This window comes from Schistocerca gregaria, unplaced genomic scaffold (assembly GCF_023897955.1).
Source record: "Schistocerca gregaria isolate iqSchGreg1 unplaced genomic scaffold, iqSchGreg1.2 ptg000491l, whole genome shotgun sequence".
NCBI classification, from domain to species: Eukaryota; Metazoa; Arthropoda; class Insecta; order Orthoptera; family Acrididae; genus Schistocerca; species Schistocerca gregaria.
Genome location: NW_026061898.1, coordinates 1,877,731 through 1,949,819, shown reverse-complemented (window position 1 = coordinate 1,949,819; position 72,089 = coordinate 1,877,731).

Genomic DNA, 72,089 nt, shown 5'->3' with positions numbered 1-72,089 from the left:
ATGTTTGCTGGTATGGTTACTACAAAGCCAGAATTATCGCATTTTATCTATAAGCCCATGTGATGTATTTCAGAGAGAGACTGCAGAAATCTCCCCCCTCACTTCCATCTGACTGTTGGTACCATTAGTACACAGACACAATCATTACATTTCGTCCATTACCTGATGTGAAGTATTTCTGAGGGAAGCTACAGAAAGCTCCTCCCTCATTTGCGTTTGTTTGTTGGAATGGTTACTACGAAGCCAGAATCATTGCATTTCATCCATTACCTTATGTAATGTACCTCAAGGAGAACCTGCAGAAAGCTCCTCCCACACTTGCATCTGTTTGTTGGAATCATTAATACACAGACACAATCATCACATTTCGTCCATTACCTGATGTGAAATATTTCTGAAGGAAGCTATAGAAAGCTCCTCACTCATTTGAGTTTGTTGGTTGGTATGGTTACTACAAAGCCAGAATCATTGCATTTCATCCATTACCCTATGTGAGGTATTTCAGAGATACGCGGGAGAAAGCTCTTCCCTCACTTGCATCTGTTTATGGTATGATTAGTACACAGACACCATCATTTCTTTTCATCCATTACCGGATGTGGAATATTTCTGAGGGAAGCTGCAGAAAGCTCTTATCTCACTTACACATGTTTTTCGTTATGAATAGTACACAGACACAATCACTGCATTTCATCCATTACCTGATGTGAAGTATTTCCGAGGGGGGCTACAGAAAGCTCCTCCCTCATTTGCATTTTTTTTTGGTAAGGTTACTACAAAACCAGAAACATCGCATTTCGTCTATTACCATATGTGAAGTATTTCTAAAAAATGCTACAGAAAGCTTAAGTGTCATTTGCATTTAGTTTGTTGGTATGGTTACTACAAAGCCAGAATCATCGCATTTCATCTATTACCATATGTGAAGTATTTCTGAGGATAGCTACAGAAAGCTCCTCCATCATATGTGTTTGCTTGTTGGTATGGTTTCTACAAAGCCAGAATCATTGCATTTCATTTATTACCCTATTAGAAGTATTTCTAAATAAGCTACAGAAAGCTCAAGTGTCATTTGCGTTTAGTTTGTTGGTATGGTTACTACAAAGCCAGAATCATCGTATTTCATCTATCATCCCATGTGATGTATTTCTGAGAATAGCTACAGAAAACTCCTACCTCATTTGCGTTAGTTTGTTGATATGGTTATTACAAAGCCAGAATCGTTGCATTTCATCTATTACACTATAAGAAGTATTTCTGAGAATAGACACAAAATGCTCCTCCCTCATTTGCGTTAGTTTGTTGGGCTGGTTATTACAAAGCCAGAATCATCTGATTTCATTTTTTACCCAATGTGATGTATTTCACATTGAAGCACCAGAAAGCTCCTCAGTCATTTGCATCTGTTTGTTGGTATGATTAGTACACCGACACAATCATTACATTTCATCCATTACCTGATGTAAAATATTTCTGAAGGAAGCTATAGAAAGCTCCTACCTCATTTGCGTTTGTTAGTTGGTACGGTTACTACAAAGCCAGAATCATTGCATTTCATCCATTACCCTATGTGATGTATTTCAGAGAAAAGCTGCAGAAAGCTCCTGCCTCACTTGCATCTGTTCATTGGTATCCTTACTACAAAACCAGAATCATTGAATTTCATTTATTACTCTTTGTGGTGTACTTCAGGGAGAAGTTGCAGAAAGCTCTTCCCTCACTTGCATGTGTTTGATGGTATTATTAGTACACATACACAAACATTAAATTTCATGTACTAGATGATGTGAAGTATTTCTCAAATATCGTTTGAAAGCAGCTCCGTAATTTGCATTTGTTTGTTGGTAAGGTTACTACAAAGCCAGAATCATCCCATTTCATTTATTACCCAATGTGATGTATTTCAGAGAGAAGTGGCAGAAAGCTCCTACTTCACTTGCATCTGTTTGTTGTATGATTAGTTCACAGACACAAACATTACATTTCATTTATTACATGATGTGAAGTATTTCTGAGGGATGCTACAGAAAGCTCCTCCCTAATTTGCATTTGTTTGTTGGTATGGTTACTACGAAGCCAGAATCATCGCATTTCATCTATTACCCTATGTGAAGTATTTCTGAGTATAGCTACAGAAAACTCCCCGTCATTTGCATGTGTTTATTGCTATGGCTACTACAATGCCAGAATCATTGCATTTTATCTATTACCCTATGTGAGGTATTTCAGAGAGGAGCAGCAGAAAGCTCCTCCCTCACTTGCTCTGTATGTTGATATGATTTGTACTAAGACACAATCATTACATTTCGTCCATTACTTGATGTGAAGTATTTCTGAGGGAAACTACAGAAAGCTCCTCCCTCATTTGCGTTTGTTTGTTGGAATGGTTATTACGAAGTCAGAATCATTGCATTTCATCCATTACCCTATGTAATGTACTTCAGAGAGAACCTGCAGAAAGCTCCTCCCTCACTTGCATCTGTTTGTTGGAATCATTAATACACAGACACAATCATCACATTTCGTCCATTACCTGATTGAAGTATTTCTCAGGGAAGCTACAGAAAGCTCCTCACTCCTTTGCATTTGTTTGTAGGTATGGTTACTACAATGGCAGAATCATCGCATTTCATCTATTACCTAATGTGATGTCTTTCAGAAGGAAGCTGGAGAAAGCTCCTCCCTCACTTGCATCTGTTTGTTGGAATGATTAATACACAGACACAATCATCACATTTCGTCCATTACCTGATGTGAAGTATTTCTCAGGGAAGCTACAGAAAGCTTCTCACTCCTTTGCGTTTGTTTGTAGGTATGGTTACTACAATGCCAGAATCATCGCACATCGTCTATTACCTAATGTGATGTATTTCAGAAAGAAGCTGCAGAAAGCTCTTCCCTCACTTGCATCTGTTTGTTGGAATGATTGATACACAGACACAATCATCACATTTCGCCCATTACCTGATGTGAAGTATTTCTGAGGGAAGCTGCAGAAAGCTCTTCGCTCATTGCATTTGTTTGTTGTTCTGATCAGTACACAGACACTATCATGACATTTCATCCATTACCTGATGGGAAGCATTTCTGAGTGAGGCTACAATAAAATCCTCCCTCAGTTGCGTTTGTTGGTTGGTATGGTTACTACAAAGCCAGAATCATTGCAATTCATCTATTACCCCATGTGATGTATTTCAGAGAAAATCTGCAGAAAGCTCATCCCTCATTTGCATCTGTTTGTTGGAATGATTAGTACACAGCCAAAATAATTACATTTCATTTATTACTTGATGTGCAGCAATTCTGAGGGAAGCTACAGAAAGCTCCCCCCTCATTTGCGTTTGTTTGTATTATGGTTACTACAAACCCAGATTCAAAGCATTTCCTCCATTACACTATGTGATGTATTTGAGAGAGAAGCTGCAGAATCCTCATTCCTCACTTGCACCTGTTTGTTGTTATGATTAGTATACAGACACAATCATAACATTTCATCCATTACCTGATGTGAAATATTTCTGAGGGAAGCTACAGAAAGCTCCACTCCCATTTGCGTTTGTTTGTTGGTATGTTTAACTCAAAACCAGAATCATTGCATTTCATCTATTACCCTATGTGATGTATTTCAAATAAAAGCTGCAGAAAGCTCTTCCCTCACTTGCATCTGTTTGTTGGAATGATTAATACACAGACACAATCATCACATTTCGTCCATTACCTGATGTGAAGTATTTCTCAGGGAAGCTACAGAAAGCTTCTCACTCCTTTGCGTTTGTTTGTAGGTATGGTTACTACAATGCCAGAATCATCGCACTTCGTCTATTACCTAATGTGATGTATTTCAGAAAGAAGCTGCAGAAAGCTCTTCCCTCACTTGCATCTGTTTGTTGGAATGATTGATACACAGACACAATCATCACATTTCGCCCATTACCTGATGTGAAGTATTTCTGAGGGAAGCTGCAGAAAGCTCTTCGCTCATTGCATTTGTTTGTTGTTCTGATCAGTACACAGACACTATCATGACATTTCATCCATTACCTGATGGGAAGCATTTCTGAGTGAGGCTACAATAAAATCCTCCCTCAGTTGCGTTTGTTGGTTGGTATGGTTACTACAAAGCCAGAATCATTGCAATTCATCTATTACCCCATGTGATGTATTTCAGAGAAAATCTGCAGAAAGCTCATCCCTCATTTGCATCTGTTTGTTGGAATTATTAGTACACAGCCAAAATAATTACATTTCATTTATTACTTGATGTGCAGTAATTCTGAGGGAAGCTACAGAAAGCTCCCCCCTCATTTGCGTTTGTTTGTATTATGGTTACTACAAACCCAGATTCAAAGCATTTCCTCCATTACACTATGTGATGTATTTGAGAGAGAAGCTGCAGAATCCTCATTCCCCACTTGCACCTGTTTGTTGTTATGATTAGTATACAGACACAATCATAACATTTCATCCATTACCTGATGTGAAATATTTCTGAGGGAAGCTACAGAAAGCTCCACTCCCATTTGCGTTTGTTTGTTGGTATGTTTAACTCAAAACCAGAATCATTGCATTTCATCTATTACCCTATGTGATGTATTTCAAATAAAAGCTGCAGAAAGCTCTTCCCTCACTTGCATCTGTTTGTTGGAATGATTAATACACAGACACAATCATCACATTTCGTCCATTACCTGATGTGAAGTATTTCTCAGGGAAGCTACAGAAAGCTTCTCACTCCTTTGCGTTTGTTTGTAGGTATGGTTACTACAATGCCAGAATCATCGCACTTCGTCTATTACCTAATGTGATGTATTTCAGAAAGAAGCTGCAGAAAGCTCTTCCCTCACTTGCATCTGTTTGTTGGAATGATTGATACACAGACACAATCATCACATTTCGCCCATTACCTGATGTGAAGTATTTCTGAGGGAAGCTGCAGAAAGCTCTTCGCTCATTGCATTTGTTTGTTGTTCTGATCAGTACACAGACACTATCATGACATTTCATCCATTACCTGATGGGAAGCATTTCTGAGTGAGGCTACAATAAAATCCTCCCTCAGTTGCGTTTGTTGGTTGGTATGGCATTTCATCTATTACCCTATGTGATGTATTTCAGAGAAAAGCTGCAGAAAGCTCATCCTTCATTTGCTTCTGTTTATGGTATGATTAGTACACAGACACAATCATTGCATTTCATCCATTAACTGATGTGAAATATTTCTGAGGGAAGCTGCAGAAAGCTCATCCCTCACCTACATCTGTCTCTTGTTATGATTAGTACACAGACACAATCACTTCATTTCATCCATTACCTGATGTGAAGTATTTCTGAGGGGGGCTACAGCAAGCTCCTCAATCATTTGCGTTTGTTGGTTGGTATTATTACTACAAAGCCAGAATCATCGCATTTCATCTATTACCCTATGTGAAGTATTCCTGAGAGAAGCTATAGGAGGCTCAAGTGTCTTTTGCGTTTGTTTGTTTTTATGGTTACTACAAAACCAGAATCATCGCATTTCATTTATTACTCTATGTGATATATTTCATAGAGAAGTTGTGGAAAGCTCTTCCCTCACTTGCATCTGTTTGTTGGTATTATTAGTACACATACACAAACATTAAATTTCATTTACTAGATGATGTGAAGTATTTCTGAGGGATGCTACAGAAAGCTGCTCCCTAATTTGCATTTGTTAGTTGGTATGGTTACTTCAAAGCCAGAATCATTGCATTTTATCTATTACCCTAAGTGAGGTATTTCATAGAGGAGCAGCAGATAGCTCCTCCCTCACTTGCTCTGTATGTTGGTATGATTAGTACAAAGACACAATCATTACATTATGTCCATTACCTGATATGGAGTATTTCTGAGGGAAGCTACAGAAAGCTCCTCCCTCTATGGTGTGCATTTGTTGGTAAGATTACTACTAAGCCAGAATCATTGCATTTCATCTATTACCCTATTTGATGTATTTCAGAGAGAAGCTGTAGAAAGCTCATCCCTCACTTGCATCTGTTTATTGTTATGATTGGTACAAGGAGACAATCATTACACTTCATTCACTACCTAATGTGAAGAATTTCTGAGGGAAGCTACAGAAAGCTCCCCCCTCATTTGGATTTTGTTTGTTGGTATGGTTACTACAAAGCCAGAAACATCGGATTTCATCTACTACCTTATGTGAAGTATTTCTGAGACAAGCTGCAGAACGCTTCTCCCTCACTTGCATCTGTTTTTTGGTAAGATTACTATACAGACACTATGGTTACATTTCATCCCTTACCTGACGTGAAATATTTCTGTGGGATGCTACAGAAAGCTCCACCTGCAATTGTGTTTGTTTGTTGGTATGGATACTAGAAGCCCAGAATCATCGCATTTCATCTATTACCCTATGTGATGTATTTCTGAGAGAAGCTGCAGAAAGATCCTCCCTCACTTGCATCTGTTGTTGGTATGGTTAGGACACAGACACAATTATTACACTTCATCCATTACCTGATGTAAAGTATTTATGAGACAAGCTACAGAAAGCTCATCCCTCATTTGCGTTTGTTTGCTGATATGGTTACTACAAACCCTGAATCATCCCATTTCATCTATTACCCTATGTGAAGTATCTCTGATAGAAGCTGCAGAAAGTTCCTCCCTCACTTGCATTTTTTTCGTATGATTAGTACACAAACACAATCATTACATCTCATCCATAACCTGATGTGTAGTATTTCTGAGGGAAGCTACAGCAAACTCATCCCCCATTTGAGTTTGTTTGTTGGTATGGTTACTACAAAGCCAGAATCATCGCATTTCATCTGTTACCTTAAGTGAAGTATTTCTGAGAGAAGTTGTTGGAAGATCCTCCCTAACTTGCATCTCTTTTTTGGTTTGATTGTTACACAGAAAAGATAATTACACTTCATCCATTAACTGATGAGAGGTATTTATTATAGAAGCCACTGAAAGCCTCTCCCTGATTTTAATTACTTTGTTGGTATGGTTATTACAAAGCCAAAATCATCGGATTTCATTTTTTACCCTATGTGGCGTATTTCAGATAGAAGCTACAGAAAGCTACTCCCTCACTTCCATCTGTTTGTTGGTATGATTAGTAGACGGTGACAATCATTATATTTAATCCATCACCTGATGTGAAGGATTTCTGAGGGAAGCTGCTGAAAGCTGCTCCCTCACTTGCGTCTCTTTGTTGGTATGGTTAGTACAAAGCCAGAATATTATCATTACATCCATTACCCTATGGATGTGTTTCAGAGAGAAGCTGCAGAAAGCTCCTCCCACACTTGCATCTGTTTGTTGCTATGATTAGTACACAGACACAATCATTTCATTTCATCCATTACTTGATGTGAAGTTTTTATGGGAGAAGCCACAGAAAGCTCCTCCCTCACTTGCGTCTCTTTGTTGGTATGGTTAGTACAAAGCCAGAATAATCGCATTTCTTCTATTACCCTATTTGAAGTATTTCTGAGAGATGTTGCAGAAAGCTCCTCCCTCACTTGTATTTGTTTGTTGGTATGATTAGTACACAGACCCAATCATGGCATTTCAGCATTTACCTGATGTGAAGTATTTATGAGAGGAGCCACAGAAGGCTCCTCCCTCATTTGCGTCTAATTGTTGGTATGATTACTACACAGACAGAATCATCACGTTTCATGCATTACCCTATGTGAAATATTTCTGAGAGAAGCTACAGAAAGTTCCTCCCTCCTTTGCATGTCTTTGTTGGTATGGTTACTATGAAGCCAGAAACATCGCACTTCACCCTTTACCCTATATGCAGTATTTCTGAGAGAAGCTGAAGAAAGCTTTTCACTCATTTGCTTCTCTTTGTTGGTATGGTTACTACAAAGCCAGAATCATCGCGTTTCCTCCATTACCCTATGTGAAGTATTTCTGAGAGATGTTGCAGTAAGCTCCTCCCTCATAGGCATATCTTTGTTGGTAAGGTTATTACGAACTCGGAATCATCGCATTTCGTCCATTACACTGTTGTTGTTGTGGTTGTTGTTGTGGTCTTCCGTCCTGAGACTGGTTTGATGCACCTCTCCCTGCTACTCTATCATGTGCAAGATTCTTCATCTCCCAGTACCTACTGCAACCTAGATCCTTCTGAGTCTGCTTGGTGTATTCATCTCTTGGCCTCCCTCTACGATTCTTACCCTCCACACTGGCCTCCAATACTAAATTGGCGATCTCTTGATGCCTCAGAACATGTCCTACCAACCGATTCCTTCTTCTGGTCAAGTTGTGCCAGTCACCAACTTTCTCTTCCGAATGCGAAAATATTTTGCTGAGCCCAACCTACATAGGTAGGAATGATCATCAAAATAAAATAAGAGAAATCAGAGCTCGAACAGAAAGGTTTAGGTGTTAATTTTTCCCGCTCGCTGTTCGGGAGTGGAATAGTAGAGAGATAGTATGATTGTGGTTCGATGAACCCTCTGCCAAGCACTTATATGTGAATTGCAGAGTAGTCATGTAGACGTAGATGTAGATGTAGGAGGCATTGATTGTAAATTGCCACTAGCATACTTCATATACGACCAGAATATCTTGGATTTGTTTGCCAGGTTTCGAGACAAAGTTTCGTCGTGGAAACTGTTATAGGCATCTCGCATTGAACTCTGGCTATCCTTTAGAGAAGCCCGGAATTTAGCGCAATCTTAGGGATTTTGCGTCTGTTTAAATTTGGCATGTTTGTTTCGTTGTTTCTGCAACAGTGTTCTAACCCGTTTTGTGTACCACGGAGGATCAGCTCCGCCGTTTCTTAGTTTATTTCGTATAAATCTCTCAATTGCTGCCGATACTATTTTTTGAATGCAAACGACTTCTGGTCTACACTTATATTATTAATTTGGAATGAGTCTCTCAGGAAGGCGTCAAGTGAATTTTTATCAGCATTTTTGAATAGGTATACTTTTTGTTTGTTTTTCGAGGATTTCGGGATTACAATATACAGTCTCACTACGACAACCCTGTGTTCACTAATCCCTATAACGGTTTTGATGCTCGTTATTAACTCAGTATTATTTGTCATTTGCACTTTCTTTAGTTTCAGTAAAAACCTAAATTTGGGAAATTTGTGGTAAGCTCCTATGGGACCAAACAGCTGAGACCATCGGTCCCTAACTTAAACTGACTTACATTACGGACAAAACACACACCCGTGGCCCGAGGAAGGACTCGAACCTCCGAGGGGAGCCGTGCGAACCGTGGCAAGGCGCCCAAGACAAATCGGCTACCGCGTGCGGCTCTCTCTACCTGCATTATTCCGTGAAATATTGACTTTTGAAATAATACGGACTTTAGCATATCCCTGCACAATATCAACAGCAAGGCTTCCAAGACACTTCCCTGGGGCACAATCTAAGTTACTTTGATATTTAATGATGACTCTTCATCCAAGATTACAAGCTACATTCTCCTTATCAAATATCCTCAACTGACGCAAATTTTCATTGATACCTCATAGTGCCTTACTTTTGATAATAGTATAGCCGTGGTACTGAATCAAATACTTTTCGAAAATCGAAAAATACTGCATTTATCTGCCTTCGTCCATTACTTTTAGCAGTCATCTGATAAAATAGCGAGTTGGGTTTCACGTGATCATTGTTTTCGGAAATCATACAGGTTGCCATGGGGAGGTCATTCTGTCAGAGATACCTCGTTATTTTTTAAATTTAGAATATATTCGAAGATTCTATAACAAATCGATATCAAGGATACCGGGTACGATCTGTGATTTCTTCCAACTACAGGGCAGGGCTTTTGTTCGTGCGATGGGCGATGGATTATAGTTAACAGAACTGCTAACGCAGCTGCAAATACAATGCACCGTGTTAAGGGATCGGTCGAGCCATGGAGCTTCATTCAATTTGAGAGATTTCAGCTGTTCTCAATTTTCGATGATCTATTGGAATTTGCCGGACGCAATGGCCGAATGGTTCTAGGCGCTTCAGTCCGGGAATGGGCTGCTGCTACTGTCGCAGGTCCGAATCCTGCCTCGGGCATGGATGTGTGTGATGTCCTCAGGTTAGTTAGGCTTATGTAGTTCCAGGTCTAGGGGACTGATGACTTCAGATGTTAAGTCCTATAGGGCTCAGAGCAATTTGAACCATCTGTTGAAACTGATTAAAGGTAAACACATTATATGAGCAGAAGCGTTCTCTTCAGCAAATGCTTTGCAAAAAACAGATGACAGTCCTTTTTGAACAGCAATCTGTTGTAGACTAATTATTATTGGTTTTCCCATATTAAGGATACTGCAAATAATTAAACATTATTTTCACCATATTTATAACGCATCTTCCTAGTCATTCTGGGAGTATGGATATACGTTATAACACACATAAAAACTATAGGCCATGAAAGAATAATGCGAATGAGACGAAAATCCGTCGATGTGTAGTACATGTACAGAACAATGTGGATGATTTATCCAACACAAAGTGCTTCAGAAATCGAGCAAGTAAGTAACGCGTTGATCCACATCTGGTGCTTATTCAGGTATTTATTCGATTCGGCATTATTAAGTACAGTTATTGGATGTTCTCCTGAGGTATATCGTGCCAAAATTCTGTCGAACTGACGCGTTAGATCGGCGAAATCTCGACGAAAGATCCATACCCAAAGACTGGAAAGTTGCACAGGTCACACCAATATTCAAGAAAGGTAGTAGGATAACATTATGAATTACCTCGAAGAAAACGACCTATTGACACACAGTGAACATGGATTTAGTGAAGATCGTTCTTATGTAACATGTGAAGTGTTGACTGCTATTGACAAGTGATTTCAAATCGATTCCGTATTTCTGGATATCCAGAAGGCTTTTGACACTGTACCACATGAGCGGCTTTTAGTGAAATTGCGTGCTTTGGAACATCGTCTCAGTTTTGTGACTGGATTTGTGATTCGCTGTCAGAGAAGTCACAGTTCGTAGCAATCGACGGAAAGCCATTGAGTAAAACAGAAGTGACTTCTGGCGTTCCAAAGGTAGTGTTATAGGCCCTTTTCTGTTCCTTATATTTATAAACGATTTGGAAGACAATCTGAGTAGCTGTCATAGATTGTTTGCAGATGACGCTGTCGTTTATCGACTAGTAAAGTCGTGAGAACAGCAAAACAAATTACAACACGATTTAGAAAATATGTATACTGCGAAAATTGTCAATTGACCCTAAATAACGAAAAGCGTGAGGTCATCCATTTGAGTGCTAAAAGGAATCAGTTAAACTTCGGTTACACGATAAATCAGTCAAATATGAAGGCCGTAGATTCAACTAAATGCCTAGGAATTACAATTACGAACAACCAAAAATTGGAAGGAACACAAAGAAAATGTTGTGGGGACGGCTAACCAAAGACTCCGTTTTATTGGTAGGACACATAGAAAATGTAACAGATCTACTAACGAGACTGACTACACTACGTTTGTCCGTCCACTTTTAGAATACTGCTGCGTGGTGTGGGTTCCTTACCAGATACGACTGACTGAGTACATCGAAAAAGTTCAAAGAAGGGCAGCACGTATTGTATTATCGCGAAATATGGGAGAGAGTGCCACAGAAATGATACAGGATTTGGGCTGGACATCATTAAAAGAAAGCCGTTTTTCGTTCCGACGGAATCTTGTCATGAAATTCACCAACCTTCCCCTCCGAATGCGAAAATATATTGTTGACACTGACTACACAGGGAGAAACGATCACCATGATAAGGGAAAGCAGAGCTCGTACGAAAAGATAAGGGTGTTCGTTGTTTCCGCGAGGTTTATGAGTTTCGAATAATAGAGGATTGTGAAGGTGGTTCTATGATCCCTCTGCCAGGCACTTAAATGTAATTTGCAGAGTATCCATGCAGATGAGGTGCTGCCCATAATGCTCCGAACGTTCTCAGTTGGAGAGAGACCAGGCGATCTTGCCGGCCGAGGTATGGTTTGGCAAGGACGAAGACAAGCAGTAGAAACTCTCGCCGTGTGCTGACAGGCATTGTCTTTCTGAAGTGTCAGACCAGAATGGCTTCTCATGAAGAACAAAAAAAAAAAAAAAAAAAAAAAAAAAAAAAAACAGCACGTGCAATGTCTTGGACTGCTGTGCTGTAAGGGTGTCGCGGCTGACAACCAAAGAGGCCTTACTGTGAAAAGTTATGGCACCCCGGAGCATGACTCCTGGTTGTCGGGTCGTATGGTGGTATACCACCACTGTCCATGAGGTTTCCACAAACGCCTTCGGCCTGGAATCTCATTGGCTGGGGTAGAGCTGTCTGCATTCTTGAGTCCGGCATCGAACTGAGCGAAAGTGCGTCTGGAGGCGCCCTGGACAGCAGTGGGATACCTACTTGACTCTTCCAAATTGGACTGTAGAGTGTAACGTGGTTACCGGTTCCAGGGCCTGCTTAGAATCGACGTTTAACGTGATCCAGTAACAAGTTTTTGAGGTAATATTATTTTGTTTCCATCGGGATGCTTACTATCGCTGAGCACCCATGCCGCTCACCATTGGAATGCTTGATTTCGTTGAGTATCCATGACAGGTGAGCCTGTCATTATCACCTTGTGGGCATTTTAACTTATTAGAGTGGTAGTGGTTTGTGTTCCGCGTAGCGGCCAGCGTGAGATTTACAGCGGTTGGGCGGAAACGCACATCTAAATCGGTCAAGGGAGGCGACCGAAGTGAAGCATTCAGCTTCAAATGGTTCAAATGGCTCTGAGCACTATGGGACTTAACATCTGAGGTCATCAGTGCCCTACAACTCAGAACTCAGGATTGGAACCTGCGACAGTAGCGATCGCGCGGTTCCAGATTGAAGCGCCTAGAACCGCTCGGCCACAACGCCCGGCGATGCATTCACGTGGTTTCTGAGAGAACTAAGTGTTCTACATCCCACAGTACACTGAGGTATCTGCCAACCACAATCACTCACCTCTGGCCACCACAGTACTGATGAAACACGTTGAAGACTCTATCACCACTAAATTGCATCATAAGTGATACAATCACAGCCACCCCGTAGGAAACAGAAAACTACGTTACCATACAAGTAGCTTATTTGCTAGAAATGTCTTTTATTTGCCCCGTACACATTTACAACACACTCAGGCAATATCTGAAGATCAGTATGTACCTTTTGAACAGGAAGGTTTTCATTTACATCGTAAATACTTTGTGTCTTAAATGCAAAAACAGGCACAGTGGATATTCGTCGATTACAGCGCCATCTACCGCGGTTGGGAAACAAGAAACAATGGTTTGGGTAGGCCGTAGGAATGTTTCTTTTTTCTTTTCTTTTCTTTTCTTTTCTTTCTTTTACTTACACACTTTCCTGCATGACGGACTGCCACCGACTCCTTGTTATGTTCGTAGCTATCGCTTGGTCTCACGCTGTTAGTAAGATAGTAAGGGACTTCTGTCTTGGTGCGTGACAGTGGATAAGTGTGGCGAACAGAAATTCGCGAAATACTGAGCAACAAATACTCTTAGGAAGAGCTACATACTCTGTGATTTACGAACTTTACCGTACATATGAAAATGCGTTTATTGTTTCATTTGACAGACGCCATACGATGCTTGCCCAGTTTCATTATTCAAACTTTAATAAATATATCAGTTTTTAATGTTCCAGTGCGTTTTCGTTAATTGCAGTTTGCCGACAATCAACAGAGTCACAAAGAAAAAAAATCCAGATATACTACGAGGTAAAACCACTCGTAACAAACAAATGAGTAACCGAACGATTCTCTACAGTGATCTCGCATAAGCATTTCGCTTTTTCTTCATATGTATAATGCTTTTCACGATTTTGCGCGTTTCCGTCAGTAACTGCAAATATAGTCTGTAAGAAAATATTATGAAAACAATATATTACATATATGCAATGAAAAGTACATGCCTAATGACATAAGGCAGCTTCCTCGCATTTCGAGCTTCATTTAAATAGTATTATTTTAAGAGAGTATTACTGCTGTTAAATATGTCGCGTAACGCAACGTTAATGCCAGTATGGATGCAACAGGGAGAGGATTGTATAAGCGAGTATATTAAGTAATGCGGTAAAGTTCAAAGGTAATAGAGAATATAGCCTTTTCTGAGAGAACTAAGTGTTCTACATCCCACAGTACACTGAGGTATCTGCCAACCACAATCACTCACCTCAGGCCACCACAGTACTGATGAAACACGTTGAAGACTCTATCACCACTAAATTGCATCATAAGTGATACAATCAAAAAACTTTTACATATATGGCAATGCTCCTAAGTCATATACACTGAAGAGCCAAAGAAACTGGGACACCTCCCTAACATCTTGTAAAGCCCCCGTGAGTACACGGAAGTACCGCAACTCGACGTGGCATGGCTCGACTAATGTCTGAGGTTAGAATTACATTAACACCTTCAGCTGCTGATGGGCTTTGATATATATAAACGAGCACAGGTGAAAATGTGTGCCCCGACCGGGACTCGAACCCGGGATCTCCTGCTTACATGAAGGACGCTCTATCCCGGTCGGGCACACATTTTCACCAGTCCCCGTTGCTATACGTCAACGCCCGTCAGCAGCTCAAGGTATTAATACAATCGTAATTTCGTTCTAGACGGCCTCAGGTCAGCAATTGTGTCCGTTCTTTTGGACGAGAGTCGTCCGACCATGCAACATATTTCCAGTCACCAATAGTCCAATATCGGTGTTGAAGGGCCTAGTGCAGGCGTAAAGCTTTGTGTCGTGCAGTTATCAAGGATACACGAGTGGGCTTTCAGCTCCGAAAGCCCATATCGATGATGTTTCGTTAAATGATTCGGACGCAGCGATGTGGGAGACTTGATATTTTACCGGATTCCTGATATTCACGGTTCACTACACATACATCCTCACTTCGTCGCTACTTTGGAGATGCTGTGTCCCATAGCTCGTGCGCCTACTATAACATCACGTTCAAACTCACTTAAATCTTGATAACCTGTCATTGTAGCAGTAGTAATGGATCTAACAACTGAGCGTGTCACCTGTTCTCTTATATTACCGTTGCCGACCGCAGCGCCGTATTCAGCCTGTATTTGAATACGCATGCCTATACCAGTCTGTTTGGCGCTTCAGTGCATATTATTTAGTATTACCGAAGAGTATTTATTGCTCCATATTTCGCGGATTTTGCCTACTTCACTCAGCCACTACCACGTACCGCGACCAAACTAACATGGTAACTGCATTCATAATATCCTTAATGAGATATACGTCTGTGTGCATCTCATATCTAGACCGCTACGCATGGGTGTTCTCATGCCACACATTCTGACTCGGGCAACGATCTGGATGAGAAAAACTGGCGATACCTGCAAGAAAATGACCCAGGTTCCGAGCCAGAACCACAATTCCACAACGAGGCAGCTTTCATCGCATAACCTGGTGGCTGGGATTTGTTGCAGCTGCGGTGTTCATTCCTTCGTATGGGCCATCACTGTGGAGTAACACTTGTAAGCAGCAACAATCTGATGTAATGAAAGTTTACTTTATTACTGGCGCTTCCTGGCAGATTAAAACTGTGTGCCGGACCGAGACTCGAACTCGGGATATTTGCCTCACGGCGTTCTCTGCCGTCTGAGCTACCCAAGCACGACTCACGACCCGTCCTCACAGCTTCAATTGTACCTTCCTAAATTCACCGAAGCTCTTCTGCGAGCGTTGCAGAACTGGCTCTCCTGGAAGAAAGGATTTTGTAGAGACATGGCTTAGCCACAGCCTGGTGGATATTTCCAGATTGATATTGGGTACTTTATTACTGTTTAATTAAACAGCTTCATTAAACAACGAAAAAGTAACTCACATTATATGAGCTGAATCACTAAGATTAAAGTGCGTAATAACAGCAGCGCCGTCATTCACTAATGAACATGAAAAATATCAGTTCTGCAGAAGTATGTAAAGATTCTTACGAAAATTCCAATAGAGTTGCAGATTCTCAAGATAAGAAGGCTACACACAGCCCGCTACACTGGCCATACTAATGTAAAAGTTGATTCCTTATTTCCCTCGCAAAGTCCAAAACATCCCCACCACGCCTGAGGTTTTGCGGACCTCCTACCACGCCGTGCGTCAGCGCCGGCACGGAGACCTGTCTCTGAACTAACAGAGCGCTCCATTAATTCGGGCTGAAACACGCCACCACTCTCCAGGACAGGTGCAAGACCCACCCGTGGCTGGCGATAAGTCGCACGGAGACGTGGTGTGGATGTTTTACCAAATAGGCGCGCCTCCACTGACGGAACAGTTTCTGTCAACCTGCAGACTACAGGGCCCCTCATCATACAAGATACTTCCAGTCAGCGTTTGGTGTTAGGAAGCCTTCCAAATTTCGTATATACTCTACACTCGACACTCAAAATTATGTTTGAGAACATTTTTCATATTATCCCCACTATTTGTAGTTAAAGAAAGAAAATGATTACAGTGCTTCAAAAAGTAATATTTGCAGTAAACTGAAAAACGTATTGATTTAATTTTACATATTTTAAAAGAAGAAATGTTGAATTTTCTCGCGCAGAGTACGAGAGACTGGCGCGGCTATTTGCGCACTGTTTTGACAGACAGGTGGAGCTGAGCTAGATAGGAGCTGGCGTGTATAGCTGGCTGTCTAACGAGCAGGCGATAACCGTGATACTGGCGGAATGTGTGCGCCACTTAGAAAGCGAGTGTCGTAATGACTGCAAGTCTAGTATACAGGCACGTTAATGCAAGTGCTTTTTCCAAGGGAGGGTGGTCTTCTCTGGCCCTCGCGACGTGTGACGGTGCCTCACGCCGCAAATTCTGAGATCGCAAGCTATTAGGATGGTGCATAAGATCGCAGCGTTTTCTTCTGTATATTAATATTGTTATAGGTTTTGGATTTTACAAGGAGTGTTATACGTCATTGGTCCCTTACCTGCATTTGTCGTAGATCCCTCGCCCAGCGCGAAGTTCCAAGCGACTGGAAAAAAAGCGCAGATGACTCCAGTATATAGAGAGGTAAAGAAACGGACCCGTAAAATTAGAGACCAATATCCCAAACTTCTGATTGCTGCAGACTCCCTGTACACATTCTCAGTTCGATTATAATAGACTTACGTGAGGCTAAGCAACATACGTCGACGAATCAACATGGCTTTAGGAAGCATCGTAAGTGCGAAACTCAGCTTGCCCTTTCCTCACGTGACATACTGAGAACTATGTACGAAGGGCAACAGGCAGATTCCATATTTCTAGATTTCCGGAAAGAATTTGACATCGTGCCCCATTGCAGATTGTTAAAGAAACTACGAGTATATCGTATAAGTTCACAGATATGTGAATGGCTCGAAAACTTCTTGAAAAATAGTACGCAGTATGTTGTCCTCGATGGTGAGGGTTCATCAGAGACAACGAAATGTGATAGAACGGCTGTTGTTCTTTATACAGGGCGAGGCCATCTAAATGTTCAATACATTAGCTCCGAGGAACAAATGGCAGTTTACTGAAATGTCCAGTCCTAGTTGCTTTTGGTAAAATATGTCAAAAGCTGGGGATAGTGAATTTTACGGGTAATTAAGGAAAGTATTAAATTGATGGGGGTGTTGAAGTAATGACAATTTAATAATTATACTTTGCTAACTTCCAGCATTCTGAAAGGCATTGTAGTGTCTCGAGAATTTCGGGGTAAATTCTAGAGACCCTCGTATTTCCACCGTCTTGAACACGGGTTATTTTAGAGACGAGTGTGGTATAGTAGAATGTATCTACTGCACCACAATTATGTGTGTGCAGGACGGACATGTATGGGACGGATGATAGGCGCGTGCAGGTAGTCGCCGATCCTGGCTAACAAGGGGAAGGCCTCAGACACGGCCAACCGATTCAGCTCAAATTTGGCAGGTTGCTTGTGTAGAACCTAAAATGAAATACTCCAAGATCTTTTGGGTCAACACCCCCGCGATTTTGAGAAAATCAACCCTAAAGTTTTTGACGAGCAACGGACTCAGAATTAGAGCGATCGATAGATAATTGTAAATAGAGCATTTTTCATCATCAGGTATGGGGTCCGCAAACGCAAACTTTTCCAAAAATTGAGGAAAGAAACTTTTACAATTGTCGCTCCTGTACCCACATGGTAAACGCTTTTCGCCGACAGCGGCGATAGCGGAACAGCTAAGGTAACTAACTGGCTGGGAATCGGAGAACCCTAGCGGATGTTATTATTTTCGTTTGTATTTTTCCATATCTCAATTGATAGGGATAGTATGGTTAATAAGGTAAGTAAATTAATAAAGAATGATAATAATAAAGTAGGCAAACTAATGACCCCAACGCCGTTGGTTAGTAAAGTATTAAACTTTTAAGGCTTGTCACATGACCACAACTACGACTAACAAGGGGAGGCCGCCAATTGTGAAATTCAGATTCGATCCCTACTGCGCATAATAAAAGCTCATGGCCAGAGGTGTAATGTGGCAAAGCACCAAGATGCACTTCTCAGCCGTTGTCGAGAAAATCGACAGTTAAAAGAAACCGTTGCGGTGAAATACTCTCTACGATTGATAGTTTTCTACAGCGTCGTGGATCAGCGGTAAACGCTCGGGTTCGTAATCCGAAGGTGGCCGGATCGAACAGCCGGCACGGTAGCTTAGCGCGTTCGGTCAGTGTGTTAGCTGCCGTCTGTAATAAAAAAACTGAGTTAATAGATCAACGACTAACTGAAACGGGTGTCTTGCGATGTCTGCCCCGAGCAGATACAATGAACAAAAATGAAATAAAAAAAATAAACAAAATAAAAAAATCAATGGAACGCCTAACCAACTAATTAGCAGCATAAGCAGTGCAGGGTATATGAAGCGTGTCGGGAGAGGCGGAAAAATAAAAAAAAAAAAATCTCGCGCCATGCAACATTTTTTATTATTAGTGTTTTGTAATTCATATATGAATTGCTTACACATGTTGGTGAAGGCGGATCGCTGTCCAATTGTACCGCCTCAATTTTTCCGTTTGTTTAACAGGGTGTACCAAAGCTCTCACGTCCGCACTGATTTTCGACGATGTTATAAGTTGCGCTAGGGACCGCACCTACCTTCTTTCGAAGTTAGCAGGCAACTACGCTCTTATGCGGCGGCTCGTTTCGGCCCATTCAACATCTGTCCTTCGAGTGTAACGAGCGAGTAACGGAGTTTATATTTCATACCTGCCACAGCAAATTTGTGTACGTGGGGTTTGTATTCTAATTCGAACGTTTGATTTACGCTATACGTATTCGTTTCGGAATATCGTTTCTACGTCTTCCGTTAACTATACTTGGTTAACATTATGAAGACAATTAATAACATTAATGAAATACAACTTTGTTTGCGGAAAACATAATGATGTTTGAAGTTGCCAGTTTTTCCACGACAAACGACTTTCAACAACTTATTATATGCATAATTGTTGCAACTGATTGCTGGGAATTATATATATATTGTGTGTATGTACAAACATTTGAATTACAAAAAACAAATACTAAAAAAAAATGGTTGCATGGCGCGAGATTCGAACCGGCGAACTTCGGAATTACGAACCCGAACCCGAGAGCTTACCGCTGCGCCACAACGCTGTAGAAAACTATCAATCGTAGTGAGTATTTCACGCCGGTTTCTTTTAACTGTCGATTTTCTCGACAGCGGCTGAGAAGTACTTCTTGGTGCTTTCCCACACAGCACCTCTGGCTATGAGCTTTTATTATGCGCAGTATGAATTGAATCTGAATTTCACAATTGGCGGCCTCCCCTTGTAAGAGTGCTTCGAATTCCTCACGAGGGATCACAGACAGCCAACCGCGCGACGCTTGTTTACAGCGAGGCACGGGGCAGAATGCACGCGGGGAGAGTTATGTTGTCCCGGTTGCCTCTTCGTCATATCATAGTTGTGAATCTGGAAGAGAGAAGGTGTCCAGCACGAGCCTTATAGACGTAAATCGGAAAGAGTTGTTTTCCGTCATTAGGCTGCCGTGATCCTGGCGGATACAGTAGTGATTTTTCCATCATTAATGTGCCGAATGAAATAAGTTTCGTGAATGAATACAGTGTTATTCTGTAAGTAACATATGACGAGTGTTGTATGTAGTTTGTAGAAATTAGCTCGTCTGTTTATGCCGTAGTAACTAGTTATTATTTGTTGTCATATCTTTCAGGTGCATAATCTGAGTAACGGAGGATGTACACCCTTCGACTAGCGTTGTAATATATAGTTGGGAGCCTGTCACAGACGATGGCAAGCGGGAAGTTACCGTCACTGTGTTTTGGTTTGCAAAATACAGATGCATTATCAACGCACTACCGGAAGCAGCCAGGTCTGTTTCTCGGCGTTCCAGTTTGATAAGAACGGCTATGGTCGAGAGATTTTTGGTGGTGACGAACGAAATGACTTTTCTTGATACTGAGGTAGTATACCATGAAGACGAAGCAGAAGGTGATTCAGTGGAAGATATCCCGACTACTGAATCCCTAAATTGTCATAACACTTCAGAAATCTCCACTTCTCTGGGAATATGTGCTTCATCCGTTCCCGATGAGTATCACGAACCGGTTACTAAACGACTTAACTACAGCTCTATACCCCTTGAAGTAAAAGTTAAGGCGGTAGCGCTAGCCAGGAATCATCCAAATTTGAACTTACAAACACTGCAAAAGAATGGAGCAACAACAGCCCTGGAGCAGAAGAAGGACTTGAAATTGTGGGAAAGTGATATCGTTAAAGGAGGGACAAGATACGACAAATACCAGGCGATAAATATGTGGACTTACGACCGATTTGTCGAATCTTGTTGACGTAACGAGAATGTAACAGCGACAATACTTCAGGAGTGGGCTGCAGGTGCAGCGCTTCAATATACGGCCAACAAGGATTCTACGTCTGCTGCATCATTATCTTGGGCAAAAAATTTCAGATCGGGGTATAAAATTCGTCAACGGTGAGTCATTAAATACGTCTCTCATAAGGAGGTACAAAATATAGAAGATATACAGAAAGTGGGAGCTCTTTTCAACAGGCAAACGGCGTCACTTATGACCGGTTTTAATAGTGATTACGTGATCAACACCGGTCATACAGGATGCGAGTATTGGGTGAACATTCGACGCACGTTATCGCATAAGGGAGAAAAACGAATCCTTGTCGCAGTTGGCAGTAAAAACCTACTAACACATTCGTACACGGCGCAACATGCCACTACAGCCTCTGGAAAACGGTTACGTAAGGTTTTCCTATGTTTACAAGAAACGAATGTTACATTTGGTCCTCAGGTTATAGAAGAGGTCAACCGTTTAACCGACTCGTTGAAAAATGTTTACATTACCTTCTCCAAACTGACGAATGCGATTTACAGAACATTTCTTGAGAATGTTTTAAAACCATACGTTCCCTATACCAAGTTTTTTCTAGTAGTGGATTCCTGGAGTGGACAAAGTAATGCTATATTATATGACACAATGATTATAAATGGCGAGGGTCAGCCGACGTGCACGGTAAAAGTAATACCGCCCAACTGTACACCTGTGTACCAGCCGTGTGATGTTGATTTCTATCGCCAGGTTAAAAACTTTATTTCCAGGCTTCAGGATTGCAGTGTGCTTCTGGAAACCCAGCGGGAATTGGACAACCGCACGGATACAATAACTATTTACAACATAATTCATATCCAACTTTCAGCATCGATTTTTCACGCAATGATATCGTATGCGTGGTACGCATCAAAATTAATTCCCGAAAAAGACATTTTGAAATGTAAACCAAGTTTGTTTTCCGCCTACTCTTGGGGAGGAACAGTGTAGCTTTCGAAAGATTGCATTCATTAGATGTTCTTGGTGCCGTGAGTATATTTGTTTCAAATTTTTATGTGACAAGTACCACCCATCTAGTTGTTCGACGAAAAATGAGGACACGTAACAGTGACTGGAAGAGCCATTCTAAAGTGACCTGGAGTAACATTTTAGATGTTTACTACCCCAAGAAGTTTCAGAAATTTATTTACCTACCTTATTTTTATCGTTCCTTATAGATTTACTTACCTTATTAACCCTCCTATTCCTATCAATTGAGATATGGAAAAGTACAAAGGAAAATAATAACATCCACTGGGTTTCCTCGCGATTCGAACCCGGGTTCTCAGATTCCCAGCCAATTACCTTGGCTGTTGCGCTTTCAGTGCTGTCGGCAAAAACCGTTTAAAAAGTTGGAACAGAAGCGACAGTTGTAAAACTTTCTTTCCTCGATTTCTGGAATAGTATGCGTTTTCGGATACCATAGCTGATGATGAAAAATGCTCTATTTACAGTTATCTATCGATCCCGCCAATTTTGAGTCGATTGCTCTTCATAACTTTTAGGGGTGATTTTTTCAATAACGCGGTGGTGTTGACCTAAAATATCTTAGATTCCTCCGTTTTAAGTTGTACACAAGCGACCTGCCAAATTTGAGCCGAATCGGTTGGCCATGTCTGAGGCCTTCCATTTGTAAGGAGTTACACGTCCAGCTCAAGGAACAAACGCGCCGTCTCAGTGCGATGTCAAACATTATTTGTGAATATTTGAATGTTGTTGAAAGAGAAGAAGGAACAATTACTTATTCATTCTTTCTCTTACTTTTGTAAGGTCCAGACGGTTGTCTTGTTAAATTTTGTGAGATTTGTAGACTGTATTTATGGAAAAATGAATGTGATAGTTTCTGACGGACCAGAAGGTTCCGAGCTTGCGAAAAATGTTTTGTTGTTGTTGTTGTTGTGGTCTTCAGTCCTGAGATTGGTTTGCTGCAGCTCTCCATGCTACTCTGTCCTGTGCAAGCTTCTTCATCTCCCAGATCCTACTGAAACCTACATCCTTCTGAATCTGCTTAGTGTATTCACCTCTTGGTCTCCCTCTACGATTTTTACCCTCCACGCTGTCCTCCAATGCTAAATTTGTGATCCCTTGATGCCTCAAAACATGTCCTACCAACGGATCCCTTCTTCTAGTCAAGTTGTGCTACAAATTGCTCTTTTCCCCAATTCTATTCAATACCTCCTCATTAGGTACGTAATCTATCCACCTTATTTTTAGCATTCTTCTGTAGCACCACATTTCGAAAGATTCTATTCTATTCTTGTCCAAACTATTTATCATACATGTTTCACTTCCATACATGACTACACTCCATACTTTCAGAAACGATTTCCTGATACATAAATCTATACTCAATGTTAACAAATTTCTCTTCTTCAGAAATGGTTACCTTGCCATTGCCAGTCTACATTTTATATCCGCTCTACTTCGAACATCATCTGTTATTTTACTTCCTAAATAGCAAAACTCCTTTACTACTTTAAGCGTCTCATTTCCTAATCTAATTCCCTCAGCATCACCCGATTTAATTTGACTACATTCCATTATCCTCGTTTTGCTTTTGTTGATGTTCATCTTATATCCTCCTTTCAAGACACTGTCCATTCCGTTCAACTGCTCTTCCAGGTCCTTTGCTGTCTCTGACAGAATTACAATGTCATCGGCGAACCTCAAAGTTTTTACTTCTTCTCCATGAATTTTAATACCTACTCCGAATTTTTCTTTTGTTTCCTTTACTGCTTGCTCAATATACAGATTAAATAACATCGGGGAGAGGCTACAACCCTGTCTCACTCCTTTCCCAACCACTGCTTCCCTTTCATGCCCCTCGACTCTTATGACTGCCATCTAGTTTCTGTACAAATTGTAAATAGCCTCTCGCTCTCTGTATTTTATCCCTGCCACCTTCAGAATTTGAAAGAGAGTATTCCAGTCAACATTGTCAAAAGCTTTCTCCAAGTCTACAAATGCTAGAAACGTAGGTTTGCCTTTTCTTAATCTTTCTTCTAAGATAAGTCATAAGGTCAGTACTGCCTCACGTGTTCCAACATTTCTACGGAATCCAAACTGATCCTCCCTGAAGTCTGCATTTACCAGTTTTTCCATTCGTCTGTAAAGAATGCGCGTTAGTATTTTGCAGCTGTGACTTATTAAACTGATAGTTAGGTAATTTTCACATCTGTCAGCACCTGCTTTCTTTGGGATTGGAATTATTGTATTCTTTATTTAGTCTGAGGTTATTACGCCTGTCTCATACATCTTGCTCACCAGCTGGTAGAGTTTTGTCATGACTGGCTCTACCAAGGCTGTCAGTAGTTCTAATGGAATGTTGTCTACTCCTGGGGCCTTGTTTCGACTCAGGTCTTTCAGTGCTCTGTCAAATTCTTCAAGCAGTATCTTATCTCCCATTTCATCTTCATCTACATCCTCTTCCATTTCCATAATATTGTCCTCAAGTATATCGCCGTTGTATAGACCCTCTATATACTCCTTCCATCTTTCTGCCTTTCCTTCTTTGCTTAAAACTGGGTTTCCATCTGAGCTCTTGATCTTCATACAAGTGGTTCTCTTTTCTCCAAAGGTTTCTTTAATTTTCCTGTAGGCAATATCTATCTTACCCCTAGCGAGATAAGCCTCTACATCCTTACATTTGCCCTCTAGCCATCCCTGCTTAGCCATTTTCACTTCCTGTCAATCTCATTTTTGAGACCTTTTGTATTCCTTTTTGCCTCCGTCATTTACTGCATTTTTATCAATTAAATTCAATATTTCTTCTGTTACCCAAGGATTTCCAGCAGCTCTCGTCATTTTACTTACTTTATCCTCTGCTGCCTTCAATACTACATCCCTCAGAGCTACCCATTCTTCTTTTGCTGTGTTTCTTTCCCCCATTCCTGCCAATTGTTCCCTTATGCTCTCCTTCAAACTCGGTACAACCTATGGTTCTTTCAGCTTATCCAGATCCCATGTCCTTAAATTCCCACCTTCTTGCAGTTTCTTCAGTTTTAATCTACAGGTCATAACCAATAGTTTATGGCCAGTGTCCACATCTGCCCCTGGAAATCTACTACAATTAAAAACTTGATTCCTTAATCTCTGTCTTACCATTAAATAATCTATCTGATACCTTTTAGTATCTCCAGGATTCTTCCATGTATACAACCTTCTTTTATGATTCTTCAACCAAGTGTTAGCTATGATTAAGTTATGCTCTGTGCAAAATTCTACCAGACAGCTTCCTCTTTCATTTCTTAGCCCCAATCCATATTCACCCACTATGTTTCCTTCTCTCCCTTTTCCTACCGACGAATTCCAGTCACCAATGACTATTACATTTTCGTCTCCCTTCACTACCTGAATAATTTCTTTTATCTCATCATACATTTCATCAATTTCTTCATCATCTGCAAAGCTAGTTGGCATATAAATTATACTACTCTAGTAGGCATGGGCTTTGTGTCTATCTTGGCCACAATAATGCGTTCACTATGCTGGTTGTAGTAGCTTACCCGCACTCCTATTTTTTTATTCATTATTAAACCTACTCCTGCATTACCGCTATTTGATTTTGTATTTATAGCCCTATATTCACCTGACCAAAAATCTTGTTCCTCCTGCACAGAACTTCACTAATTCCCACTATATCTAACTTTAACCTATCCATTTCCCTTTTTAAATTTTCTAACCTACCTGCCCGATTGAGGGATCTAACATTCCATGCTCCGATCCGTTTTCTTTCTCCTAATAATGACGTCCTCCTGAGTAGTCCCCGCCTGGAGATACAAATGGCGGGCTATTTTACCTCCAGAATATTTTACCCAAGAGGACGCCATTATCATTTAATCATACAGTAAAGCTGCATGTCCTCAGGAGAAATTACGGCTGTAATTTCCCCTTGCATTCAGCCTTTCCCAGTACCAGCACAACAAGGCCGTTTTGGTTAATGTTGCAAGGCCAGATCAGTCAATCATCCAGACTGTTGCCCCTGCAACTACTGAAAAAGCTGCTGCCCCTCTTCAGGAACCACATGTTTGTCTGGCCTCTCAACAGATACCCCTCGTTGTGGTTGCACCTACGGTACGGCCATCTGTATCGCTGAGGCACGCAAGCCTCCCCATCAACGGCAAGGTCCATGGTTCATGAGGGGAAAAATGTTTTAGTTGTATGAAAAGTGTTATGTGTGATAAAAATACAGTGAGATTGAGTTCAAAATATTCTCGAGTGTACGGAGTTATTTTAAAAGTATAAAACGTTTCCTCCAAAGTAGCATCTTATCTTGGGAGAAGAAGTTGTGCAGGACATCACAGCTGGCTATCCTGAAAAGAAGATCGGAGAAGCAACTCCAAGTAAGTTCGACAGCCAAGAGGGAGTGTGAGTCTTGCACACCAGTACCACACTGACACCCTTAATCACCGGAAACTGCCAGAGCATGGCATAAACAGTTGCCTCACTATCTTTCCCCAAATCCCTCAACATGCATTCTAACCTTACATCTGCAGAAATGGGCTGCAGTCCACCACATAAGAACTGATCCTGACCTTCTAATCCTACCTGTGGACAAAGGCTCCACCACTGTTGTTTTTAACTGCAAGGATTACCTGGCAGTAGGACTCTTCTGGCTGTCAGATACTTCTATCTACAAACCTTGCCACAGCGACCCCATTCCAGTAATCCAGCAAGATCTCCATTCACTACTCAAATCCTTATGCCCACCTCAGACCCTCTCCCTGGGGTCCATGCCTCGGCTCACCTCTCTCACTCCACTAATAAATCCTACCTTCTACATGATTCCTAAAGTCCATAAACCTAATCACCCAAGACGCCCCATTGTGGCCAGTTACTGAGAGAATTGCTGCTCTCATAGACCAACCCCTACAATCTATTACCCCTAACATACCTTCCTATTTAAAAGATACCAACCATTTCCTCCAGACAGCCAGAGTGGCCGAGTGGTTCTAAGCACTACAGTCTGAAACCGCGCGACCGCTATAGTTGAAGGTCTGAATCTTGCCTCGGGCATGGATATGTGTGATGTCGTTAGGTTAGTTAGGTTTAAGTAGTTCTAAATTCTGGGGGACTTATGACCTCAGAAGTTAAGTCCTGTAGTGCTCAGAGGCATTTGAACAATTTCCTTCACTGACTCTCCACAATTCCTGACTCTTTACCACAAAGTGCCATGCTTGTCACTATTGGTGCCACCTCCCTGTACATTAATGTTCCTAATGCCCATAGCCTTCCTGTTATTGAACACTCCCTTTCCCAAAGATTGACAGATTCAAAACCACCAATCTAGTCACCATGACAAGTTTATCCTCACACACAATTTCTTCTGCTTTGGAGGCATTACCCACAAACAAATTCAGGGTATGGCTATGGGCACCCACCAACACCAGCTTTTCTGAATTGTGCAGGTGAGAACTTTCCCTGCAATACATCCGATATTTCTATAACCCTCCTGGTCTCAACCTTCATTAGTCACTGTTCTCATCCATCCCACACCTTCCCTGCACCCGTTCCAGCACTATGCAGCCATTATTCCACCACCACACCCAGTCTTTTTATTTCCCTCCATTTCTGCTACTTCTGCTCCCCTCCCCACCTCTCCCCTGCCCATGGTCTAACCTGCAGCACTTTACTCTACATCACTACTCACCCTCCCTCCCTGCCCCAGTATCCTCCATACCCCCACCCAGTTGCCACTCCCATCATGCAATGTTGCTATGTGTATGTGTGTGTGTGTCTGTGTGTGTGTGTGTGTGTGTGTGTGTGTGAATTGTGAGAGTCGTTGTTGTGTGTATCAGCGACACAGCATCTCTGCTAGATAGTGAGTAGCAGCTTTCTTTCTCGTAATATTGTTACATTCTATCCTGGATTTTCCATTATTTGAATATGTATTATACTAATTCATGACCGAGATAGATGAGCACTTAAAATAAAGGGCCAAAGGGCCAAAATGAACTCCCTTGGCCTCTTTCAAAACAGAAAGAGCATATATTATTCAAAAAATTTCATGTAGAATGCCCAAGTACAAGAAGACCCTAATATAAGTAAATCTATATTTTTATTTGAATGCTCCTGACAAAGTACCTGATCTGACTATTGTTGTAAGCATACCTGTATTCATTCCATCTATGCTGCGATCAAATGGTTAATTTTCCATACTTGTGTGTGAAGTGTAAATATTCCATTGTACAATTTCCCTGTATAAAACTGATGTGCTCAATACTATGTGGAAAATGATTCAAAATCAGTAGCCAATAAACAATTAAATAAAAAAAGTCCATTTGCAGTGTATATGTACAAATTGAGAAAGCTCATTTTTCTTAGTAAAGCCACAAAGACAAGTTTTATGAAATTACACAAGTTTTTTGTACTCAAGTTGATAAGATACACTAATTACATACAGCACCAGCGTTTTTTCATCATAATGGTGCCACTAGGCATTGGGGCTATGGTGTTCTTTGAGAAGGTACTCCACTATTTTCCATTTTTAGATCACCTACAATGCTCAAATATTTCAATATGTGTAAAACCCTAAAAACTATTAACAATACCCTCTAACACAACCAAAGGCCAGATAGAAGGTCAACTGTTACAGGAACTACAAGAAATGGAAAGAACAGAATCCCATTAGTTGTCAACTGCTGGACACTGGGGGTTCTAGATAGTTATTTCCATAGCGGTACAAAAATATTTTGCTCACTCCAGTAACTATTCTCTCCGGAAATGTCACTGGGTTACCTGTAGTGGTAGCGTGTTAAGTGTCAGAGAATGAAACTTAGAGAGAATAATAACAGCTAGAGAAAAATAACAACCTCTGACAGTTATTTCCATTGTCGCTCCAATTGCTTTATTTGTACTAACTGCCCAAACTAATGACCCAAGGGAACTCTAGTACATGTACAATACCTTTAAGTTTGCTCCTATCAGCAACCACTCTGACATTAACTTTATTTAATTTTTGTGCTGAAAGTAGTGAGAGCGCACAAAATAACACATAGTTGTATCAATAGATGGCGCATAGTCTCTGTTATTTCCATGACATGTAGAACCTCTTCCAGATGATATATCCCTCTCTATCATAGCCAGATCTCAGATTAGTTGACGTGAAAGCATAGTATGATCTTCTGTAAACAGGTGGCGGCAAACACTGTTATTTAAGTAACTGCTAGTATCAGATGAGCCCTTATCACAGTAACTGCTACTTCTCAATAATCAGTTACTTCTATCAGTTATGTTATTTTCTTGTCACCTCTAATGTACACCATTACGCCAGGAGATACTGATTTACTGAATACTGGGGAAAACATCTGCAGTAAAATTCATTTTTACAGCCTTATATACACTCCTGGAAATGGAAAAAAGAACACATTGACACTGATGTGTCAGGCCAACCATACTTGCTCCGGACACGCCCCAACATCGTGCATTGTACCTCCAGTGGTGTCGCGACAGGCGTGAATGGAGGGACGAATGGAGACGTGTCATCTTCAGCGATGAGAGTCGCTTCTGCCTTGGTGCCAATGATGGTCGTATGTGTGTTTGGCGCCGTGCAGGTGAGCGCCACAATCAGGACTGCATACGACCGAGGCACACAGGGCCAACACCCGGCATCATGGTGTGGGGAGCGATCTCTTACACTGGCTGTACACCTCTGGTGATCGTCGAGGGGACACTGAATAGTGCACGGTACATCCATACCGTCATCGAACCCATCATTCTACCATTCCTAGGGAACTTGCTGTTCCAACAGGAGAATGCACGTCCGCATGTATCCCGTGCCACCCAACATGCTCTAGTAGGTGTAAGTCAACTACCCTGGCCAGCAAGATCTCCGGATCTGTCCCCCATTGAGCATGTTTGGCACTGGATGAAGCGTCATCTCACGCGGTTGCACGTCCTGCACGAACGCTGGTTCAACTGAGGCGCCAGATGGAAATGGCATGGCAAGCCGTTCCACAGGACTACATCCAGCATCTCTACGATTGTCTCCATGGGAGAATAGCAGCCTGCATTGATGTGAAAGGTGGATATACACTGTACTAGTGCCGACATTGTGCATGCTCTGTAGCCTGTGTCTATGTGCCTGTGGTTCTGTCAGTGTGACCATGTGATGTATCCGACCCCAGGAATGAGTCAATAAAGTTTCCCCTTCCTGGGACAATGAATTCATGGTGTTCTTATTTCAATTTCCAGGAGTGTATATATCAAGATAGACGACAAACAATGTCATATAGTTATTAGCCATATCAAGCGAGAACAAATTCCCTCTCGGTCATGCCACTACACTTCATAACTGTATCAAGAAGAAGATTCCGTAACCTAAACGGCAGCAGATGTCCAGGGCTGTTAAAATGACAATTTTTGCTGGACCCAGGTTGTATAATCTGAGTTGACAAGTAGCATAAATAATAGTTGAAGGAGACCAAAAGAGTGTTACAATACAGTACAAACATGGACAAAGACAACAGTATGGAGATAGCTACACATTGTATAAAAGTCTCATTCACAGTGAGTATTAATTTTATAAAAATTATTCATGCACTTGCAGCTTGTTTGATATTTCACTGTACACATATGGACCAAAAATTCACACAATTCAGAGCAATGATCAGTTAATGATTTCAGATTTCTAAAATCAAGGCTATGTTTTTTACTTGTGGTGGCAGGCTGTTCTGTATCTTGGTTAAATGGTGCCATTGTTCATTGTTTGGACATGGAGTTTCCTATCTAATACAAAGTGTGTTGAAATGATGATAATGTAATAATAATCCTTTGAGTTATTTTCTCTTTGTCTTTTTTATGTGTTTTTTCTGTGTTTCTTCGCTCTGTTTGTATTTTGTCTTCATTGTTGTCCCGTGGTTGTAATTGTAAATTGTGTGAAGTAACGAGTTGAAATTATTTATCCTAAATAAGTGTTATTTTCTTAGCAAGTGGTCATGGACCCAGGTGCCAGGTGTTACAGTACAACAAATAAAGGTGGAAAAAATTAATCCAGTACCTAATTTAGAGTCATGGCTCAAGAAGAGGAGGAATACAAGGTACTGTTGTTTAATGGGAAGAACTTTAGCAACTGAAAATTTAGGACTGAAATACTTCTATGTGAGCTGGAAGTGAGTTTTGTCTGAAAGAGATACATGGACATGGCTGAGACAGCTGAATGGCAAAACCGATAAGAAGTGTAAGTCTCAAGTAATCCAAAGAATTTCACAAAGTTGCTTGGAGTAGGCCTACACCAAAAATAAGAAATACATTAATTCAAACATTTGAGCTGAAAGGTACGGCTTTTATTAAGAACGGCCTTTAAAGTTTACTGCAAACGACAATAACTCTTGAAATTAATTTTTTGGAGTTTCGTAAGTTAATGGGTAATTTGAAGGATCGGATGATAATATTGCAGGAACTGATATAGTATGCGGTTACTTACAAACAATTCCACCAGAATCCTAAGCAGTTGTTACTGCTCTGAATACCTTCTCAAGTGAGGAATTGGAACCGGATTTCTTAAAGGGTAGATTACTAGACAAAGAAGCAAAACTTAATAATTCTAAAGGTAACAACTGGACAGTAAATGAATTGCCATCGTCGACAGCATCTGACAGAAAGGTAAAATGATGTATTCAGAGACAACCAAGTCTCAAGCTATGTATGATGCAGCCAAAGCTTTGTCTAAAAATAAGATTTTGGTTGATACTGTGGATGCTAGGAGTTGTCATTTTTTACTTTGTATTTCACTGTTGCTATATGAGTTCACATATTGTCATTTTGAAGTATAGAGATAATGAGTGGAGGTTTGGACACTAGAAAATGGAGTGCCTAGTGGAGAAATCTAAACATTTCTGATGTATTCTTCTATTACAGTTCAATAGGAATGACAGCTACGGAGGCAGTCAGTAACATTCACGCCACATGTGGGAGGGGGATAATTCCATGAGACAGATCATGGCAAGAATGCGGTTTTCTCGTTTTAAGAAGGATCATTTTGACATAAGTGATTCAGCACATTCAGGAAGACAGTCGAAGTTTCATAAAGATTGTTTAAACACATTAACCTACAATAATCAATGTCAGCAAACTCGAGAACTGGCAAATGTTATTAACTGTGATCATTCTACCATTGTGCGACATTTGCATGCAATGGAGAAGTTTGAAAAAAGTTACCACATGCTCTAAGCCGAAAACACATAAATCAGCAGGTGAATGTATGTGCTTTTCTCATTGTTCGTGATTAATTTGCTTGAAAGCAACGTTGACCATTCCTAACTTGTATCGTTATAGCCTTATAGGTGACAAGAAATGGTGTCTTTATCCTAAGATCATAAGGAAAAGAAAAGAATGGTTGCCCCCAAACAAAGCAGCAACTCCCCATATAAAAGCCTGCATGCATCCATAATATTATGCATCTAGTTGAACAGTGATGGTGTGGTGTAGTACAGATTGCTTCCCTGAGATGTAACCATCACTGATGATATTTATTGTCAGTAACTGAGACATCTTGTGGACGCAATTTGAGGACAACGACCAGGCAGACTGCGAAAAGTGATGCTACTCCACGATAACGCCCGCGCCCATTCTGCTAGACTGACCAAAAACTTTATACTAGAGTTGGGTTGGGAGGTCATTCTGCACTCACCTTATTCAACTGATCTTGCACCCTCAGTTTTTCCTGCTCCCTATCGAACAAACTTCAAGCTAAGCTTTGCCGGATGCAAAAGGTTCTCCTACCATGGCTCGGCGAGTTCTTCACCTCAAAACCACTCGATGTCTACAGTCATGGAATCAAAAAGTTATTTCAGCATTGACAGACTGTTGTAAATAGTGAAGGAGAATAATTATGGATGAGTAGGGTGTGTATGTGTATCTGTTGTGTTTTTCAAACGTACAGAAAAACGCAACAAACTTATGTATCAACCCAATATATGTGTTACAGACGTGGGAAACAATGCCATTATTGGGGAAAAATACAATGTTAGATTGCCACAAACGCATAGAAGTATAGTTCTGCAAATTTAGCTAAATCTCTCCAAAAAATAAACAGAAATGAAGGTAACTTTTCTTTCTCAGCTGTTACTGGAAATTTTCCAGGTGGCAAAGTGGATTGGTTTCTAGATTTGAGGGTAACAGGATATTTAGTTAATTAATCTGTTCTTTGATGGATGTGAACAAACTGGTGAATCAAATAAGAATAAAGGTTGGAGAAATTTATGTTGAAAGCATAGTTTGTGGACTGGAATTTCAAATTAAAACTAAAAGGTGCTCTTCTAGTGTCAGGTTCACTAAATAATTAATTGTCAGTGCATAAACTATAAATGGCTGGAGGATGCTTGTTTTTAAAAATTCAGCGGGTTCAATTCAAAAGTGTGATAGCTATAGCTGCAGCTCACAGAAATGATTCAATTGTGTATATACACACACTAACAAGGGGAGTGCGAGGGTTGGGAAATGAAGTTAAGAGTGGGATGGCATGTGTTGGCAGCACTACCCCATAGAGTTACAACGCCCCAGCCATACGGCCAGATGGCTAGCCACTCACGAGAAAAACACTCCGAAACTTTCAGTCCTACAGTATATAATACCCATGTGTCTGCTCACTGAACTGTATGGCACAGTGGTCGATACAATATTGGTAACAATTCTTGCTTCGTATTTCCAAAGTATGTATTTGCTGAAAATCAGTAGATTTAAAAGTGACAACGGTCATGAGTATATTTGCAAAGTCAATTACGAAATGGAGTGGCAGAGCGACTAAATCATACTGTCATTGAAAAGGCTCATTGCACAATTTTTGGACGCGAAGTTTGAAAGCAATTTTAGTCAAAAGTTACTGGCAGATACTTTTATCATTAACCATAGTTATACTTCAGTTTTAGATGCAGAAATTCTAGAAATGCTATCGGATGGAAGAAAGCCAAATTTGAACAAATATGACTTTGGGTGTGTTGCATAGTGGCACATTCCAAGGAAAGTATTGAAAAGGAACTATCCCATTAAAATGTTTCGTGACTGGAAACTGTCTAATTAGCCACAGAATATGGTGTGCCAAGCAACACAAGGTTGTATTTGGGAGAGATGTAATTTTTGAAAAAGATATGTTTCTATTTGAAGGTGAAAGCAGTGATGATTGAATCTTGAAGAAGACCATTCAAGTGAACAATGTAATTCAGAACATTCTTCAGTTTCCTCAAAGTTAGTTCTGTTTTGAAGTCCTTGATTTTGTGCAAACTGTTGAAAGTAACTCAAGGCCCACGATGTCAGAAGAAGTGGAAGCGAGCAGAAACTTTGTGGAAAAGCAATAGAATAACAAGAAAATTTAGATTTTTCAAGGATTATGCAGTGTTTCCCTTGAATGCAAAAACATTCGTGGGAAAACTTACCTGAGAAGTCTGAAGACGTTCATGTAAGGCATCATGAAGGAGATGTAGGAGAAGAATGGAAAAAAAAAAAATTAAGGAAAAATTGGACTCTCAGTCATCTAATGGAACTTTGACTTATGAACCACTTACAGCAAATAAAAGTATCACTGACAGTAAGAGGATGTTCAAAGTAAAAATAGACATGTCTGGAAATATTGAAAGAGATATGACTATACTCCACTTGCTCAATTCACAACACTAAGAATGCTCCTTTGTGTGGTGAAGGAACATAATTCATTTATGGAACAAACAGATGTACAAAATTGATTCCTGCATTGAGACCTGGTGTAAAGATTAAGAAAAGGCTTGTATGCAAACTAAAAAAAAAAAAAAAAAACTTTTGACAGTTTTATGAAGGAAATCATGTTTCGACAACCCAAAATTGGCAGATGTCTCTATGTTGAAAGCATTGATGATCATTATACTCAATTTGCTTCCATATGTAGATAATATTCCAGCTGGATGTAATAGTAAAAAAAAAGTCACCTACATTAAGAACTAGTTAAAATGTCGAATGTGAGAACTCGGAGAACCAAAATCATTCCTCAGAATAAATATGCAGAGCAACAGTGGCAAAATGTTTCTTTGTCACTATGTTCATCTTGAATACTTATTGAAAAGATTCAACATGGAAGACTGTAAACACTGAGAACATCGATGGAAGTCAAATGCAGTGGAGATGCTTGTGGTCAAATGGATGAATTTAAACCAGATGGACAATTACTGTGTTTTTCAATGTATATAATGACAGCTATGACCAGACGAAGTGCATCACTTAACTATTTTAGTAGACAGCAAAATAAACCAACAGAATTAGAGTAGAAATTTTTGAAATGAATTCTTTGATATATTAAAGGAACACTTGATGTTGGCCTGTGATACAAAAAGGAAATTTTAAATGCTATTACTGCTATGTTGATTCTGACTGTGTTATGTTGTAGAGCTTCTGTCTTCTTCACTTTCTTATAGTTTTTTGTTTGAAAATACTGTTTCTTGTGACAAGGAGACGGATGAGTTTCACTATGAAATAGAAGCAGAATATCCAGCTTCGTCGACAGCTATGACAGACACCCCATGGCTTAAGCATCTTTTTGAAGAATCTGTCAATTACGGAAGTGGGAACATAGATGACTGAAGCATGTGGATGTGAAATCCTTTCTATGCAAGAGCTATACAACAAAGGCCATCTGAATGTTCAATACATTAGCTCCGAGGAACAAATGGCCCATATTTTACCAAAAGTAGCTAAGAGTGCACGTTTCAATAGACTGTGTTAAAAGCTGGGGATAGTGAATTTTATGGGCAATTTAGGAAATTATTAAATTGATTGGGGGGGGGGGGGGGGGGGGTGTTGAAGTAATGACAATTTAATAATTATACTTTTCTAACTTCCAGCATTCTGGAAGGCATTGTAATGTCTAAGGAATTTCGGAGTAAATTCTAGAGACCCTCGTATTTCCACCATCTTGAACACGCGTTATTTTAGAGATGAGTAGATCTGTGTCTACTACACCACAGTTATGTGTGTGCAGGACAGACGTGTATGGGACGGATGATCGGCATGGGCAGGTAGTCGGAATAAACGCGCCGTACTCCATGCGACATAAAACATTACTGTGTGAACATTTGAATGTTGTTGAAAGAAGAGAAGGGACAATTACGAATGTAAGAGAAAGAATCAATAAGTAAGGTCTAGACAGTTGTCTTGTTAAACTTTGTGAGATTTGTAGACTGTATTTATGGAAAAATTAATGTGATAGTTTTCATACAACTAAAACATATTTTGTAAGCTTGGAACCTTCCGGTCTGTCAGAAACTGTTGTGTGTGATGAAAATACAGTGAGATTGAGTTTTAAAATAACTCTGTACACTCGAGAATATTTTAAAGTATAAAAAATTTCCTCCATGTAGCATCCTATATTCAGAGAAGAAGTCGTGCAGGACATCACAGCTGGCTATCCTGAAAAGATGATCGGCGAAGCAACTCCAAGTAAGTTTGATAGCCAAGAGGGAGTGTGAGTCCTGCACACCAGTACCACACTGACACCCTTAATCACCGGAAACCACCAGAGCATGTCAGAAAAAACACTATGGTTTACCAAATTATGCAATAAATTGCAGAGAACTGTCAAAGTAGAAATATTAATTGGTTTTACTTCATTACTATGCACCAATTAATGCAGAGTAATGTCGGAGGCAGCCACTGCCAGGTACGTTGGAAATGTGAGATGGTCTATGGACAGCTGATTCCAAGTGAGAAAGGACAACCATGGCAGACAAAGCCCTGAATTCAAATTTGTGTCCTAAGCTAACCACAACCCCATGATGTGAAATGCATCAGAGAGAATAGCAATCAACAATCTGTGCAGATTTAAAAATCGCACTTGCTTTGTTTATGGTGGTTAAAGCTAACCTCTATGAAGCAACTCGAGACGGACACACACACATTAACAATTATTTCCACATTATAGGTGACACAGGCAGATTCCAGGAGAAAAAAAAATGACAGAAAGAAAAATAAGGGTAAATAAAACAAACAATAATATCAAAAATTACATGTAAACAAATTAATTGAATAAAAATAATAATCACATTCTTTTGATCGGATTTATAAATTGTAAAAAAGTTTCATTTGTCGTTTTTTGATCCAACAACCTTCTACATCATGTTTATATGATAACCATTGCGCTAGGCCCCAACACAGGTATGTAGCTGGTGCATTAGTTTGTATACTTTTTCTATAGATTTAATAAACATAACAGAGACTTCAGCGTACAATAATATATCATCCTTCAGTGCTTACAATGGACAGCAAACATTGGGGAAATTTTCAATCCTGCGAAATGTAAATGGCATGGTTTTCTGGGGAAGAATTCATTGAGTCATCTTCAGAACACTTTCTTAATCCGAAAGGGAAGTTCCATGAAAGTTATTTGATAGAGAGTGGAAAAGGCTCAAATCTGAGGCACAAGATCAGGTGAATAAGGTGGGTGTGACATGACTTCCCAACCCAACTTTTGCTAGACTGACAAAAAAATACTGTACGGAATGCAGGCAGGCTCTCTCATGGATCAATATTGCTTCACGTGGACTTCCTGGTTGCTGTTCTTAGACTGTATATGCAAGACATCTTTTCTGTTGACAGAAAATGTCAGCAATGACGGTTACATCTTGCGGAAGCAATTCATAATACACCCCACCATCGTCGTCCCACTAGATGCATAACATTATCTTTTGTGAAAGCATGCAGATTTTTGAATGGGATGTTGCTCCTTTGTTTGGCCTCAACCAATCCTTTCCTTTCCTTATGTTAGAATACAGACACAATTTTTCATCACCAGGATAGTGCTGCACTAGTGTCAATCTAGTCAAGGGAAAGGGAAATTTTTTCGAAATTCAATGAAGGCGCTGTTGGGGGATGAAATCTGGGGCCGCTGGCAGAGTGGCATATTGGACGACAGCCAGCAGGCCAGGCAAGGTAAACATGGCACCTGCCGGTGCAGAGCTGTGACAGCGGTATTGCATGCATGATTTGTTTTGAATGGAGCAACAACAAGGTAGGAAACTGCAGCGTTGCTCTTAGTTAGTGGATATATTAGGTGGGGCACTAGGCCAGAGCCAGGAGTGGATATTTGTAAATGGCTGACCTGTAAAAACTTATCCTACACTTGTTAGTGTCTCTCTCTGACACTATGTCAGAAGCAAGGGAGAAACCAATATAAATAGACGGGCAAGTTTAGCTTGACAGGGTCTGCCAGGTCAATGGAACGTCGGGACAGACCTGTGCTGCTCTACGCTTATAGTGGCCAGTCTGGCAGCAATATTATAAGCATTCTGTATAAATTTGTACTTTGTTTCTATGTTGTTGCTCGGGCTATATTCTGCATCGGGGGACACAACGCCAGGGGAGTGTGGAATGGCTTCCTTCCACTTGGAGATAGCACGGTCTGCCTGAAAATTGGCAGTGAGAGAGGTCTGCAGCAGGTCCAGGAGGGACTCAGTTCCACTCTAGTGTAGTGGCCAAGTTTGCTTCCCACCTGGCATACTGTGACTGGGCGAGGCGTACCCTGAGGGTAGCAGAGCAGCGCTACGACAGCGCCAGAGATGGCAGTGGGTGTTGCCATCCGGCAAGCACCATTAGCGGAAAATTTCAGCACAGAATCCAGGTGCGCGTGGGTTTGAATCAGGTCATGTGTTGGGAGCAGCGGTGGCCTGAGGGCCACGGGTGACCAGTACATCCACCTTCATCCCTTGGTCAGGCAGAGCAGGCCTAATGGGGCGGAGTAAGTCGCAAGGCGCTACTCATCGCTGGGTGGTGACCGGGAGAGCGGCGGCCAAGTTCCGTTGGCAGGCAGCCTTGATAACAACAGCAGTGGCATCGGCATACCAGGAGTCTGCTGAGCCGGCTGGACTTGCAGGACATCGGGCGGGCAGCACGCTGACACTACGCTTCACCATCAAATACTGTAAATCAGCTGAATAAAGCAATGTTACTGAATACTGCTGTATCACTCTGCACTGCCTCTCAAAATTCTTGAACTTGCTCGGCCTCCTGATGAAATACGGTGTGGTGGGTCCCAGCTTCTGGTCTGCCATGTGGAGTCCCGGGTTTGACCCCTAACCCCACCACAATTGTAATGTTCAGTATTTCATGAGCCGCTTGATGATGAGCAAATAGAGATAGATATGGCCACCAACTGATTTTTGCGATTTTCACTTCGGACATGCGGTACTCATACACCTCATTTTGTAACCTTTCTGTTGCATGCAAAATTTGCACAGTGGTGGAATGATCATGATCATCAATGACCCAGATCTTGAATACACTGGCATGCATCACTGTGGATTAATCTTTCCATGATCTTCAGGAAGGCCTTCGCATTTTTATGAACTTAGTGGGTCACTAATGTGAAAATGGTCCTCCTTTAAATGAGAAAACCATATTCTTGCTGTGCTCTGATGAATAGCATTATCCCCACATATGGTGCAGATGTTTCTGGCTGCCTTCACTGCTGTCACCCCTCTACTGAACTCAAGAAGAAAATGTTCAGGTTATTCCATTTGGCACTCCACTTTCTAGCGTCCACAGCTCCACTCACTATCTCCAAATGGAAAAATGTAAACTGAGATAGCAACAGTGAACCACAAATTAAAATGGCAATTGATAAAGAAACCCGTAGCAACATGCGAAACGAAAATGCTATTAACTTGTGTGTGAACCTTATACGTGTCAAAGTGTATGAAAAAGCTGATAGTTATACATATGTTACATAATTGGGCATAAGGTGTTTGACACACAATAAATAAAGGTTTTGAGTTTGATAATTTAATGTTTTTTTCAATTGGGATTAACAAAAAGATAGATGTGTTCTCAGTGGAAAGTGAAAAGCTGCTGTATCACATATATACCTAGTATATGACAAAGTAGTTGAGAGGAAAAGTAACAAATTAAAGGAAACTTCTGTATTCTCAGTACTACTTCATGATTTCAAAATGAGTGGTGCACAACTCTATTGATAAGAACAAACTGGATAACAACATTTCCGTGTGTAACAGCAAATGAGGTCTTAATGAACAGTCTGTAGTTAATCTTAAGTTTGTATCAGAGAAAGCACATTATTATATGTTAATATAACATGGAGGGAAGGTATGACTCTGTGAAAGGCACAGTAAGAGTGACAGAATGGAAAGTAGTAGGAAACCCATGTATCAAGTAAAACTTAAATATGCTATGTAGACACTTTTGACACAGAAAGAGATATAGTTTCAATTTTTAAGTTCAGTGAACCCCATTTTATGTATGGAAGTGAGGGGGACATAGACGGACCCATAGGAGGGATGGTGTTACCTGGGGTCAGGTGGATACATAGAGGAAATTACCTATACTATTTTTGTATGGAGGTATAAAAGAAGGGACAATATCATCTCAAAAATAATATATGTACACAGTGTCTGTCCAAAAATTGAGTTGTAAATGTTGGTGCTACAAATATCTTAAGCTGCAATGTGATGTTGTGTCACAATAATGACATAGTCTCCAAAATAGTCAAAAGTAAAGAGACTTAGCTGGAAAATGACAAGTCAACCTGTACAGAGACACCATTTAATATTTGTCACAAATCAGATTTGAAGTAACGTAGTGCAGTACAGAGCCCAGCATCATCATGTGACTCCCTATGGTAAAGAACAGTTAAACTATTTCCACCAAAACATGGTTATAAACTATGTCCTTACGAATTAATTACATACTATTACACTTAACTGGAAATGTTATAAGTGTGATCAATCTTAACAAGAACTTGAAATGCATGTATTATCTCTCACGCCGAGGAACGACATTCGTAATTGTTAAAAACATATTTTAAGTAATCAGTAAGTGTGGGCCAACCAACCGTGTGTGCCATTTGTCGTGTATGTATAGATTTGTGAAAAGTGGAGTTAACTAATTAAGATCAGCAAGGCACAGCAGTGTTTGTGCTTCCACCCTGCTGTGGAGGTCCACCTGTGGGTTGAAGTCATGGGTTGGCAGTGTCTTTGAACTCGAGGAGAAAATGGACACTGGCGACAATGATCCTGAAACTTTTCTGTCACAGCCAGATTGAATGAGAGCTCCTGTTATGAGCCTGGCCACACCTACATACATATTCCACCAGAAGCTGTAGTGTGCGTGTACCCTGTACCACTACTAGTCATTCCCTTTCCTCTTCCACTCGCATAAAGAGTGAGGGAGAAATGAATATCTATATGCGTCTGTGTAAGCCCCAGTATCTTATAGCTTATCTTTACAATTCATATGCAAAATGTATGCTGCTGGCAGTAGAATCATTCTGCAATCGGCTTTAGATGCCAGTTCTCTAAATTTCTCTATACAGTGTTCCTTAAAGAGAATATTGCTTTCTCTCCAGGGATTCCCATACAAGTTCCCAAAGCATCTATGTACAACTTACATGTCATTTGAAAATACCGTTAACACATCCTTCTCTCTCTCTCTCTCTCTCTCTCTCTCTCTCTCTCTCTCTCTCTGTCTCTCTCTCTCTCTCTCTCTCTCTCTCTCTCTCTCTCTCTCTCTCTCTCTCTCACACACACACACACACACACACACACACACACACACACACACACACACACTCACACACACAACCATAAATGTTGTCTAAATCATCTTGTACCACAGCATCATCTGCAAACAACCGCAGATTATTCCCCACCCTGCCTGCCAAATCATTATGTTTACAGAAAACACTTCCCTAGGGGCAATCCTGAGAATACCATTGTTTCAGTTGAACACTCGTCTCATTAGAGGAGTTTGTTAAGAGTGGTTAAATTACTTTATCATGAGTCTGAGTAGATATGTGCTTTCTTACGGTCCTCAATCATCAGCAAACAGAAATAAAATTACATGGCGAGAAGTATTGGTACTGCACAGCAGCTCCACTGCATCAAGAAAGTACAAAGTGCAGCAGCAAATTTAAAGATCTATTCACAGCAAATGAGAGACAAGAGTGTTACTATGGAACGGTGGGTTTCCTATGGATTTCCGTGAATACTACTACAGGTTGTTGAATGGAGATGAGGAACGTGCGCTGCCTAAACCAGACATAAGTACAGAGAGATGACAAACCAAAGATTCTGTGTGAGAGCTCCCACAGTTGTTTCTATAGGTATTTTGAAGCAATAAATTTCAACGGGCACCAGTATATTTGATTTACCTGTTGCACCAATCTGAAAAATCCAATAAATATTTCTCACTGTGGAACAATGAATGGTAAATGGTTATCAATCTCATACTCTAATATTTGTGTTTTGGAACAGATGAGACAGTATGCCATGCACTTGTGACCACCCACTTTCTGGGAGAGCACGGTGAAAGCATCATTAAGAATGGGACGTTAAACCCTAGTATACCTTTCTGTTTACATCATTAGGCTTTCACAGTTTTCCTGTTGATGGCATGGAATAAACTGCAAGTTTCTCTTTTTCAGTTTGCAAAAGCCACAAGATTTTACATACCACTTAAAATTTAGAAAATGGTGCCTTAACATGATAAAGAGTCACTCCCTAAACGAATGTGATAATTAGCGTACCCTAAATACGAGTATAAATTTACTTACCACAACAGGGCTTATTTATTGCGTCCGAGTGTTACTTAGGAGTAACAATTGTTTCTACACAATCAGAACAAGATTATGAAATTTTTAGAAATGTTTTTCAGATTTACTTGCCCCTTAAGGTTTTAGGGAGAAATCAAGCTTTTAACAGCTTCTCTGTTATTGACAGGACCTGCCTGTTGAACCGCACACTGTCATCCTCTGTATGTAAAAAACTGTCACAGTGTTACTGGCAGAGCTAACTCTCTTAACTGAGTATGGAAGAAGCTCCCAAATGCTCAAGCTATCTGTGCACCCTCATGTGGGAATAGAAGAAAATTATCCCATAATGCTGTCACAAAAGAAATTTTGATTATTGGAAAATTCTGTTCTAATGTAGTGTATAACCACTCAGATACAACCATCTCAGTGTTGTGTATTTGATAACAGCACTTGCCACTATTATCTTTCTTCCCAATTCCAAATTTTATGGACAAAAATGTTGCAAGAGTTTGTTTTACATCTTGAGGTTGCTTCCTGACTACCACATCAAATTAATAAACACTGCCAGAGATGAAATAAGTTATATGTGAGATATCCTTAGGGAGATGAATTAAAATACCTATACATGTCAAACATATTTTTATTTCTTTCTGGATGAAGGCATAGCCGCTTACACTATAATCCAACAACATTGTTAACATCCACTTTCCGCAACAGGCAATAAAGATATAAAAATAGATGATGTATATAAATCAAGAATTTGCTTTTATAAGAGATCAGTAACAAAATAATGGTAAGTGGCCATAAAATTGTAAATCAGCATCAACATATTACAATGACTTACAAAAAACACTGCGAGTGACAGTAGGGGATAACTTTAATAATGTATTTCAGGATAGTTAGTAATATTCTTTAATGTTCAGAACATACTAACAGTGAAACAACATACTAAACTTAAACAACATATTAAACACAAACAACTTTTTTTTTTACAATTATAACTTTGAAAACTAAATTACAAACAAGTGTTAGGCAATGCTATACATAAATTCGAGATAAAAATGGCTATACTGACAAGGATTCAGAAGAGGCATTAAAGAAATGATACACTGGTGTATTTAGCATCCAAATGAATACAGAATTCCATCAAATGAACAATTCAATCATATCATTTAATTTTACTTTATTGTTGCAGCAACATATGTGCACACCAAAAATTTAATGAATAAAGCAGAAATTTGTATTAAGCAGTCTTGCTTCAGGTGGTAATGCAGTCATCATTGCACTGATTAACAATCAACTCATCTAACAGAATAAATAAATAATTACAAATTTACTGTCCAGTGAATAGACTATTATAATTGTTGTTCATGTCATCGACATCGTTATCATCGCCATTAATACTGTTCACTGTGCTGTGTGTTATTTATATAATGTTATAACTTAACTGGGTCAAAGAGCACTTTGTGACACATTTGATGCTGTAGAATTAAATACTCTGAAACCCTTGATGGATGTTCTCAAAAAGAAGTACATGCCACATATGCACAGCCTTTATTGCCACTACTTTAGAGGCAGTCTTGGATAAGGTAGTGGTAAGCTGTCAAGTTACAGTTCACAGTGCCGCAAACGTATGTTGGCTACCCATGTCTTGTGCTGCATAAGAAGGGCTTTGATGCACATACAGATTCATATCCATATAAAATTTGAGAACTGTTGTTCATGGGTGGAGTGAGGATGGGTCTGTGTAGGACCAATTTTCTCTTGGAAAGGAAACTGAAGCCTCTTCACAAGTGACATGTTACCCACTGCACCTGCAAAGGGAGGTACAAAGAACAGGGTGTGGTAGACAGCGTGATAGCAGTACAGATTGATCCAGGAGTCTAAGAAATATGGAATGTCCAGTACAGCTAGGAACAGAGCGTAATCCTGGTGGCTGCACACCTATCAAGAGAAATTCTTGCACCCCAGAGATGGTCATCCACTCAAGAATGTTTTCATCTCCACGCCAGTCCCATTGTAGCACTAGTCCCATCGTCAAATCAGCCCCATCGTAGCACTAGTTATGCTGTTACATCCAGAAACATCATAGAAATGACGTTTCTGATTATCACAGAATGTCATTAGCTCTGATAGTATTGTTAACATGCGAATACAGAGCTCATTTGTTTTACACAAAAGTAGTATTGTTTTGACTTCTCCTATATGATGCATACAAATATAAAGTAACCAAGCAAAACTGAAGCTAACACAGCTAACATTTACAGCATTAAGTATCAGGTACCAGCAAGGCATCTTTACACTTAAAAATGCCTGCAGAAATCAGTGTACAGTATGAAAGGAAAGAATGTCTTTAAACATTAATCTGAATGTTACTAAGTTTACATTTAATTTTGAATATTTTAAGATAATTGTGCATCAACTATTTTAATTATTATCATAAATTATAACTGTCTGTTTGGAATTGTGTTGACCCAAACTTAAGTTTCCTAGCGAACAATAAACATTTACATACATAATGTATAAACAGGTTACTATATAACATGAATAAAAGTACTTACGTAACTAGAAACATTCTAGATTAAGGAATAATCATTATGTCAACATGACAAATTACTATCAAGCAGTTACAACTTTTACAAGCAGCATAATGGCAGATTTCTATAGTGATGTTTGCTACATACAGAATGTAAACATCAAAGGTAATTATAAGTTTAAGGTAGAAGATCAATTTTCAACATTTGGTAAATACAACTTCAGTTATAGCTGAGCAGTCTAAATATGCACATAGTGCAAACTTCACATCATCCTCTGTAAGTCATTCATTTTACATTATTGTTTGCACAACATACTAATATGTAGCATCTCTGTCCCAAATAATCCCACCACAAACCTCATAGTTTGGGCAATTACATAATATCAGACTGAATAACAATATTTTTGGCTTATACAGAACAAAGCAGTTATCTCACAAACAGCTGTATTCACATGATCTGAGTAAATGTCAGTTTTGTCCGACTCATGTTTCAAGATAAACAAAACAACAGCCAGTATTTTCTACAAAGGAATAAAACTGCACCATAAATTTTTTGAATGCATTAAAACCCTAATATTAAAAAAAATGAAGCATACCTCTCAAATAGTTAATACTAAAAAGTCCATGATTATTTATGTAACATCAAGCAGGCATTGAAAAAATTATTATTATTTAATTAGAAATAATGTGAAATTCTGCACCCAGGGTCTGTGATGGATAATTTCCATACTTCATCCAATTTTGTCATCTTAACATTGTGGTGAGCTGATGACTCTGCTTTTTCAAATGGGCTAAAGAGACAACACAAAGAATACAAGGGGATGCTAAAAGTATTGTCAAGGTACTTAAGACAGCTGAAATGCAGTGCCCAAACTACAAATATTTGCTCACCCAGTGTGTATTTATCCGACACAAACTGTATTTTTTTTTTTTTACGTAAATTGTAAACTTGTTTGGCAGTGTGTATAAAAAATTGTACAAAACACTTCAAAATTAACAGCAGATCATCATCATCTACAACTGTAAAAGATGTTATTGCTGTATGTATGGATTAGTTAATTAAAATACTGTTTCCTCTTTCAATTAACATGACATATGTAATATTTCATAAACATTCTATGGTTGAATAAAGTAACTTACTAATTCTGCACAATTTCGACTTTAAGCCCATAGATGTACACCAAATGCTGCAACATAACATAGTACATAAAACCAAAACCATTGGGCTGGATCTCTAAAAACTGAGGAGTACACAGTACTGATTGTGACAATTGCATCAGATTTTATCTTGGTCTGACTGGCAGCAACTTCAAGATATCTTAAATAAAAGGATGCTTTTAGACTAAAAACATTTAACTACATCTGCAACTGCCACTCACATGGCTCAATATAGATACAGCGTTTCAAACACTAAAGATAATCTACAAACAAAATATACAACTAACTTATGGAGGAAAATGGGTATCTTAAAATAACTAGAAATATGCATTCACACCTTCAATTCATCTCAGTAAATTCTAAATGAGCAACTACAGCTGGCTAACAAACAATCCTGAAAATGTTCATTGCACTTTTCACACAAATTAAACATGATTGGTCTGTGTTAGGACTCTGAACAAGGGTATCCTTATTCCACTAGCTGCCCAACTTAACATCCATTGAAGAATATTGTCAGGGACCAAAATCAAAACACATGCCATTGCTTCTCGAGAGTAGCCTGATAAATCTTCTTGTTAATTTCTCCTATGACATGCTACAATTAGAGTTCCTCACTTGTAAGAAGTGCACTTTTCTGGACAAAGCATTTTTCTGTTATTTAGATTTGTATCGTCCACACATTCTTTACTTAACATACAGTAGATGAGACGTTTCCTTGTTGAGAAATGAGTGATATCGTTGGTCAGTGGATAGACTTTTCACTGTAAGCAAAATCATTACATGTGAAGTACTTGTCAAAGGCTGCAACTGATGAAAAATACTGTGAAGTGTGTGCACAACATAGTGGATTGTTTAGAAGAAGTGCATTGTCTATAATTCTTAACTCTTCGTGTGTCATGCTGAAAATGCTTAAGGACCAAAGAAAGCCTAAATGATACCGACAAAACAAATCGAGGGTATGTAAGTATTTCATTTTATATTTTATCAAATACACGTATATTAGCACATTGTTGCAATTACTTTAAAAAAAGTAAGTAAATAAAATAAAAACCTGTAGACAGACATAATAGCTTGAGACTGGTAATGGCATTTAAATAAATACTTTTAGAAGTGCTCATGGTTGGTTGCATTTTTAATCAACATTTGTTCACAGCTGATGAGTTCAGAAAGATCCAGAATGGATAATAGACCATTAAAATTATATGCTAAGCTGACAACAGCCAATGATTCAACATTACATATTTATAAAAGCATTTCAACCCTCAGAGAAATTTTGAAGTGAAATTATCTATAAAACATGATAAACTGAACTGTACATTTAACTATGTGGGCCCGAATAGTATGGAAACAAATGTGTACCCAGTAACTCAGATCCATAAGGGAATGCATCACATATCCTGTGACTATCTACATACTGCAAATAATAATGGTGTACAGGCATTTTTCCATATTATAAAAAGTTTTTACATCTATTTATCATGTTTTATGTTGTTAAATTACAGGAAAATTGAAAATAACTCTGTGGGCAGCTACTGACAGGTTATGTATACAGAGATGCATGCTGAACTGATTACAAAAAATGCAATATTAAATACTTTTTATTGTATGCAGGCCTGCAAGGGACTGCAAGTGCTTTATGTGGATCAACTCAGTTTCATATAAGCATCATTTCATTATACTGGAAGAAAAAAACATCGGGACAGTGGAAGTTTTATAAAACTTAACGAAACAAACCAGGACCAGAAATGAGAAAAATCAGTAAAAAGTAGTAAATAGTGTTATGATGATGAAACTTTCCAAAATATTACTAATGTTAACAGTTTAATTCCATTACCCACAGACATTCTTGAATTCATTCACAAATTACTGTAACTATTGTCACTGATAAGCTTATTAAGCAAACGACTTCATTGACATGAATGTTCATAAATATCCTGAAGCTTATTAGCAAGAAAAACAGATATAAAAGACTGAAGGTGACACTGTCAAAAGGGTGCAACAGTAAAGAACTGACTTATTTGTAACTACAGATTCTTTAATTTTTTGTATTTTCATTAAATACGCCATCAGCTTGTTCCCCTATCCAGGCGTTTTGCTATTTCATACTTCAAATATCTGTATCTGTGCTTACAAACATATCAATTCTTTACCATTGGATCGTTTTGACAACTTCACTTTCAGTTCTTTATATCAATTTTTCCCATGGATAATAAGTTTCAGGGCTACTCAAAATTCATGCAGGTTCAAGATCCGTGCCAACATAGTTGAGGGCAAAAGCTAGTAGATATTAAGAGAAGAATTGGAATGCCCAAGCCTTCAGAAATATGAGTAAATTATTTACAGACAGACACCTTAGTATACAAAGAGGAAGGACAGTGACTTGGATCATTTTAAATTATAGTTGCCAGGAATGGACTTTGTAGAAACAGGAAAAAATATACAGAAGCATTAGGAATGTGAAGTTGCAGAAAATCTGCTACAACATCCTGGGTCGGAAGAAGATATTTTTCCCATTTGGTTGCAGTTGCTGCTCACTGTTAACCCATTGTGATACAGATTTTCTGGACACACAACTTGGTGTTTTTTCAGGCTTTTTCACTTTAAATGTGTTTTTAGTGACACTTTTACATTTAATTACGTCTCTAATAGTTTTACGTCTCTATATCATGCTGATTTTCTTTCAGCCCAAGATGTTCATAAACACTGCCCGGCTAAGAAATTGAAATTCACAGAAAGAAAAGAAATGCCATGGGTTCAGTCGGTATGTGATGTTACTTTAGTGATTACAAAATTGAGTCAGATTTACAAAGAACTTGGCAGTATGAGCTCACTTATCAATATGACATGCACCCAATTGCCCTTCTTGCATACACTTGTTTGTTTGGGAGGGTGTCGTAAGGCCACTAGATTCCTTCCTCGGGCAAGCTGGCCTCAAACTGTTGTAATGGTCCACAATATTCTGGATACTGACACTGGGGCAGAGTTTACGTCCAAGCTCGTGCCACATATGCTCTGCAGGGAACATATCTAAGGATTTTGCTGACTATGGGAGCAGCTAATACCATGCATACAATTGATACATACACATGTCACTATGTGGATGAGCACTGTTGTGTTGGAAATAACATCACGATACTGTCATACAAGATGTAACACGAGGATTATCGACATCTGAATGATTGTTGTTCCATCACAGTTCCCTCAATCACTATCAACTGCAACCTACATTCATAACCATTTGCTGGCCATACTGTGCCTTTCCAAAACATTGGAAGAATGGAATGTCCCCCAAGCTGCCGCCACACGTGCTGACAGTGGTCATCGGGGATAGTGCAGAACCGTGATTCAACACTGAACACAATGTGACACCTCTCATCAGTAGTCTACCCGATGGTGCTCACACCTCTTGTATACCCTCCACCATCAACACTAGTGGCCTTTCTACTTTTGCTGAGAACCACTGCTCTAATTGTTTACATGCCCGCTAATAGTTTGTACTTGTACAAAGTTACACTGTTATGGGTGCTTTATTTCCTTTTTCCAGACACTGCATACGAGGTGTGATCAAAAAGTTACAGGAATTTAATTCTGTCGGCTGTATACATTTTTGTTCTTTTCTTATTAGTACACGTGTTCCTGATGTACCGTACATATATTTACATCTATTTTCAGTATTTAGTTCATTGTTGACAGTGGAAAAGGAGGTCTTTGTTTTTGAGTGCTCAGAGAATTTTTACTTTCGAAAAAGATGGATCAAAGATTCTCCATTAAATTTTGTTTAAAAATGGAACAAAGTGCAGTATCGCATTGGAAACATCGAATGTGGCTTTTGGCGACTCTACTACGAGTACAAGAGTTTACAAGTGGTACAAATGTTTCAAAGATGGTTGAGAAGATGTTGAAAATGACTACTGCAATTGCTGACGACAATGTGGTAGGAGCGAAGTAAATTGTGGTAACCACAACCAACAGCAGGAATGGCTTGGGCTGTGGATAGGAGCCGCCAGGCAGGGAAGACGCCAGCGGTGGAGCACGCACCACAAGGTAAACACAGGACAAGTCGGACGACAGACCAATGACACCTGACAACAACCAACCGCTACCAACTATAGGCGACACAAGGAGGAAGAGATAAACAACAGAGGCTTGTGGACACCAAACACCAAACGTAAATCCACTCGGAACCAGAGGCAGGCAAATGTCAGCAACGAGCAACAATCAGAATGCACTACAACCGAGATAGAAACAAAACCCAGAGCGAGTGCCAGACTGGCTGGACTAGGGCAGAGCGGGTCCCTATTACGAAACCGGAGAGAGCGGCTATTGGCCACTGTCTGCATGTGGCTTTCACTGTGACATAGATTAAGGCTTTCTGCCTGAAAGTGAGGAGAGATTTAATTAGGTGAAAAATGAATTAGTTACTTACATTATATCCTTTATTTCTCATCAACTGAGTTTGCACATGTTCCCCGTGTGCTAAATATAATGCATAAATATGAATTATGTTCACTGGAGGCTCAGATGTAACTAAAGAGGATCTACGTAGTTAGTGTGTGTGTGTGTGTCTGTGTCTGTGTCTGTGTGTGTGTGTGTGTGTGTGTGTGTGTGTGTGTGTGTGTGTGTGTGTGAAGCTTGATTTCAACTTGCAATGGTACAGAATATAAAATACAATGGCCAAGTTGCCCTGCCTTACCACACAGACATAGGACACTCATTTACAGAAGGAAATGGCTTTCACTCAAATCATTTTTCAATGTCGGCCACTGTGGAAGACATGTTCTACAACAAACACATTATTAATGATATGCAGAAAAACCTGCATATTCATTCCAGTGGCAGGAAAATGTATCTCCTGGAGCGGATAGATATACATTTATAAATGAAAAATAACAAAATGTATACCACCAGAAAAAGAATGGTTTACCAGTCACACCTGATTCTACTGACTCTTTTAGACCTTTTGTAAAGTTACAGAATTTTTAATACTGCAGTTTACCACAATAGCATTGTCTGTGTTTTCACGTCGACTAAAGATCTTATTCTTTCCCAAACCCATAACGATTCTCAACTCTCAACTGCTTCAATCCTGTATATGAACATGAGGAATTAGAGCACAGCAGAAAGGCCTTTTGAAGTACATTACTTGACACACATTTCCTCAGACAGGTCCTATAATAATTTAAGTTAAATAGTGACAAAAGTTGGAGACTGTGGCTGAAATTCACGACATTCTAGTTCAATCCCAAGGAAACATGTACGCCAGGTTAGTGCTGTTTCCTCTAAATACACGAGCTACAACAAATACTTTCTCGATGACTAATATTCAGTGTTTTATCAAGAATGAAAACACATGTTACATGAAAGATAGAAAATATTGCGAAGCTACTCACACCACGAGCATTAAATCACCTCCTACTCCTCCTTTCACAAGGTACACTTCAGGAGACAAGCACACATTTACACAACATAGGCTTTCACAGCGACTGTTCACATTAGTCAAAACTTCTGGACTGGCTTGTGGGAGGACGGCACAGTCGATGAATAAAATTATTTCTGACATTTCATCTCCGACTGAGGTAGACATCTTAGGATTGGTTGGTTTTTGGGGGTTAAAGAGACCAGACTGCTACGATCATTGGTCCCTTTTTCTAATACTAAAAACACCCACAGAGAATAATAACAATCAACAAACGAGAGGACAGATGACACAGAATGAGAGAAACTGAGACAAAGACCAGACAAGAAGAACTAAAATCATACGGAGAGTGATGGTGGGTGGCCGACCATAGAAACAGAAAAGGAAAAGCCAACCACCGAGAAACACATTAAAAAAAGCAGACTAAAATTGTAGCCCATAGGCCAGAATCAACACAAAAACACACACATTTACATTAAGCAATAAAATCCCCCTGCCCGAATAAAATGCAAAACTAAGTCTGCTATGGAACAGTCATAAGTTAAAAGCGCAGAGAGCATTTCAGCCATCGCAAAAGTCTGCCTGAGTACAGTTAAAAGGGCGCACTCCAACCGAATATGGACCACTGTCAAGGAAGCCCCACAACGACAAAGAGGTGGATCCTCACGACACAGGAAATAACTATGCATCAGTCAGGTGTGGCCAATGCGGAGACGACAAAGGATGACTGAGTCCCTGCGATGGCTCGCATGGATGACCACCACACAGTCATCGTCTCCTTGTTATGACGGAGTTTGTTTTTCATGGGCAGGTTGCGCCAATCACTGTAACATAAATCTAAAACTTTTTGGCGTAATATTGCCCGCAAATCAGTCTCCGGGAGGCTAATCTCCAGAGATGCTTTACTGGTGGCCTCTTTCGCCAGGCAGTCAACAGTTTCATTGCAAGCTATCTCAACATAGCCTGGGTTCCAAACAAAGACAACAGATCCGCCGCAACGGGCAAGATTATGCAGGGACAACTGGATAGCCATCACCAGATGAGAATGAGGGAAACACTGGTCGAGAGCTGGTAAACCGCTCAGGTAATCGCCACAGATAATGAAGGACTCACCTGAGCAGGAGCGGAGATACTCTAGAGCTCGAAAGATGGTGCCCACGTCAGCAGTGTAAAAACTGCAGCCAGCCGGTAATGAAACTTGTTCACAATGGTCCACTAGAGTTAGGGCATAACCGACATGACCAGCAACCATCAAACCAACAGTGTAGACAATGCCAGAGCCGTGATACGTGGCTAAGATGGAATAAAAGTGGTGGCGCAAGGCCTCCTCAATGGCATCACTTTGTTAGTATGATTAGTACACAAACACAATCATTACATTTCTTTTATGGAGTTTGTTTGTTGGAATGGTTACTACAAAGCCAAAATCATTGCATTTCATTCATTACCCTATGTATGGTTACTACAATCATTACATTTCATCCATTACCTGATGTGACATATTTCTGAGGGAAGAATCATGGCATTTCATCTATCACCCTATGTGAAATATTTCTGAGAAAAGCTACAGAAAGGTCCTCCCTCATTTGCGTTTGTTTTTTGGTATGGTTACTACAAAGCCAGAATCATCGCATTTCATCTATAACCCTATGTGATGTATTTAGGAGAGAAGGTGCAGAATGCTAAAGACTGATAGTTGGTATGATTAGTACGCAACCCTACGTGAAGTATTTCTGAGAGAAGGTGCAGAAAGCTCCTCCATCACTTTCTTCTGATTGTTGGTATGATTAGTACACAGACACAATCATTGCATTTCATCCATTACCTGATGTGAAGTATTTCTGACGGGAAGCTACAGCAAGCTCCTCCCTCATTTGCGTTTGATTGTTGGTATAGTTACTACAAAGCCAGAATCATCGCATTTCATATATTACCCTATGTGAAATATTACTCAGAAAAGCTACAGTAAGCTCCTCCCTCATTTGTGTTTGTTTGTTGGTATGGTTACTACAAAGATAAAATAATTGCATTTCACCTATTGTCCTATATGAAGTATTTCTGAGAGATGCTGCAAAACCCTCCTCCCTCACTTGCATCTGTTTGTTGGAATAATTAGTACACAGACACAATCCTTATATTTCATCCATTCCCTGATGTGAAGTATTTCTGAGGGAAGCTACAGAAAGCTCCTCCCTCATTTGCGTTTGTTTGTTGGTATGGTTACTAGAAAGCCAGAATCATCGCATTTCATCTATTACAATATGTTATTTATTTCAGAGAGAAGCTGCAGAAAGCTCTTCATTCACATACATCTGTTTGTTGGTATGATTAGTACGTATACACAAACATTGCATTTCATCCACTACCTGATGTGAAGTATTTCTGAGGGAAGCTAATGAAAGCTCCTCCCTCATTTGCGTTTGATTGTTGGTATGGATACTACAAAGATAGAATCATTGGATTTCATCTATTACCCTATGTGAAATATTTCTCAGAAAAGCTACAGAAAGCTCCTCCCTCATTTGTGTTTGTTTGTTGGTATGGTTACTACAAAGCACGAATAATTGCATTTCATCTATTCTCCTATATGAAGTATTTCAGAGAGAAGCTGCAGAAAGCTACTCCCTCACATGCATCTGATTGTTTGTATGATTAGTACACAGACACAATCATTACATTTTATCCATTACCAGATGTGAAATATATCGGAGGGAAGCTACAGAAAGCACCTCCCTCAATTGTGTTTGTTTGTTGGTCTGGTTATTACAAAGCCAGAATTAACGCATCTCATCTATTACCCTATGTGAAGTATTTCTGAGAATAGCTAAAGAAAGCTACTCATTCATTTGCGTTTGTTTTTGGTATGGTTACTACAAAGCCAGAATCATTGCATTTCATCTATTACCCCATGTGATGTATTTCAGAGAGAAGCTGCAGAATCCTTGTACCTCACTTGCACCTGTGTGTTGTTATGATTAGTACACAGACACAATCATTACATTTCATCCATAACCTGATGTGAAATATTTCTGAGGGAAGCTACAGAAAGCTCTTCTCTCATTTGCATTTGGATGTTGGTTTAGTTACCACAAAACCAGAATCATTGCATTTCATCTATTACTCTATGTAATGTATTTCATGTCAAAGCTGCAGAAAGCTCTTCCCTCACTTGCATCTGTTTATGGTATGATTATTACACAGACACAATCACTGCATTTCCTCCATTACCTGATGTGAAGTATTTCTGAGGGGGGCTACAGGAAGCTCCTAACTCAGTTGTGTTTCTTTGTTGGTATTATTACTACAAATCCAGGATCATCGCATTTCATCCATTACCGGATGTGAAGTATTTCTGAGATAAGCTACAGAAGGCTCAAGCGTCACTTGCGTTTGTTTGTTGGTATGGTTACTACAAAGCCAGAATCATTGCATTTCATCCATTACCCTATGTATTTCAGCCGAGGAAAGCTCCTTAATCACTTGCATCTGTCTGTTGGAATGATTAGTACACAGACACAATCAGTAGATTTCACCCTTTGCTTGATGTGAAATAGTTCAAACGGAAGCTACTGAAAGCTCCTCCATGACTTGCGTTAAGTTTGTTGGTGGGGTTACTACAATGCCAGAATCAACGCATTTCATCTATTACCCTATGCGATTTATTTCTGAGAATAGCTACAGAAAGCTCCTGTCTTATATGCGTTTGTTTGTTGCTACCGTTACTACAAAGCCAGAATCATTGCATTTCATCCATTGGGATATGTGATGTATTTCAGCGAGGAGCAGCAGAAAGCTCCTCCCTCACTTGCATTTGTTTGTTGGTATTCTTACTACAAAACCAGAATCATTGCATTTCATTTATTACTCTATGTGATGTATTTCAGGGAGAAGTTGCAGAAAACTCTTCCCTCACTTGCATCTGTTTGTTGCTATTATTAGTACACATACACAAACATTAAATTTCATTTACTAGATGATGTGAAGTATGTCTCAGGGATGCTCTCTAAGCAGCTCCCTTATTTGCATTTGTTTGTTGGTATGGTTACTACAAAGCCAGAATCATCGCATTTCATCTATTACCATATATGAGGTATTTCAGAGAGGAGCAGCAGAAAGCTCCTAACTCACTTGCTCTGTATGTTGGTATGATTAGTACAGGGACACAATCGTTACATTTTATCCATTATCTGATGTGAGGAATTTCTGAGGGAAGCTACAGAAAAGCTCCTCCCTCATTTGCGTTTGTTTGTTGGTACGGTTACTGCGAAGCCAGAAACATTGTGTTTCATCCATTATCCTATGTGATGTATCTCAGAGAGAAGCTGCAGAGGGCTCGTCCCTCACTTGCAACTGTTTGTTGTTGTGATTAATACACAGACACAATCATTACACTTCATCCATTACTTGATTTGAAATATATCTGAGGGAATCTGCAGAAAGCATCTCCCTCGTTTGCGTTTGTTTGTTGGTATGATTACTACAGAGCCAGAAACATCGCATTTAGTCCATTACCCCATGTGATGTATATCAGAGAGAAGCTGCAGTATGCTCTTCCCTCACTTGCATATGTTTATGGCAATATTAGTACACAGACAAAATCATTTCATTTCATCCATTACTGGATGTGAAGTATTTCTGAGGGATGCTGTAAAAGCTCCTCGTAACTTTCGTTTGTTTGTTGGTGGGGTTACTACAAAGCCTGAATCATCGTATTTCATCTATTACCCTATGTGATGTATTTCAGAGGGAAGCTGCAGTAAGCTACTTTCTAACTTGCATCGGTTCGTTGGAATGATTACTACAGAAAGCACCTCCCTCATTTGCGTTTGATTGTTGGTATGGTTACTACGAAGCCAGAACCATCACATTTCATCTATTACCCAATGTGAAGTATTTCTCAAAAAAACTGCAGAAAACTCCTCCCTCATTTGTGTTTCTTTGTTGGTATGGTTACTACAAAGTCAGAATCATTGCATTTCATCTATTACCCCATTTGATGTATTTCAGAGAAAAGCTGCAGAAAGCTCATCCCTCATTTGCTTCTGTTTATGGTATGATTAGTACACAGACACAATCATTGCATTCCATCCATTACCTGATGTGAAATATTTCTGAGGGAAACTACAGAAAGCACAACCCTCATTTGCGTTTCATTGTTGGTATGGTTACTACAGAGCCAGAATCATCGCATTTAATCTATTAACCTATGTGATGAATTTCAGAGAAAAGCTGCAGAAAGCTCATTACTCATTTGCATCTGTTTATGGTATGATGAGTACACACACACACTCATTACATAACATCCATTACCTGATGTGAAGTATTTCTGAGGGAAGCTGCAGAAAACTCTTCCCTCACTTGCATCTGTTTATGGTATGATTAGTACACAGACACAATCATTACTTTTCATCCATTACTGGATGTGAAGTATTTATGAGGGAAGCTGCAGAAAGCTCATCCCTCACCTACATCTGTTTGTTGTTATGATTAGTACACAGACACAATCATTTCATTTCATCCATTACCTGATGTGAAGTATTTCTGAGGGGGGCTACAGCAAGCTCCTCAATCATTTGCGTTTGTTTGTTGGTATTATTACTACAAAGCCAGAATCATCGCATTTCATCTATCACACTATGTGAAGTATTCATGAGAAAAGCTACAGAAGGCTCAGGTGTCATTTGCGTTTGTTTGTTTTTATGGTTACTACAAAACCAGAATCATCGCATTTCATCCATTATCCTATGTGATGTATCTCAGAGAGAAGCTGAAGAAAGCTCGTGCCTCACTTGCTCCTTTTTAGTTATGATTAGTACACAGACACAATCACTAAATTTCATCCATTACCTGTTGTGAAATATTTCAGAGGGAGGCTACAGAAAGCACAACCCTCATTTGGGTTTCATTTGTTGGTATGGTTACTACAAAGCCAAAATCATCGCATTTCATCTATTACCCCATGTGATGAATTTCTGAGAATAGCTACAGAAAGCTCCCCCCTTATTTGCTTTAGTTTGTTGGTACGGTTATTACAAAGCCAGAATCATCACAATTCATCTATTACTTTATGTGATGTATTTCAGAAAGGATCTGCAGAAAGCTCCTCCCTCACTTGCATTTGTTTGTTATAATGATTAATACACACACACACTCATTACATTACATCCATTACCTGATGTGAAGTATTTCTGCGGGAAGCTGCAGAAAGCACTTCCCTGCGACCTCACAAAGGCATTCGATTCCGTAAACCACGCATTGCTTGTTTACAAACTTGAAAAGTATGGCATTGGCGGCAGTGCCCTACAATGGCTTAAATCCTACTTATCCAACAGAAAGCAAAGAGTTAGCATTTCTTCAAATGGCGCATATTATTTTTCTGACTGGAAAAAAATTACTCAGGGTGTTCCACAAGGCTCCATATTACGCCCAGTCCTATTTCTCTTTTATGTTAATGACTTACCATTAAATATCAGCTCCCCATCAGTTCTGTTCGCAGATGATACTTCTGTCTTAGTTGAAGATCAGGATTCAGAAAAAATTCTCAAATCTGTGATCAGTACCCTCAGTACCTTAGAAACTTGGTTTCAGCTAAATGGGCTGAATCTAAACATATCTAAGACTCACGTGATGCAGTTCAAAACCAAACAGTCAAAATGTGAGCAAATTAAGATTGTACACAACAACCAAGTTATAGAAGAAGTTGACTCAGTCAAATTCTTAGGTCTAAAAGTAGATGAAAATTTGAGGTGGCAGGCACACATTGAATACCTTGCAAACAAATTGAGCAGCTTTGCATTTGCAATGCAAATATTATCAACTGCAACGGACATTGACACGCGGAAAGTAGCATATACAAGCTACTTTGAATCCATTATTAGGTATGGTATTGTTTTTTGGGGTAACTCGACAAACATAGTGCGGATACTAAAAATACAGAAAAAAATCATACGAAATATGTGCACTGCCAATCACAAAGAACCATGTCGACCATTATTTAGGAAACTCAAAATATTAACTCTGCCATCCTTATACATATATGAGATTATTATATTTTTGTACTCCAGACGCGAATTATTTGAGGGAAACCATTTTGTCCATTCACATGATACCAGAAACAAAGAAAATTTTATGCTCCCCACCCACCGCCTCAGACTGTTTGCCCAGGGACCTCAATACATGGGAATGAAAATTTTTAATAAATTAAAAGGGAACAAGTTGATGCAGATGAATTTAGGTTCACTTAAAAGAAAGCTATATGAGGTACTGACAATGAAGTGTTATTACTCAGTGGATGAATTCATGCAGGACAATCTGGAAATTTGAGCTGGGTACAATGTGTTACATGTTCCAAGAAATATCCTTATAGTGTTGTTATTTATTATAGTGCTATCATTAATTAATGTAAAAATCATTGTAATTGTTTTATAAATTTTTGACATGTCTCCTGTACGCAAACCAAATGGATTGCAAATGTACGTCATGAGATGAATAAAACACAATTCACAATTCACAATTCACCCTCACTTGCATCTGTTTGTTGTTCTTATCAGTACACAGACACAACCATAACATTTCATCCATTACCTGATGTGAGGTATTTCTGAGGGAATTTACAGAAAGATCTTACCACAGTTGCATTTGTTGGTTGGTATGGTTACTACAACGCCAGAATCTTTGAATATCATCTATTACTCCATGCGATGTATTTCAGAAAGAGACTGCAGAAATTTTCTCCCTCACTTGCATCTGATTGTTGGTACGATTAGTACACAGACACAATCATTACATTTCATGCATTACCTGATATGAAGTATTTATGAGTGAAATGTGTTTGTTTGTTGGTATGGTTACTACAAATCCAGAATCATCGCATTTCATCTATTACCCTATGTGAAGTATTTCTAAAAAATGCTACAGAAAGCTCAAGTGTCATTTGCGTTTAGTTTGTTGGTATGGTTACTACAAAGCCAGAATCGTTGCATTTCATCTATTACCCTATGTGAAGTATTTCTGAGAATAGATACAAAATGCTCATCCCTCATTTGCCTTAGTTTGTTGGGCTGGTTATTACAAAGCCAGAATCATCTTATTTCATATTTTACCCTATGTGATGTATTTCAGATAGAAGCTGCAGAAAGCTCCTCCCTCATTTGCATCTGTTTGTTGGTATGATTAGTACACCGACACAATCATTACATTTCATCCATTACCTGTTGTGAAATATTTCTGAAGGAAGCTATAGAAAGCTCCTCACTCATTTGCGTTTGTTAGTTGGTATGGTTACTACAAAGCCAGAATCATTGCATTTCACCCATTACCCTCTGTGAGGTATTTCAGAGAGAAGCAGCAGAAAGCTCCTCCCTCACTTGTATCTGTTTGTTGGTATGATTAGTACACAGACACAATGATTACATTTCATCCATTACCTGATGTCAAATAATTCTGAGGGAAGCTACAGAAAACTCCACCCTCATTTGCATTTGTTTGTTAGTATGGCTACTTTAAATCCAGAATCATCACATTTCATCTATTACCCAATGTTAAGTATTTCTAAAGAAATCTACAGAAAGCTCCTCCCTCATTTTCGTTTGTTTGATGGTATAGTTACTACAAATCCAGAATCATTGCATTTCATCCATTACCCTATGTGATTTATTTCAGCTGATGAAAGCTCCTTCCTCACTTGTATCTGTTTGTTGGAATGATTAGTACACAGACACAATCATTACATTTCACCCATTACCTGATGTGAAGTATTTCTGAGGGAAGCTACAGAAAGCTCCTCCGTCATTTGCGTTTGTTTGTTGGTGTGGTTACTACAAAGCCAGAATCATCACATTTCATCTATTACCCTATGTGATGTATTTCAGAGGGAAGCTGCAGAAAGCTCCTCCCTCACTTGCATCTGTTTGTTGGAATGATTACTACACAGACACAATCATTACATTTCATCCATTACCTGATGTGAAATATTTCTGCGGGAAGCTGCAGAAAGCTTATAACACTATTGTCTGCTGCTGCTGAACCATAACCTTAAAGCAGGTTGTGAAGTAAAACAATATTATTAAAGCAATTATGGTAAATGCAACAGAGCAGTGTTACCCTCTGGGAGGAATTTTGTTGTGTTGACCGTGTTGTACCTAACGGAAGTGGCTTATCGGAAATGAAAGTCAGAATTACGGAAATATTTGAACAGTAATAAACAAAATTTTGCCTATCTGCACTGTTTAACAGGTAAAGAAAACGGTCGCTAGCCTAAGTAGGCAAGAGAATGATTAACATTCTCGTTCAAGAAAATAGTTATTAGTAACTTGAATGGATAAACACAACCTATACATTGTCACATGCGAGAGCAGTATACTCTTGACACATTCATGTGGGTACGGTAAGATTGAAACTAACAGTTAAAGCAGCACAAACTATTTGCAAAATTATAACAGATACTGAAACACACTATTACTTTCAGGGCTTACACAAACTGAATGGTCTTTATAACATTATTACCACTAACTGCAGAATCATTAATTGGATATAGGTTAAGTCTCTCTCAGTTCAGTGCGTTACTATTTAAAATGAAAGTTAATTTGAATCCACTTACAGGTTGCTCCTCACTATCATTTGATTAAAGAAATTAAGGTTTTCCTAATTAGTGGTCTTTCTGTTACTTGTTACCAAGCATTAACCCAATATACAAACTGTGGATCCTGTTATATTATTAATAAGCACTTCTAAAACACAGGAGAGACATACACTTAGCAGACTTGAGTATATAATGTTCCACACTGCAGTTTTCCACTTTTACTACATTGACACACAAAATTAACATATATGTAAGATACTGACTCACCTTCTGTGATTTACAACAGGTGGTAATGAGAACATTTACGAAGCAAAACTTTATAAGCCTCAGCCTCACGAACTTTTTAATTTGAAGTTGGCAACAATGCATTAATAAGCAGTATTATTAGGAAAATTACTTTCATTAACTTTCTTTTTCTATGTTCAAGAGGCATTAATTAGCAAAAACACTGGTCTTTAATGTTCTTTCAGTAGGGACACTTGGAAATCTCTTTACTTCAAACGGAGAGGAACCTGATAGGTGTTATGGTAAGGAGAAAAATCAAGGTAGGTACATAAACTCAGTTATAAATTACCTTATATTTGAGCACACTAACACATCCATTTAGCTGATCCATCACTGTATATCATTATAGTACTCGATTACAGTGATTGCGCAATGTAGTGGCGACTGCATGTCAGTAGGTGGAATTGCGGGTAGAATTGCTGGACTCTGTCATTTCTTGGTGGCGATGATAGATACAAATTCCAGAATAGTTCCAGCTACTTATCCATTACCTGATGTGAAGTATTTCTGAGGGAAGCTACAGAAAGTTGCACCATCACTTACGTTTGTTTGTTAGTATTGTTACTACAAAGCCAGAATAATCGCACTTCATCTATTACCCTTAGTGAAGTATTTCTAAGAATAGCTACAGAAAGCTTCTCCCTCATTTGCGTTAGTTTATTGGGATGGTTGTTACAAAGCCAAATTCATCGTATTTCATATTTTACCCTATGTGGTGTATTTCAGATAGAAGCCTCAGAAAGCTTATCTCTCACTTGCATCTGTTTGTTGGTATGATTGGTACACCATCACAATCATTATATTTAATCCATCACCTGATGTGAAGTATTTCTGAGGGAAGCTACAGAAAGCTCCTCAATCATTTGCGTATGTTTGTTGGTATGGTTACTACAAAGCCAGAATCATCAGAATTCATCTATTATCCAATGTAATGTATTTCAGAGAGAAGCTCAGAAAGCTCCTCCCTCACTTGCATATGGTTGTTTTTATGATTAGTACAGAGACACAGTCATTACATATCATCCATTACCTGATGTGATGTATTTCTGAGGTAAGCTACAGAAAGCTCCTCCCTCATTTGCGTTTGGTTGTTGGTATGGTTACTACATAGCCAGAATCATTGCATTTCATCTATTACCCTATGTGATGTATTTCAGAGAGAAGCTGCAGAAAGCTCCACCCTCCCTTTAATCTGATTGTTGGTATGGTTAGTACAAAGCCAGAATCATAGCATTTCACCTATTAAACTATGTGAAATATTTCTGAGGAAATCAACAGAAAGCTCCTCCCTCATTTGCGTTTGTTTGTTGGTATGGTTACTACAAAGCCAGAATCATCGCAATTCATCCTATACGTATATGAAGTATTTGTGAGAGAAGCTACAGAAAGCTCCTCACTCATGTGCATCTGTTTGTTGGTATGATTAGTACTCAGACACAATCACTACATTTCATCCATTACCTGATGTGGGGTATTTCTGAGGGATGCTACAGAAAGCTTGCCCATCATTTATGTTTGTTTGTTGGTATGGTTACTACAAAGCCAGAATCAACGCATTTCATCTATTGCACTATGTGAAATATTTTCAAGAAAAGCTACAGAAAGCTCCTACCTCATTTGGTTTTGTTTTTTGGTATGGTTACTACAAAGCAAGAAACATCGTATTTCATATTTTACCATATGTGATGTATTTCAGACAGATGCTGCAGTAAGCTACTCCCTCACTTGCATTTGTTTGTTGGTATGATTAGTACACAGACACAACAATTATATTTCATTTATTACATGATGTGAAGTATTTCTGAGAGAAGCTACTGAATGCTCCTCCGTCATTTGCGTTTGTTTGTTGGTATGGTTACTACAAAACCAGATTCATTGCATTTCATAAACTACCCTTTGTGATGTATTTCAGAGTGAAGCTGCAGAAAGCTTCTCCTTCACTTGCAACTGTTTGTTGGTATGATTAGTACACAGACACAATCATTACATTTCATCCATTTCCAGATGTGAGGTATATCTGGGGGAAGCTAAAGAAAGCTCCTTCCTCAATTGCATTTGATTGTTGGTATGTTTTCTACCAAGTAAGAATCATTGCGTTTCACACAATACCCTACGTGATGTGTTTCACAGAGAAGCTCCAGAAACCTCTTCCCTAATTTGCATCAGTTTGTTGGTATGATTAGTACACAGACACCATCATTACATTCCATCCATTACCTGATGTGGAGTATTTCTGAGGGAAGATGTAGAAAGCTCCTCACTCACTTGCATCTGTTGGCTGGTACGGTCACTACAAGCCAGAAACATCGCGTTTCATCTATTACACAATGTGAAGAATTTCTGAGAGAAACTACAAAAAGCTCCTCCATCACTTGCGTTTGTTTGTTTGTATGGTTACTACAAAGCCAGTATCATCGCAGTTCATCTATTACATTATGTGATGTATTTCAGAGAGAAGCTGCAGTTACTTCACCCTCACTTTCATCTGTTTGTTGATATGATTAGAATACAGACTCAATCATTACATATCACACATCACCTGATGTGAAATATTTCTGATGGAAGCTACAGAACGTTCCACCCTCTTTTGTGTTTGTTTGTTCTTAAGGTTACTACAAAGCCAGAATCATAGCATTTCATTTTTCACCAATGTGAAGTATTTCTGAGAGAAGCCGCAGAAAGCTCGTCCCTCACTTACATCTGTTTGTTGGTATGTTTAGTACACACACACAATCAATACATTTCATTTATTGCATGATGTGAAGTATTTCTGAGGGAAGTTACAGAAAGCTCCTCAATCATTTGCATATGTTTGTTGGTATGGTTACTACAAAGCCAGATTCATCGCAATTCATCTATTACCCTGTGTGAACTATTTCTGAGAATAGCTACAGAAAGCTCCTCCCACATTTGCCTTAGGTTATTGGTATGGTTATTACAAAGGCAGAATCATCGGATTTCATTTTTTACCCTTAATGATGCACTTCAGAGAGAAGCTGCAGAAAGCTCCTCCCTCACATGCATTTGTTTGTTGGTATGATTATCACACAGACACAATCATTACATTTCATCCATTAGCTGATGTTGAGTTCTTCTGAGGGATGCTACAGAAAGCTCGCCCCTCATTTACGTTTGTTTGTTGGTATGGTTACTACAAAGCCAGAATCAACACATTTCATCTATTGGACTTCGAGAAATATTTTTGACAAAAGCTACAGAAAGCTTTCTACCACATTTGTGTTTGTTTTTTTGTATGGTTACTAGAAAGCAAGAGTCATCGTATTTCATATTTTACCCAATGCGATTTATTTATGACAGATGCTGCAGAAAGCTACAACCTAACTTGCATCTGTTTGTTGGTATGATTAGTACACAGACACAATCATTACATTTCATTCATTACCTTATGTGAAGTATTTCTGAGACAAGCTACAGAAAGCTCCCACCTCATTTTGGTTTGATTGTTGGTATGGTTAATACAAAGCCAGAATAATTGCATTTCATCCATTACTCTTTGTGATGTATTTAAGACAGAGGCTGCTGGAAGATCCTCCCTCATTTGCGTTTGATTGTTGGTATGGTTACTACAAAGCCAGAATCATTGCAATTCATCCATTACCCTCTGTGATGTATTTCAGAGAGAAGCTGCAGAAAGCTCATCCCTCACTTGCATCTGTTTGTTGGTATCATTGGTACACAGACACAATCATTACATTTCATTCATTACCTAATGTGAAGTATTTCTGAGATAAGCTACAGAAAGCTCCCCCCTCATCTGGATTTTGTTTGTCGGTATGGTTACTACCATGCCAGAAACATAGCATTTCATCTACTACCCTATGTGAAGTATTTCTGAGAAAAGCTGCAGGACGCTCCTCCCTCACTTGCATCTGTTTGTTGGTAAGATTACTATACAGACACTGTGGTTACATTTCATCCCTTACCTGATGTGAAATATTTCTGTGGGATGCTACAGAAAGCTCCACCTGCACTTGTGTTTGTTTGTTGGTATGGATACTATAAGCCCAGAATCATCGCATTTCATCTATTACCCTATGTGATGTATTTCTGAGAGAAGTTACAGAAAGATCCTCCCTCACTTGCATCTGTTGTTGGTATGATTAGGACACAGACACAATTATTACATTTCATCCATTACCTGATGTAAAGTATTTGTGAGGGAAGCTACAGAAAGCTCCTCCCTCATTTGTGTGTGTTTGTTGGTATGGTTACTTCAAATCCAGAATCATCGCATTTCATTTTTACCCTATGTGAAGTATCTCAGTGAGAAGCTGCAGAAAGTTCCACCCTCACTTGCATATGTTTGTTGGTATGATTAGTACACAGACACAATCATTACATTTCATTCATTACCCGATGTGAATTATTTGTGACGGAAGCTACAGAAGCTCCTCCTTCATTTGTGTTTGTTTGTTGGTAAGGTTACTACAAAGCCGGAATCCTTGCATTTCATCTATTACCCTATGTGAAGTATTGCTGAGAAAAGGTACAGAAAGCTCCCACCTCATTTTGGTTTGATTGTTGATATGGTTACTACAAAGCCACAATAATTGCATTTCATCCATTACCCTTTGTGATGTATTTCAGACAGAGGATGCAGGATTCTCCTAGCTCATTTGCTTTTGATTGTTGGTATGGTCACTACAAAGCCAGAATCATTGCATTTCATCCATTACCGTGTGTGATGTTTTACATAGAAAAGGTACAGAAAACGCCTCCTTCACTTGCATCTGTTTGTTGGTATGATAACTACACAGACACAATCATTACATTTCATCCATTACCTGATGTGAAGTATTTCTGAGGGAAGCTACAGAAAGCTCATCCCTCATTTGTGTTTGTTTGTTGGTATGGTTACTACAAACCCAGAATCATTAAATTTCATTCATTACCCTATGCGAAGTATTTATGAGAGAATCTGCAGAAAGCTAATCACTCACCTGCTTCTTCTTTGTGGTATGATTAGTACACAGACACAATCATTACATTTCATCCATTGCTAATGTGAAGTATTTAAGAGAGAAGCCACCGAAAGCTACTCCCCCGTTTGCGTCACTTTGTTGTTATCGTTATTACAAAGCCAGAATCTTTGCATTTCTTCCACTACACTACGTGAAGTACTTCTGAGAGAAGCTGCAGAACACTCCTCCATCACTTGCATCTGTTTCTTGGTAAGATTAATACACAGTTACAATCATTAGATTTCATCCATTACCTGATGTGAAACATTTCTGAGGGAAGCTGGAGAAAGCTCCTCCCTCATTTGCGTTTGTTTGCTGGTATGGTTACTTCAAAGCCAGAATAACCGCATTTTATCTAATACTCTATGTGAAGTTTTTTGTTGGGAAGCTGCAGATCGCTGCTCCATCACTTGTATCTGATTGTTGGTAATATTAGTTCTCAGACTCATTTAATACCTTTCATCAATTACCTAATGTGAACTATTTCTGAGGGTAGCTAGAGAAAGCTCCACCCTCATATGTGTTTTTCTCTTTGTATGGTTACTACAAACCCAGAATCATCCCATTTCATCTATTACCCTATGTGAAGTATTTCTGATAGAAGCTGCAGAAAGCTCCTCCCTCACTTGCATTTTAGTACACAGACACAATCATTACATCTCATCCATAACTTGATGTGTAGTATTTCTGAGGGAAGCTACAGTCCCCCATTTGAGTTTGTTTGTTGAATGGTTACTACAAAGCCAGAATCATCGCATTTCATTTTTATCCTATGTGAAGTATCTCAGAGAGAAGCTGCAGAAAGTTCCTCCCTCACTTGCATATGTGTGTTGGTATGATTAGTACACAGATACAATCATTACATTTCATCCATTACCTGATATGGAGTATTTCTGAGGGAGGCTACAGAAAGCTCCTCCCTCATTGACGTGCATTTGTTGGTAAGTTTACTACTAAGCCAGGATCATTGCATTTCATCTATTACCCTATTTGATGTATTTCAGAGAGAAGATGCAGAAAGCTCTTCCCTCTCTTGCATCTGTTTGTTGGTATGATTAGTACACAGACACTATTATTATATTTCATTCATTACCTAATGTGAAGTATTTCTGAGGGAAGCTACAGATAGCTCCCCCCTCATTTGGATTTGTTTGTTGGTATGGTTACTACAAAGCCAGAAACATCGCATTTCATCTACTACCATATGAGAAGTATTTCTGAGACAAGCTGTAATATGCCCCTCTCTCACTTGCATCTGTTTGTTGGTAAGATTACAACACAGACACTATGGTTACATTTCATCCCTTACCTGATGTGAAATATTTCTGTGGGATGCTACAGAAAACTCCACCCGCACTTGTGTTTGTTTGTTGGTACGGTTACTGCAAGCCCAGAATCATCGCATTTCATCTATTATCCTATGTGAAGTATTTATGAGTGAAGCTGCAGAAAGCTCCTCCCTGACTTGCATCTGTTTGTTGGTATGATTAGTACACAGACACAATCATTACATTTCATCCATTACCTGATGTGAAGTATTTCTGAGGGAGGCTACAGAAAGCTCCACCCTCATTTGTGTTTGTTTGTTGGCATGGTTACTACAAAGCCAGACCCTCGCATTTAATCTATTACCCTATGTGAAGTATTTCTGAGAGAAGCTGCAGGACGCTCCTCCAACTCCTCCCTTGTTTACGTCTCTTTGTTGGTATGGTTACTACAAAGCCTAAATAATCTCATTTCATCCATTAGCATATGTGAAGTATTTCAGAGAGAAGCTGATGAAAGCTCCTCCCTCACTTGCATCTGTTTGTTTGTTTGATTAAACTGACACAATCATTACATTTCATCTATTTCCTGATGTGAAGTAGTTCTGAGGGACGCTACAGAATGCTCCTCCCTCACTTGCATCTGTTAGTTGGTATGATTAGTACACAGACACAATCATTACATTTTATCCATTACCTGATGTGAAGTATTTCTGAGGGAGGCTACACAAAGCTCCACCCTATTTTTGTGTTTGTTTCTTGGTATGGTTACTACAAAGCCAGACCCTCGCATTTAATCTATTACCCTATGTGAAGTATTTCTGAGAGATGCTGCAGGACGCTCCTCCCACTCCTCCCTTGTTTACGTCTCTTTGTTGGTATGGTTACTACAAAGCCTAAATAATCTCATTTCATCCATTAGCATATGTGAAGTATTTCAGAGAGAAGTTGATGAAAGCTCCTCCCTCACTTGCATCTGTTTGTTGGTTTTATTAAACAGACACAATCATTACATTTCATCCATTTCCTGAAGTGAAGTAGTTCTGAGGGACGCTACAGAATGCTCCTCCCTCACTTGCATCTGTTAGTTGGTATGATTAGTACACAGACACAATTATTACATTTCACTCATTACCTGATATGGAGTATTTCTGAGGGAAGCTACAGAAAGCACCTCCCACATTGTCGTGCATTGGTTGGTAAGTTTACTACTAAGCCAGAATCATTGCATTTCATCTATTACCCTATTTGATGTATTTCAGAGAAAAGCTGCAGAAAGCTCATCCCTCACTTGCATCTGTTTGTTGGTATGATTAGTACACAGACACTATGGTTACTTTTCATCCCTTACCTGATGTGAAATATTTCTGTGGGATGCTACAGAAAGCTCCACCCGCACTTGTGTTTGTTTGTTGGTATGGTTACTATAAGCCCAGAATCATCCCATTTCATCTATTACCCTATGTGAAGTATTTCTGATAGAAGCTGCAGAAAGCTCCTCCCTCACTTGCATCTTTTATTGGTATAATTAGTACACAGACACAATCATTACACTTCATCCATTACCTGGTGTGAAGTATTTCTGATGGAAGCTTCAGAAAGCTCCTCCCTCATTTGCGTTTGATTGTTAGTATGTTTACTACAAAGCCAGAATCATCGCATTTCACCTATTACCCTATGTGAAGTATTTCTGAGTATAGCTACAGAAAGCTCCTCCCTCATTTGCATTAGTTTGTTGGTATGGTTATTACAAAGCCAAAATCATCGGATTTCATTTTTTACCCTATGTGGTGTATTTCAGATAAAAGCTACAGAAAGCTCCTCCCTCACTTGCGTCTCTTTGTTGGTATGGTTAGTACAAAGGCAGAATATTCGCATTCCATCTATTACCCTATTTGAACTATATCTGAGAGATGTTGCGGAAAGCTCCTCCCTCTCTTGTATCTGTTTGTTGGTATGATTAGTACACAGACCCAATCATGACTTTTCATCTTTTACCTGATGTGAAGTATTTATGAGAGGAGCCGCAGAAGGCTCCTCCCTCATTTGTGTCTCTTTGTTGGTAAGCTTACTCTAAAGCCAGAATAATCATTTTCATCCATTACCCTATGTTAAGTATTTCAGAGGGAAGCTGCAGAAAGCTCCTCCCTCATAGGCATCTATCTGTTGTTAGGGTTCCTACATAGCCAGAATCATCGTATTTCATCCATACCCTATGTGAAGCATTTCTGAGAGAAGCTACAGACAGCTCCATGTTCATTTGTGTCTCTTTGTTGGAAGGTTTACTACAGACCGCGAATCATCACATTTCATCCATTATACTATGTGAAGTATTTCAAAGAGAAGCTGGAGAAAGCTGCCCCCTCATAGGCGTCTGTTTGTTGGTATGATTACTATGCAGATAGAATGATCACATTTCATCCATTACCTGATATGAAGTTTATCAGAGAAGCTACAGAAAACTCTTCCCTCATATCCGTTTCTTTGATTGGTTACTAGAAAGCCAGAATCATCACATTTTATCCATTACTGTATGTGATGTATTTCTGAGAAGAGCTTTAGAAAGCTCCTCACTCAGAGGCGTCTCTATGTTGATAACATTACTACAAAGCCAGAATCATCACATTTAGAAAGCTTGCATCCTCTTCTTGTTCAAACTAGTTATCGTCCATGTTTCACTTCCATACATAGCTGCACTCCATACAAATACTTTCAGAAATGACTTCCTGTCACTTAAATCTATACTCGATGTTAACAAATTTATCTTCTTCAGAAATGCCTTCCTTACCATTGCCAGTCTACATATTATATCCTCTCTACTTTGACCATCATCAGTTATTTTGCTTCCCAAATAGCAAAACTCATTTACTACTTTAAGTGTCTCATTTCTAATCTAATTGCCTCAGCATCACCCAACTTAATTCGAGTACATTCCCTCATCCTCATTTTGCTTTTGTTGATATTCATCTTATATACTCGTTTCAAGACACTCTCCATTCTATTCAACTGCTCTTCCAAGTCCTTTGCTGTCTCTGACAGAATTACAATGTCATCGGCAAACCTCAAAGTTTTTATTTCTTCCTCATGGATTTTAATACCTACTCAGAATTTTTATTTTGTTTCCTTTACTGCCTGCTTAATATACAGATTGAATAACATCAGTTAGAGGCTACAACCCTGTCTCACTCCCTTCCCAACCACTGCTTCCCTTTTATGCCCCTCGACTCTTATAACTGCCATCTGGTTTCTGTACAAATCGCAAATAACCTTTCGCTCCCTGTATTTTACCCCTGCCACCTTTAGAATTTGAAAGAGAGTATTCCAGTCAACATTGTCAAAAGCTTTCTCTAAGTCTACAAATTCTAGGAACATAGGTTTGCCTTTCCTTAATCTTTCTTCTAAGATAAGTCGTAAGGTCAGTATTGCCTCATGTGTTCCAGTATTTCTACAGAATCCAAACTGATCATCCCTGGGGTCAGCTTCTACTAGTTTTTCCATTCGTCTGTAAAGAAATCGTGTTAGTATTTTGCCGCTGTCGCTTATTAAAGTGATTGTTCGGTAATTTTCACATCTGTCAGCACCTGGTTTCTTTGGGATTGGAATTATTATATTCTTCTTGAAGTCTGAGGGTATTTCGCCTGTTTCATACATCTTGCTCACCAGATGATAAGAGTTTTGTCAGGACTGGCTCTCCCAAGTCTGTCAGTAGTTCCAGTGGAATGTTGTCTACTCTGGTGGCCTTGGTTCAACTCAGGTCTTTCAGTGCTCTGTCAAACTCTTCACGCAGTATCGTATCTCCCATTTCATCTTCATCTACATCCTCTTCCTTTTCCATATTATTGTCCTCAATTGCATCACCCTTGTATAGACCCTCTATATACTCATTCTACCTTTCTGCTTTCCCTTCCTTGCTTAGAACTGGGTTTCCATCTGAGCTCTTGATGTTCATACAAGTCGTTCTCTTATCTCCAAAAGTCTCTTTAATTTTCCTGTAGGCAATATCTATCTTACCCCTAGTGAGATAAGCTTCTACATCCTTACATTTGTCCTCTAGCCATCCCTGCTTAGCCATTTTGTACTTCCTGTCGATCTGATTGTTGAGACGTTTGATTTCCATTTTGCCTGCTTCAGTTATTGCATTTTTATATTTTCTCCTTGCATCAATTAAATTCAATATTTCTTCTGTCACCCAAGGATTTCTAGCAGCCCTCGTATTTTTACCTACTTGATCCTCTGCTGCCTTCACTACTTAATCTCTCAAAGCTAGCCATTCTTCATCTACTGTATTTCTTTCCCCCACTCCTGTCAATTGTTCCCTTATGCTCTCCTTGAAACTCTGTACAAACTCTGGTTCTTTCAGTTTATCCAGGTCCCATCTCCATAAATTCGCACGTTGTTGCAGTTTCTTCAGTTTTAATCTACAGGTCATAACCAATAGATTGTGGTCAGAGTCCACCTCTGCCCCTGGAAATGTCTTACAATTTAAAACT